A 72,089-nucleotide genomic window follows, 5' to 3' on the forward strand; every position below is an offset into this window, starting at 1 on the left:
AGTGAAATTGGACGAAAAATTGGAAGATCGGAAGGAGTTGTGCGTGCTTTCTTAAAGAAAGCAAACAATTATGGAATAAAGAAAGGAAAATGTAGCACTGTAGTTTCAGATGGAAAGTTGATTAAAACGTTTAAATAACTGAAGACTTCTACTTCTGTTTATGTCTTTTTCTTTTCTCATTCTTCTTATTTGGCACTACAACCGTTTGTCAATTGCGGCCGCGACCAACTAACTTGCCCAGTTGCCTCTCTTCTAAGTAAAGTTCCACCAGTTACTCGTACCAAATATAGACCAGTCCTCCTGCATCTGGTCCTTCCATACTGATCAACGGCGTCCTTGATTTCGCTGCACGTCCATGAGTGCCGAGCCAAAGAATCTTTTCACTGCTGACTGCTTTGTATGCCTAGTCGGCATTTGAAAAACATGTTCACCAAATGATTTACACAGTGTGGCGGACTTACAGAAAAAGTCTACATAGGCTAGAGCCCAAACTCTTTTCCTTCCTCCTCACCTGTAGGGATCGATGACAGTCCAACGAAAGTTCCGATTTGAAAGGGAAGGAGTCCAGAACTTTCATTGCAGTAATGACTCACAAGTCTCTATCTATAAACACTCGTAGGTAGACAGGGTTTGATTGAAAAGTAATGAGCTTTCCCGCGCGGAGCGTCTGCCAAGCGATCAACCGAATCGGCTGGTGTGGGAAAATGATCGTTGGACCTTCCCCTTCCACTAGAAACCGGTCCCAGTTGGCTGGCAACAGCGGTGCAATCAACATCGCTCTGCGCGTGAAAGCTGTTTTAAAAGTGTGTTACGATTTTGCAGTGGCGAAAATGCAGCGCTCGTTGGAGCACGCCGCCTTCCTCTGCACCTCTGCATTGTCCAATATGGGGGTTCCTGTGCTTCCCAACACTCCCTACAGCCCAGACCTGTCCCCTTCGGACTTCTTCTTGTTCCCGCGCCTGAAAAGAAAGCTGAAAGAGAGGCGTTTCGACTCCATCGAGGCGATCCAAAACACTGTGACAGCCGAATTGAACGCGATTCCAGCGGATGAGTTTAAAAAATGTTTCCTGCAGTGGAAGGGCCGCTACCAGCGGTGTATTGACGCTCAGGGGTCCTATTTTGAAGAATATTAGTTGTATAAGCCAAAAGGTTTAATAAAACTGCTTAAAAAAATAAGGCTCATTACTTTTCAATCAAATCCTGTAAGAACGCGTATTTTGCTAAAGGTTTGACTATGCGCTGCTCTGCAACTTGCATAATGACTGAATGAGCTTGAAAGATGCAGTAGCGATAGGAAAAGTGGATTGGGGTACTCGTATAAGCGCTACTTTGTTAGAAAGCTTAGAGTTTATGTCGTAAATAGAGCTACACAACCGTGTTGAATGATGCAGTTGTGAATGGGGTTAAAGTCATTTCCCGATTGATAGTTTTGTCTTTTCAAAAAGTCGGCGCAGTCGCGTATCGGCACTCACGTCACTGGTGGCAGTTATGATTTCGAGGTTGTAAAAGATTTCATTTCTCTAGGAACCAGCATTAACACCGTTTACAATGTCAGCCTTGAAATTCAAAGGCGAAACTCTCTTGCCTACAAGTGCCACTTCGGACTAAATAGGCAATTGAGTAGGAAAATTCTCTCTCGACGAGCAAAACTAACACTTTACGAGTATAAGGCTCTCATCATACTCGCCCTAACGTATGGCGCAGAAGCTTGGACGATGACAACACTCGATGAAGCGTACCTTGGAGTGTTTGAATGAGATTTTTGGACCTTTACATGTTGATGAAGGTGAATTTCGCAACCCATGGAACAATGAGTAGTATGACCTTTACGTTATTATAGACATATCGCAGCGAATAAAGATCCAGCGTCTCGTTGGTCAGAAAAAGAGGAAGGTATCTTCTGCGATGGCAAGATCAGATGGAGGACTTGGCTTTCCTTGGTGTGTCCACAAGAATAAAATGACTGGCGCGCTTTGTTCTAACCGGCCAAAATCGCGTAAGCGGTTATCGCGCCAATCAAGAAGAAAAAGTTTTGGCTTAAAATTAGTCGCAAAAGCCGAGATCAAAAGACTACTTCTACTTGCTTATATATTATGAAAAAGAGAATGACTGGTCATATTTATAAGTTACCCAAAAGCTAACCAGTGAGTTTTCCTGCTTGGTATGCACTGAAATACCTTTACATATACAAACTTATGTTTCATTGTCTATAAAATTTTCCGACGTTTCCCCAAGAGTCAACATCGAAGGGTGAAAATTACATAGTGTAAATATAGCTGTGGCATTTCGTCGTATTTGTATAAAAACCACATATGCATATGTATGTCTGTATGTATGCACATGTATATACTATATATTGAGGCATCAGTATTTTCACATATCGAGCAGAAATTTTGTAAAAAGGTAGGTAAGTAAGTATATCTATTTAAGCATGCACACATATCAACATATGAAGTCATTCGGCTTATGGCTGTTTACCCGGTTTATTTATATTTTATTAGGTCAAAATTTGTTGATGCACTTACATTTTTCATTTTTGGGTTTCGAGCACACACAATAAAGCTTCGTCTAACTAAGCAAATATTTCAATAAAAATTGCCTTTCTAAACAGATATGAGTGTCCAAAAGCAATATAATTCCGAAAGAAAATATTTACAATATTTAGTAAAATTAACGATAAAATCGAAACAAATTATGGCAAAGTCCAATGGTCACCTTATATTTACATAGCAATGCCACCCTTCGTTTGGTCAAGTGAGGTTCGCATTAAAATTTGTGTTATAATTTTTTACTGAACCTTTTTTTGGACGATGTTGACAGCTCGTGCTATTCAGAATGAAAAAATATGGCATTTTCACAGCACATTTCAGAGCTTCGGATTTAACTAACAGCTTTCGTACGTTACGACATTTTTAAATCTCCAACAAAGGGTAATCAATTTAGAACTATCGGATTTTAAAATCAATTAAAAGAACGAAAACTCAAATTGATTAGGCAGATTAGATTTAATTCATGACATTTATTTTTTAAAAATAATCCTTTTCAAATGTTTGCCGCAACTGCGCCGCAATTCGGTCCTCCGTAAACACAATTTTGAATGACTTGCAGCGGGACTTCGGCTAGTATCTGGTGAATAACTTTGGTAAGGTTTGCTTCCGATGTCTCAATCGAAGCTTATTTATCCACAAAGCATTTAGACTTTACATACGCCATCTTGTTGGAACAAAATGTTATGGAGATCAGGGACTTTAAAAACTCCGGAATCAAAAAGTCGTTTATCCTGGCCATTTAGCGTTCGCCATTCACTGCTACATTGGCGCCAGCCTCGTCTTTGAAGAAATGTAGGCCAATGATATCTCTAGCCCATAGACCGCAAAAGACGATTGTTTTTAACCCTTTGCACTCCGTTGTCGCCGTATTTGCGACATTAAGAAGCTAACAGTAAATCCGCTGTCACCGTAGCGGCGATATGGTTGTTTTGCTGCATCGGCGCCCTTAACAGTTAGGTAAGCAAAATAGTCTATGCTTATCTTATAGTGTTTATGATACGTTTATTATGCTTACGTTGTAATAAGAGTAAAAAGTGCTCTACTTAAGTGTCAGGACCTTGCTGAGAGCCAAGAAAAAAGGCACAAAGACGCGAAACTTTGGAATACTGTGATACTTGTTTCGGTAAACCGCGAATACATATGGGCAATGCTTTCGAGAGATATCACACTGTAAGAAATTTTAAGTCCTAAAATCTATGTCTTTTTTTTATAATATAAGTTAGAATATGTTTTGTCTGTAAAATAGCTAAGAAATAAAAATTTTGTATTATTGAATTGACTCTATTTTTCTTCTATCTCATAGATATGTACTTGAAACTAATATAGTGCTGGAGTTGCTAGTAGCCTCTATGCATTACTAGGCTGTAGTGCAAAGAGTTATTTGATGTAGTGGCTATTCTTGAGTGGCTTCGGGTTGCTCTTCCACCCAATTTCGCCAATTCCGCTTATAAACGTACCCGTTAAGCCGAAAATGGGCCTAATCGCAATGAACACGTTTCACAGAGTGTCGATTTTCGTAATACAGTTGTAAGATTTGTAAACGTTGTTGGCGCGTAAGCCTTTCCAGGATGAAATGGCAATGAAAAGAAAAACAAAAAAAAATTATATATTTACCAGGTGTGTACCTATGAAATAAGATTTTCTTTTTCAATTTCAAACGTTTACTAACAAAAAACGGTTGCAAATTTAATCTTCAAAATAAAAGCCATCGCTAGCGACACATTTTTCCCACCTCTCAGGCAATTTGTGGATGCCGCGCCAAAAAAATTGGTCGTCTTTGGCCTCAAACCAATCATCGAGTAATTTTTTGGCTTCTTCGTGAGAATTGAAGGTTTAAAAATACTACTAGTGACATCTATGGACTAATAGCTGAAAGTCTCACTTTCTCACTTCATAGGTATATATTGTACCTGGTATTATAGTTTCACAGTAGTAACGTGTGATCTGTCGAAAAAACCATATTGCAAAAAGTACCGCCAATCTGATGACTCTTTACTTAACATGTGCGGTTTTGCTGGGCTCTCCAAAGGTTTTCAATGCGGCTCAGATCGATTGACTGGCTTGACTAATCCAAAACTTCAATGTTAGATTATAAAAACTATTCACATACTAACATTGAAGAGTATTTTGGGTCGTTATGTTGCATCAAAGTGACATATTCACCTCAGCAAATAGCACCTGTTGAAGTATGTCGCTGTAAACAAGTTTTATTGAGATTATGAGGTGGCTAGACCTACTTCATATCAAGAGAAGCATACCCAAATCATTATGTTCACTGCGAGGAGAACTTTTGTCCTGTAGGGCATCTGACCTTTCGCCCAGTATCATTTCCAAATAAATTTATTTTTGTTTCATCCCTCCAAAGTATGTTACACCATTTTTCATACCCTCTGGTCCACACAAGATTTATGCTCTTGACCAAAACTTTTCTTCCTCTTCCTTAAATTTGCTTGTTACAACAGAGGAACTTTTTGTGCTATTCTGCCTGGCAGGTTCTTGTTGTACAATCGACGCCGTACAATTCTTGCTGACAGTGAACGATATGAAGTGTTACGTATTCAAAGCACCATAACTTTTTTGTGTGAAATTAGTTTTTATTGATTTCAAAGACAAAATTGTTCAAAAATGATTACAATTTTAACATATATTCACTTTAGCTCGATATGAGCAATGTGATCTTGAGGTATTTTGACCCATTCTCGTATAATCGCTTTTTTCAGCGCATCCATACTGGCATATATTTTAGTCCTTGCTCTCCAAAATAGACTAGTCCATTGGAATAGTCCATTATGAGACGGTGCCGAGTCCTGTTGGAACGTCCATGGTCTCTACCGAAATGTTTACGCGTCCACGGCTTAAAGCAGCTTCTAAAACATTTTTCCGATAATAACTCGCAATCACTTTGACACCAGGCTCGATAAAAACGATTGGAGAGCGTCCATCAGCGGTCACTGCGGCCCAAACCATTACTAACCAGATAAAAGTTGCATATTCTAATCTAGAGCGAACAAAGGAAGTAAAAAGTAATTTGTGAGTGTAAGGGTCCGAGAACATCGAGCTATTAAGCCGTATAAAACCTAAGACTTGTAAGAAGTGGGCACAATAAAGTTATCGTGACTGTTGAAAGAAAAATGTGAGTCAAAGATCACCCGTAGATCTTTGAATTCATGAACAGATTAAAGTAAAGTATTATCAGTGCTGTAAGATGACTGGAAAGCCTTTTGATACAACATTTCTTAATATTTAGAGAGATGCCAGAGTTCCTGCACCAGCGAACGAGCGCATTAATTTCCGTTTACAACATAGGAATATCCTCATTTTTTCTAATGGCCGAAAATATTTTCAAATCATCAGCATACAAAAGAAAGTTGGCAAATAAAAAACAGCTACAAATATCATTAATAAATAGAACGAAGAGAAGAGGCCCTAAAATGCTGCCTTGTGGCACCCCTGAAGATGCAATGAAAGGTTCCCTCAATCGTTACCACATCAAATGCTTTAGAAAAGTCTGTCTAAACACAATCGACTTGAAAACCTTCAGCAAAAGTTCCAAAGAAGTAATCACCAAAAGCAGCTGTAGTGGTTTACACTTTATGAAAATAACTGGATCTGTAGAACCAATAACGCAACGGGCCTTTTATATCCACCACGAAGCAGTGTTGCCATTTGTGAAAAAATCGAAATTTCAAAAATATGTTCGCTTTAAATTTTTCTTCGCGACACAAGGAAATCGATAGATAAGAGTTCTGTTTTCCCCTCGGTATTACCAGTTAAGATATTCCTTCGAGGGGGCAGGATGTGTTTATTCACTCATTTGTCTGCGTTCATTATCATCATGTCTCAGCCTTCGCGTAATTGTTGAGACTACGTTACAACCATAGTTCCACGTTTCTTCGGATTCTAGCATATAGGTATTGCATAGGGTCCGCCATATAACTTTACGGAATTAAAAATGCTATAAAAAGAAACTACTCAATATTTTTCCAATCTGTTTTTTTTATTTTGAAGTACAATCCATCCGGTTAATGATGGAACACAACTTCATTCAATGGCTGCCTCGGCTATCATACCAAGGTCTTTACGCAAAATTCGTCTCAATGATGTCTCCGAAATGTCCAATTGTTGAGAACGACGGTGAACTGATGTTCCAGGTGATTCACGAACACTATCGGCCACAGAAGCAATATTTTCGGGTGTACGCACGGTTTTTGGTCGGCCACGCGTTGGGTTGTCAATAAGCAACCCAGTTTCTCTTACTTTTTTCGCAAAGTGAAGCACATACGCTTCATTCGGTGCTTTTCTTCTTCCCATTGCCGTACGTAATTTTCGTCCACATTCTGCAACATTACCATGATTTTCAAAATAATGTTGCAATATTTCCCAGCGTTCTTTGAAGAATAAAACTAATTTTCTGTCAAATCAGATGACAGCTAAGTGTTACCATTCTTCAAATAATACCTAGTTCAAATCCGTAACGATAGATGGCGGGCCCTGTATTAGGCTAGCAGCTGTCATGCTCTCGCCGATATTTGAGCGCAACATGCTTCGTTCCCCATAAAATCTAGAGCACTCCAACAGGGCATGTTCAGGCGTTTCATGTTTTTCTTGGCAGTATAGGCAGAATGGGAAGTCTGTGTGATTGTATTTGTAAAAATACTTCCTGAAACAGCCATGCCCAGTTAAAAACTGTGGCAGCATGAAGGTAACGTTTCCATAAGTTCTCCGGATCCATTTCTGTATGTCTGTATAGATAAGGGTAGTATACCTATTTTAATGACCATGTGTGTACATACGCGTGTGATTTTTTATTGAAATGCTTAAATTCCACATAAAATTGTTCGCCGCACTTGCTTAGTAAATTTAAGCTATAACCTGCAGCAAACTATGTTGCCAACGCAAAGTTTCTCTGCTAATTTCGCAAATAAAAACTTCATTTCATTCATTGCGAACTTTTATTATTGTTCAAGTATATTAGCTGGATTTTGACTTCTCCACTCCAACTATTTGTAATGGAGTAATTTTTTGCTAACAAATTTTAAAAATTTTAATAATTTTATTAACAATGCCCATACACCATAAAAACTTACAGCAAATGGGGAAAACAAGCAAAAAAACACAAAAAAAAAAACAAAACACTTATAAACAGGAATGCTAAATAAAATAAATTTAGCAAAAATAAAAACAACTGCTTGAACATCACTGAAAAACTACTACACAATGCGACCAATTAAAATTGTTACGCTTAGATGCCACTACATAAACTTACACTTGCAACAAGCAGTAAGCACTAAGCAGTGAGCAGCAAGCAGCGAGGGAGCAAACGGCAACAAATACTCGCACGTACATCGTTTTGTGCAACTATGGCTGGAGTTAAGTATGAAAAAGTGCATTTGCGCATCATTCTTAAGCTACAGCAGTAGCGAAGTTCGTTTTTCCCCCTCCTGCGTAACCTGGAAATATGTAAATGTGTGCAGCAGCAACAATAACGATAAAGTTGTAGCAACAACAAGATTATAAATGCGCAAATTTCATAATTTATGTAATATACAACAAACTGCTCGGGCGCCACCGCTTACTTGCCTTTGCTCCATACTCGCCACACTTCTCCTCTTTGCCGCCACTTTTTTCTCTGGAGCTGCACTTCTTGTAAGTTGAATTTTCTACACGCCTTGAATACTAAGAATAATATTGATCGCTATGCATTTTCTTCATAGAGAAGCTAAGTTATGTTATTTTCGTACCGTCGTGCAACGCCGCATCTTCTTCACTCCGGCTTGGGTACTTCGGCTTAGTTGTTGTTGGCTGTAAAATATTTTGTTATTCCAGCTTCCGTTGCCGTTGCAAAGTGTTTGCGAAATATTTATGCAACCTAAAACAAAGGATATACATACAGATTTACGTAAGCGCACTCATAACTATGTATTCATTATTCCTGTCATCAAGGGTGTTTATTTATGAGTCTTAGATGTTTAAATTTAAACCATTAAAATCTATTAATTTTAATTAAATACTGAAATATGAATAATCGCTCTAATATAGTGTAAAATACCTGTTTGGAATTTTCGATTTAGTATAAAATGTTGATGGTTTTACGAGAATCGTTTGAAAAGTTTGTTAGAAGAAGTTAGAGAGATGGCACTACGGGCGCGTATCAAGGCTATGTTAAGTTAGTATCATCTCTTGGCAAAACATATACCAAGTTTCAGCCAGATGGGTGAACTTATTTGTGTTTGGCATTCGTTTGAATCAAGGAAGTCGAGTGATTTTCAAAAAATGGACGAAAAAGAATTTCGTGTGTGGAATATCACGCCTAAGCAGTTGTGGTTACAAAATTAATGTAAATAGGGTACCAACTCGTTTCACATCGCGCTATTATCCTGGCCCCCTTGGCTTAGCTCCCTATGATGGCTCGTACTACTATTTCTTCCCCAATTTGCACAAATGGCTGGCGCGCAAAATGTTGAGTATGGGAATAGGTTTCCGCCCTCGGAAAAAAGGTGTCACTGCTGGTACTATTCTTGTGTTCGCTGTAGCAATACATATACTGGCGATTTGTAAGTGTATATGGGAGGTCTCAACCCTAGTAGTTGACTTTCGTTTGAAGCGTAAAGATCCTTTCTTATCTGAAGTCAAAAATGTCTACGTTCGTCCCAAAAAAACAGCATTTGCGGGAAGTCAAGCTTCATTATTAACTTTTAAAGAAAAGCTCAAATATTTACGGTAATCACGCTCCATCAAATACTTATACAACTTGTAAAGGGAAACCACCATTCCAAAGTGGAAATTTCGAAAGCGAAGGAGCACCGAAAATATCAAATAGCCTAGATGCTCAACAATTATTGGATGAAGACACATGTGGAACCCTTGATGATATGTCTAAAAAGTTGGATGTTGACAGATCAATAGTCGGTAAACGTTTGCACGCGATGGGAATGGTCCAGAAAGTAGGTAACTGGGTGCCACATCAATTGAAGGGGAGGGATATCGAGAGACGAGATGCTTCTTGAACGGCAGAAAATAAAAAGTCTCTGCATCGCATCATCGCTGGCGATGAAAATTTGATCTATAGTATTATGATAACCCTAAGCGTCGAAAAAGTTGGAGTCTGCCAGATGAACCAGGTGAATTGTTAGCGAAAAAATATATTAATGCTTCAGCTACCTGCGTTTGAATCGAGCTCTCGAAGAGAGAAAGAAAAGCGGCCGGAATGGGACGGTAGACATGACAAACTGATTTTGCTGCATGACAACGCCAAGCTACACATTGCTAAATCGGTCCAGAAATATTTAAAGGGACTGAATTGGGAAATTTTGACACAGCCGCCGTATTCGCCAAACATTGCACCCTCGGATTATCAGACTTGGACAAACTGTATTATTCGGAAGGGATCAACAAACTAGATCAGTGTTAAACGAACTGTATGACTCTAAAAGACTATGTCGAAAAATAAAGAGGGTTTGCCCCAAACAAATAAGTAGTTTTTATTTTTGAATTGATTTTTCAAACGACCCTCGTTAATGGGTACAACCAGCGATTTCCACAAATTTTTCTGACAGTGTAAACGAACTCTAAAACTATGTTCACATATGCAGATTATCCCCATTTCTAAGCTTTATTCCTCAAATCGCAAAGAAAACTAGTCAAACAAAATTCCGTCTTCTTCTTCATCAGCTGTATTTTAGGATTTTATCCTAGTTAAAATGCATACAACATAGTATATAATTATATACATATATATATTAGGCCGGGTCGATTTGTGGGGAGACAAAAAAATAGCCCATTGCTCTGTGAAAATCATATTCTAGGGATCAAAATATGAAACTTTGCCGAAGGACCATACCTCTAAAACGAATTCTATGTCCCCCAATTTGGGTCGAACTTTTTAGTTTCTTTTCTCATGTAAAGGCCAAAGATGGTGATATTTTGAAATGATTGTATGGGGAACCCCCCAGGGGAGTTCAAGGGGGTGTGCCACTGGCATGAGTGGATCGGCCGTCCAAAGTTAGTGGGGGTCGGTCATACATTTGGACTCGATTGGAGCACTATAAATTGGTCAAAGTGGGATTTTTCGTTCCACCCAAATTGGGGGACATCAGAATCGTTTTAAATTTACTATATCAAAAGTCAGCCCTCGATTGAGCTTGAGATGCAACCTTCCCGCCATTTCTTAGAGGATCTACCGGGGAGTCTTCAATGTATTAGCTTTTCTATCATTGCTATTCTTACCAGCCCTTGATCGGCCAATATTTTTAAGTGCTTAAAATGCTGCTTTCCCTTCGCCTCATTCTGCTCGACCAGATAACATTTTGTGCGTTGCTTCATTACTCATCAAGTCCCGGCGAGTGAAGCCTGCTATAGGGCGCAGTGTGTGCATTTCGGTTCTTGATGCTGCCTTTTCGGATGTTTTCATACCCGCACTCGTCTCGATAGAAAAAATAAAAATATAAATAAATGCAAAGTGTAATGTGGCTCAGTTTTATCAGAAAATTAAAAATCAAACGACAATATTTGAGCCTAGAATAAATATCTGCTTACCTGAAGACGGTGATATATTACAAACAGACCAGGAAATCTTAGAAAGATGGCGGCAACGTTTTGACAATGTTTTAAATAATAAGCATCAAGAAGAGAATTCATCTTGAGGACCTATAACTACAGCTGAAAACATCATCCTTCCACCAGAATTTGACGAAACTATCGTGGCCATTAAAAATCGTCGAAATGGAAGGCAAGCGGCTGAGCTCCTGAAAGAAGGTGGTGAAGAGGTACATAAGTGCCTCCACCATTTAATAATGGACGTATGGGAAAAATAATCCATACCATCTGATTGGCTAGGCTGCATAATCTTCCCAGTACACAAAAAAGGTGATAAGAGAGCATGCGATAACTATCGCGGTATCTCACTACCTAACATAACCTACAAAACTCTTCACAAATGTTCTCTATGAACGAATCAACGAATATACCAAAAGAATAATTGAAGACTATCAATGCGGATTTCGTAAAGGCAAGTCTACAATCGAACAATGTTTTGTTCTTAGTCAAAGGATTGAAAAACACTATGAATACGGGATAGATGTTCACTGCCTGTTCGTTGATTTCAAACAAGCCTTCGACAGTGTTAAAAGAGATAGGATCCTGCTAATCTCTTGGAATACCTGCCAAACTAATAAGGCTCGTTAGCGCAACGCCCACAAATACACAAGTAAAAGTGATCAATCAAGCGAAGCTCACAGAGTCCTTCCTTATTGAATCAGGTGTAAAACAAGGTGATGCCTTATCAACAGTCATATTCACTTTCACACTTTGTCGTAAGGGAAGTCAACAAAGGTGGTACCTTAATAACTTAAACAACCCAAATATGTGCTTACACAGATGACAACGCAATTCTCTCAAGAAATAGGAATGACTTAAAAGAAATTTTCTTAAAAATTAACAAAATTGCGAACGATATTGGCCTTTTTGTAAACGAGGGCAAAACTAAATATCTGTTGAAATCGAGGCGGCCTGCACAGATGCAAAATTTCTATGTGGGAGCCTATACTTTTGAAACAGTGCAGCATTTTAAGTACCTAGGAGTTATGTTCGCATGTAGCGGTGATTCAACTTCCGCAGTCAGGGATCGCATAAACGCCGCCAACAAAGTGTATTACGTCCACCTTAACTTGTTAAAGTCCCGAGTTTTGTGTAGAGCTACAAAGTTAACTATGTACAAGACTCTTATTCGAACATTCCTAACATTGTGAGGTATGGACTTTTAAGGTTGATAATTGTGCTCAGATTGCTCGCATGGAAAGACAAATTTTAAGAAAGATCTTTGGCCCAATAAGAATGGATGATGGTACCTATAGATTCCGATTAAACTCTGAACTGAACGATCTAACTCAGAACGAGACAGCTGTGCGTTTTGTTAAAGCGCAGCTCATAAGATAGCTAGGTCATGTGATCCGTATGCTTGTTGACTGTACCGTGAAGAAAGCCTTGACAGGAAAGCTAATGGGCGTGAAGGCCAAAGGCAGACCGAGGAACCGTTGGATAGACGCAGTGGAACACAATTTAGAAGTTGGGAATACGTAACTATGAAGCAACAGCTCAAGATAAGCCGCTTTGGAGGAGCATTTTGAGGAAAGAAGAAGAAGTTTCTCGTAGACATACTGCTACGAGTGACGTTTCGAGATAAAAGAGTTTAAAGTTTGAGGTGCAGGAGTGCGCGGACCGCTCTCCACCTAGTGAACGGGCTGTAGAAGCTATAATGTTGGGGATTTCTGCATGAAAATTTCACAGTATATTCTTAAGTTACTATACTTTCGAAATATCGAAAAAACAAAAAATCAATTTTAGGAAATTTCTACACCACCGGCTCCCCTTAAGCGATTAATTACATATCGAGGACATACTGAACTGAAGTTAAACCAATTTGAGTAAATGAAAGCAATAGCAAATCATCGCGACAACACAATGTACAGAATGCATGGGTGAAAGTAACATCGGACCGTTAATCGGCTTTCAGAGATTTTGAATGGACCAGCTGATTTGCTATCCTACCAGCGTTTATGACAGTTGTTTGCTTACAAAAAACTGATAGTTCTGGTGATATACGAAAAAAATCAGCACAGCCTTTGCTAATATTACTATTTTTGTCCACTTTTTACATGGATCCGCTGCACTGTGCGTCGGCTCTTCGTGTATACGAGTGAAGGCATGGTTGCTCTTCTCTATAACTCGCCGCACTGATTTTATGATTTTTTCATACTTCTTACTTCACCAAAGTAAAACGCTAGTACTGGAACCAGCATTAACACCGATAACAATATCAGCCTTGAAATCTAACGCAGAATCTCTCTTGCCAACAAGTGCTACTTTGGACTAAGCAGGCATTTGTTCGAGAGTGTGACTCTACCGTATTACTTAATCAAGGACTTCACTTTTTTTAATAGTGTCGGGGGCACCCCTTAACTTACGATTAGACAAATAATAAATGGCATCCTTATTTCTAGGGTAGAAAGCCAACTTTCTGCAAGCCTGAAAAAGTGGCATAAATATAGATCATAACAGTCCACAAATCTGCCAAAATCTATAGCAGTCCATATATTCACTGTACGTATAAGCATATACGAAGTGTGTTCAAAAAATTTTGAAATTTTGCGGGTTGTGTGCATTCGACTCTCGGTTATTATTTTTTCGAAGATTAGAGAGGTTGCTGATGATGTTGTCATATCGGTTGCCTCATGCTATGCAATCTTTCCGGAAATTCTGGGCATGAAGCGTTTGGCTGTGAAGTTCGTTCCAAAATTGCTGAATTTTGGCCAAAAACAACGTCACATAAGCAACGCTCAGGAATTGCTGAACGACTTCAACGATGATCCAGATCTGCTTAAACTGGTCGCAACTGGTGACGAATCATGGGTATATGGTTATGACATCGATACCAAAGCCCAATCGTCCCAATTGAAGAGTTCAGGAGAGCCAAGACCAAAAAAGGCACGCCAAGTTCGATCAAATGTCAAAGGTTTGCCCACTATTTTCTTCGCTTACCATGGCGTAGTGCATCAGGAGTTCTTACCATAAGGTCGTACGGTAAATAAAGAGTATTACCTTGAAGCTATGCGCCGTTTGCATGAGGCAATACGAAAAACGCCAGGAATTGTGGAAAAAATTAATGGCTTTTGCAACATGTTAATACACCTGTTCAATCATCTTTTCCTGTGAGAGATTATTCGGCCCCTGCGACTTTTTCTGTTCCCAAGATTGAAAAAACTCATGAAAGGACGGCGTTTCGCGACGATTGAGGAGATAAAAACCGAATCGCTGAGAGAGCTTAAGGACATACCAAGAAATGCATATCAGATTTGCTTCGAGGATTGGAAAAAGCACTGGCAAAAGGGTATTATATCTGAGCGGGACTACTTTGAAGGAGATGAAATAGAAATTGATGAACATATAAATATTTTTTGAGAAAAAATAAAATTCACCTTACTTTTTGAACACACCTCGTATGTACAATACACGCCAATGCACACTTCTACTCGGCACCCTTTTTGTTTGTTTTGCTTGAATATGGAGATATTTTTGGAACATTGTTATTTTGCAGCTGGTATATAAAATAATATTGTTGTCAGAAGGCGGCATAATTTATATGGTGCCGAAGAAATTATTCAATATTCGCTTGTTGTTGTTGTGGCAGGTAAACAACGTTGCACATCTCAATTGATGCTAAAACAAAACGGCAAACTGTCTTTCTAAGAAAATATTTACTTAAAATTTTTTGTAATCGATTTTTAGAAAGTGTTTAAAGGAAAAGGAGAAAACTACAACTACAAAACAGTTTACTCCAGAAAGTGCTTAAAGGGATAAATATATTTAATGCAGGGGTTACACACAATATTTAGCTCACATTTAATTACGTATGGCATCACGTCAGAGAGTGTCAAAATAGTTAGCTTTTGCAATCAAAATATCAGGTTAGGTTGATGTGAAAAAGAACATTGATAGGAAGGAGAAAAAAGGTTTTGTAAACCACATAAGTAAGGAAGATTAAATTCGGTCCGGGCAGCACTTAAATACTCGCGCAAATTGTAGTAAAATGTAATTAGGGATCGCTTTTACCTTTTGGAATAAAACAAGGTTATAAAAAGGCTTGTGACATCAGACAGTTGGACGCAAATTTATATATATACAAGCCGAAAAATAAAAAGGACTGAGGTTAAATAGAAACGAAGCAGCTTTGTTCTGATAACTTCGCGTTTATTTATTCAAGACCTCTGCCCTCAAAACACTGTTTTGCGCGATCTAAAAGCTTTTCAAAAGAGTGTTGAGAGAGGAATGTCCTTCAGAAGGTCGGTACAAGCCTTGTGGAAGGCCTCTACGGTCGCAAAACATTTTCCTTCCATTTCCAAATGCTATTTTCCGAATAGGTAGAAGTCACGCTGAGTGATTGATGATTAAACTGCGATTTCTAGTCAAAAATTCAGTCACAAGAGTGGATCGATGAGATGGTGCATTAAACGACTGAAGAAGCACAAGGCATTGCCCGTGAAGAGCGCCGCGTTCATATGGCTCGACTTCGTGCTTCTCAATCACAAAAGTAAAGCGAGGCAGCCCGTGAAACGGCTCGGTTGGCAATGCGAAATCGTCGAGTGAATATCAGAGATCAGCAAGTAGATCATTTTCGACGCACAAGAAGAGAATTATCAAGTGCTGATTTGAATCGAGCAGCGTTTCGATATGATTGCAACTCTGATTACTACTTGCATCCTAGCGTTTGCATTGGGCCAATGAACGTTGTTTGCGAGTATTGTGGCCCATTGAAGTTTTCCGGAGAAACGCCTGGATTGTTCTGCCTTAGTGGAAGAGTCAAATTGCCATTATTGACTTTTTTGGAGGCACAATGATTTTACTTACAACTTTCGCCAAACACTGCAAGTAATTCCAAGATTAACGGCTCCTGACGAAATAAACGCTTGCCTCAAATCATCGAATCTATGGCGCTATGTGAAGAAGCTTCAGCTGACAACAAACATGAGAGTTGCATTACTTAAGGATACATCTACTGAAGATTTCTCTGAGCACTTACTGACTAGCGGTATTGGTCGAGTACCTACCATCGAAAGACGAACTTATCAATAAAAAATTCCCAAACATCATTAATAACTACAAAAATAATGAATGGTTGAGTGTGCGAGCAATTTTAGCGGCTAAGAATAAAGATGTAGATGACCTAAACTACATAATTCGAAATGATATTATTGGAACAATGCATTCATTCAAATCCTTTGCTGGCTTACCACCGCACAATTTACCCCTAAAAGTTGGCTCCGTAGGAATCAAGCTTCGAAACATAAGCCCAGCAAAACTTTGCAACGGTACGCGTTTGGTGGTAAATAAATTGATGAACAATGTGATTTACGCGACGATACTCAAAGGAAAATTCGAAGGTGAAGAAGTTCTCATTCCGTCTTGCATTCGCCATGACCATAAACAAATCACAAGGCCAATTCTTGAAAATTTGTGGTCTGAATCTAGAAAATCAATGTTTCTCAATGGCCAATTATATGTGGCATGTTTACGGGTCGGAAAGCTATCTGCGTTGTTTGTTCTTGCACCTGATAATAAAACAAAATATGTCGTGTATCACAAGGTGCTTAACTGAAGAGTGCAATCTATTAAAGCTACATTGAAATACTTGATTAATAAAAAAATTAACTTAATAAAACCAAAAATCTGCTTTTCAATTGCCTCTAGGGCGGAACAAAGTTCGCCGGGTCAGCTAGTTTATAAATAAATAAAAATAAATAACGTCTTCTTCTTCTTCTAGACGAAAGTTCGACTTGCTATCCCTATACTCAATGATTGAACGAATTTCAATTCAATAAAAATTTAATAGATAAAATATAAAAATAAACCAAAAATCTATAAATTTTTGGCAAAATCCCTATTTCTTGCAGATGGAATGTCTAGCTTTGCAAGTTACCCAGAAAATACTCTGGTGAAATCGAAAGTTTGTTAGTCGTTTGCGTCAAATAAAAATGAATAGTTTCCCACCGCTCCTAAGTGAGTGCCAATTAAAAACTTATCTCAGTCGCACTAACTTCTGTGCAAGGAGCCGTATTCGTTTTAATAGACACGGCACATGTAAGCTCTCACTTAGCTGCTTTAGAAATTCACAAGTTAGTTTTTGCAATCGCCAGTTTATATTCGCATAACTATCTATGTATGTGTATATTTGACGCGTAGGAATATTTATTACAACACATGGAACATTTCAATTACACTGTGGAACAAATTCAGGTTAGCAAAAATTAGGTCCATTCTGAGAGTGGCGAGTGAAAATAGAGGCCAAATTAGAAGACCCGTATCGCGCCGTTTTTTTATGTTAGTTCGAATTTTTTTTTAATCGGCCTTCGGCCTTTGTTGCACAGTGTTATTGAATAGCCCAGTAACCTTGCCGCAAAATGCATAAATACCTAAATGTATGCTAATGTGTGTGCGGAAGCATACGTACGTGGGTTTTTCTCCCTCTGGATACGTAGTAACACACTTACATGCCTACGTATGCCTATTTACTTTACATATACGTATATTAGCACTCATATGAGCCTCCACGGAGAGGTGAGCGCAGATATTTGCGAAATCACTATAAAATGTTATCACAGTTGTTCACATTCTATTTCATTTTCCGTTTTTCTCAGCCATTACATTATCCTTGCAACAATCCGTGCACCCGTTGGTGCGAAAGTTTGTGAGGGTTAACGTGTCGCGCTAATCTGATGCATTTGTGCTACATTTTTGCAATGAAAATGTGGAAAAATCAATGTTTTATAACATTCAATATGGTAATGTACGCCCTTCGGAATTGCTAGTGGCAGGATATGTATGTGCATAGAAATGTACATATAAACTTATATGCGCTAGCAAAAGCCCTCATACGAGGGCTACCTGCAATTTTATTGCAACACGTTAAGCTAAAGGCTACGACAACTGAAATGACGCCTCGACTAATTTATTATTATTTGTAGGTCATAGCGGCTGCCACCGTTAAATGGATGATACGTGACTACTACTCCGCAGTACGCAGGTTCGAAACCTTGGGTGTGAAACACCAATTAATAGAAACGGTTTTTTCTCGGCAGACAATGGCAAATCTTCAATTGTATTTCTGCCATAAAAATTCCCTCATTAAAACCCATCTGGCATTCGGAGTCGGCTTGAAACAGTAGATCCCTTTATTTGTGGAAAAACATCGAGACGCACACCACATATAGGAGGAGAAGCTCGGCCAAAAACCGACTGCAGGTCGTTCATAAATATATGTGAATTTTGAGCCTTTCTGTAACTCACTCTGCAGAATTGTATTGATAGAATCCAAGATACCTTTTATCATCTGCAATTAGCTATCGAAGAGGAAGAGTGGTCCAATGCCTTTGCATAACATTATTCTAATTGTGTTTCTGTGAGCTACTTATAGTGGTCCACTTAGAGTTTGGAATTTATTTCAATTCGGCTCTTTCAGTGAGTTTTTTATTAGAAAAAGTGGTACTTGAAGAGTTTGAAAAAATTAACTCAAATGGGATCAACAGACAACTCAGCGAGCGCTAGGCTAGTGCGCAAACGTGCAAGGTCGCGAGATCCTTCTGGCCACGCATAGATCGGGAACGCTCGAGGTATCTCTTAAGGTTAACAAAGCCCCAGCTCTCGAATTTGGTGGGTATCCTTACCGGACAGTGTCCGTTAGGTGTCCATGCCGTGAGACTTGGGATTGCCTTAAGTCCGTTCTGCAGAAGCTGTCTTGAGGACAAGGTGGAATCATCTCAACACCTTCTTTTCAGCTGCCCTGCTCTCGTCTGGCAAAGATTTAGACATCTAAGCTCTCATTTTTTCGCTACGCCTGCGGATAGAGCGGGTCTAAATACCATACATTTGGTGAAGCTCATCAGTAGCTTGTTGCGGCTAATTACGAACGAAAATCAGCCACCGTCGGCGTCGTCGTAAAATGCATGGTCATCATCGTCTCTAATCCCAAGGCTCCTTTTTCCTTCCCTTCTCCGTTCTCCGCTCCCATGTATGGCATCACAACGGACGAATTTTCAATATTTGTCCAAGTTTGTCGTAAGCTAGGGCAGCCGTTTAACCTAACCTAACCTAACCTAACTTAACCAAGAAAAGGATTACACGTTTAATTAACGAGAACCCGAAAATTTCTGATGTTGGTATTGCCCAATCACTTAAAAATTCGTCAATTGTAGACGTATGCTACACCCACAAACTATCAGACATTTTCTGCACAGTAACGAGTACCTCGTGTACACTCCTCGAAAAGTCCTCTTCTTTCAAGGATTAATGAGAGTAAAAGTTGAACTATGCTAAAAAATCTTTGACAATCCAAATGCATTTCAGCGACTAGTCGAAAACTTATAAAAAAACTAACTTTAGAGAACATTTTTTTTAATTTTTCTTTACCAAACTTAGTACATAAAAAATCACGTTGCCCAAAGTACAATGAAAAAAAAGTTGCCCACGGTCTGCATCATTTCTCCTTGAAATGTTGATGGGTCTGTAAAAAGTAAAAAAAAATTCTTGTAAAATAAAGTTGTAGTTATAGTTGTCAAGCCGTATTTTTGAAAAAAAAATTATCCGTTTTACGTCATAAATTTCACACTTTAATTATGTTTACACAATTTTTTTTTTATTAAAAATATCAAAATTCCGGCTCGACTGACCTTTGCAGAAACACTTTCGGATATTAAAAAAAAAACGCATCAAAAAATATTGAAAACTGTTTGAGTTATCATGCAGACCGTGTCGGAAAAAGCAGTTTCGAGAAAAACGAGTAGTAACAGCCAGCTGCCTCAAACGAAGGACAGCTACCTGTGCGCATCAAACTCTCGTCGGGCAGATACTTTTTCTACCATAACTTTTTATCTATGGGGAATTATTACAATCGCCATTCACAGAAATACGCCTTAAACTATATAGAATAATAATCTGTCAAAAAAAAAAATCGATTTTTGGAAATTTCCGAACGTATGTAACTCCTTAAACTCCTTACGCGACTTGCTTTGCCAGAACCTATTTCTTCAATCTAACTCTTCAGCACATTTCCACGAGTCTCAGCATTTATCTCATCATTGGCAACTTTGATTTCATATTTCAGCTCCTTAAACATCTATGGATGACCCTTAAAGGCGTCTCATACAAAAAAGTCTTAGGGAGTCAAATCGCAGCTTCTTAACGACCGATTGATGTCAATCGCTTGATTATAAGATTTTGAAGTGGATTTCGCATGGCTTTAACTACTTCCAAACTTTTTTCAAGCAAAATATAACCTGTTTTGTCAATGTTCAACTATAACTTGGATATCTGGCATATCACGAATATGTGTTTCAGCTGTCAAATTAAAACAAGGTCGTTAGTTCAAATACCAATGATTAGATGGAACACTTTGCATAACTTCGGAAACAGTGCTAGAATCGACAAATTTGGCTTGTTTTTAACTTAAATTAAATTTAAGGTGGCAACATATTCAGTACACCTAATTCGCTCCTTACACGATAGATTTGTTCCCATAAAATTCGTTAAAAAAAAGTTCGTGTAAAAAATATTAAGAGAATTTATTTCGTGCTTGTACATTTTATTTCTTTAAATGTATTATAAAAAAAAATTACTACACCGCGAGAGCAAAATCTACCAAGTCTGAGAGACTTTTTCTGCGACTAATTTAAACGTTTCGTACGTCGAAAACAAAACAATTCGTGTAAAAAAGATGTTTTTCTTTTTAACTGGTGTTAAATCAAATTCGTGTAAACAGAGAATTATGTGTACTTTGAACCCTCTAGAGTCACATTGGCATAGGAATATTGAATAGAGAATACGATGACTCGAATATATCCGCTATTTCACACATAGCTTTTCTGGTGGAAAGACTAAAACTTTTGATGATAATTTTTAATATTTTCCAATTATTCTTAATACTTTCATTTGTTTGTGAGCTGTGAGTCTGAGCAATAGATGCATTGAACTCAAAATTAATTTAGAATGTCTTGAGCTAAAAAGGGTAAGAGCTGCGTAAAGTTCTCGCCGAAGTATAAAAAGTAATGCATTACAAAATAAACGCACAATCAATGTTACTTTAAATTAAATTAAGCACAAAAGAAAGCGATAGGTTCGATCTTCTGCAAACAAGAAAATGGGACAGAAAAATGTACAAGATATTGAGACAAATTTAAGAAACTTCTGTTGTACCCGCTCTATTCTTGTGATAGAGAGAGAGGAGATAAAAAAATAACTAAAAAAAAAAATAATAATTGGCGCGTACACTTCTGTTAGGTGTTTAACCAAGATCCTCATTCTATCTGTGGCCTGCGTCTTGATGTTGCTCCACAAATGGTGGGACCTACAGATTTAAGCAGGCTCAGTACGACAGATAACTTTTTAATGAGGAGCTTTTTCATAGCAGAAATATCGTACTTCAGAGACTTCCCATTGCCTGCCGAGGGGCGACCGCTATTAGAAAAAATTAAAAAAAAAATGGTGATAAGGTCCCCAAATTAGTGAAATCAGTGAATATTCCAACCAGGATCGAGCAAATGCAAGAGTAATTTCATTATTACGTCTAACAAAGCCAAATACTAAGACTTGAGAATGAAAAATTGGTGTCAAAATTTACTCCAAAGTCTTTGAGGGCATTATTATAGAATACCAGGATATTTTTAAAAAGTAGCAGAATATCACGAGATTTAATGACTAGAACATATTTTCTTTTTTATTTAATTCATATTCATATATACAACGTGTCATTTCATCAGAGTTAGCTTGGAGCAGGGTTTCTTATTGCGGCAAACAATTCAAATTTAAATTTAACGAATTATATAGCTTTCACCTAAAAGAATGGATTCCAATGGATCTCTACCCAAAAATCTGCCAGGCAGAAATACATCCAACTGAGATATATGTGACGGAATGTCTCCGTAGAAAAATGAGACAGATTCATATTTACATACTTTCAGATAGTCAGGCGGCTTTGAAAGCCCTTCTATCAACAACAATCACTTCATAATTTGTACATAACTGCCTGAATGCTCTCAACATGTTCGGGAACTTCAAGACAGTTTTATTAGGTTCCTGGACATGAGGGAAATGAAATAGCAGACCATCTTGCTAAAACGGGACAAACATTTCTCTAATATGTCCTGGGTCTTACTGTGGTTTTACAACGGGCTACATTAACGAACTTCTCAGCAGGTGCAAGGAGAAGAATTTCGTTGAGTACTGACGAAATGCTATCGGTGAGCGACAAGCGAAACAATTCCTAACGCCGGACAGACGAGTTTCTGATAAGCTAGTTTCACTTAGTAGAATAGACATAAACTTTGAACTGTCTACTTTACAGGCCACTGTAGCCTGAGATATCACAAGTGGCTAGGGGTAGTCAGAGGCCTAAAAAATTATGATTTTAAATAATTTTTTTTTGCTAGTCAATTGCTTTATTTTACAAAAATAAAAACAAACCATTATAACATCATATTTCGACTTAAAAAAAAATTATAATTGTAAAAGTTATCGCTGTTTGTGTGGATCCCGTTTCTCCAGAAGTCCCTTGCGGTGATTATCACAAGCCGTTGGAGATTCTTTTTTTCAAAATTAAGAATATGGCGGCCTCAGGAAATATTTTTCAGATTTTCGAGAAAAAAACCGCCAATTAATTGTTAAAAAAAATCGAAATTTTTGAAAAAAAAGTTTAAGTTTTGAAGTTACAGTGATCACCAGTTCAAAAAACATAGTTTTTTGAAAAAAGCATGCAAAGTTTTGCTATCGTTGGTTGCTTGCAGCTCCGGATCGCCCGAGTACCTTGGTGGTACTGCCGTGCATCCATATAAATTATGGAATAATAAGCCCCAGAATGTACTCAAATTTAAAAAAAGCCTTAAAATATAGGGTACCTCTGAAGATTTTGCACAATAGAACTATTTTGGTCGCAGTGCGCAGAAGCCTAGTAATAAAGGATTTTCCAATAAGAGGTGTTATTTTGTTATTCAAAGAAAAATGCTCGTTTTTAATATAAATGATTGGATGTCTATTTCATTATAAAGAGGAAGGTATGCCGTTAATAGTGGAAAATAACATATGGCAAATGACCATCATTAAATTTTCCATAACCGAATTGCAAAGGGCAGCCACTTTCTCTTATTGTTATGTACTCGATAGCCTTGCGAATTCCATCTTTGAGGTCTTGAATCGACCCAGGACTATTGGCGTAGACCTTCTCTTTCACGTGGCCCCAAAGAAAAAAGTCACAAGGTGTTAAATCACAAGATCTCGGTGTGAAATTGTGATCACCTCTTCAACAGATAACAGGGTCCGGAAACTTTTCCCGTAAAAGATCAATGGTTTCGTTGTTTGTGTGGCACGTAGCGCCGTCTTGTTGAAAATAAACGTTGTCGAGATCAATACCATCCCATTCTGGCCATAAAAAATCGTTAATCATCTCTCGATAGCGCAATCTATTCATTCATAACACCTGTTATTGGAAAACCCTTTAATAATAATAGGTTTCGCCTAGTTTATCCTCCAATCTGTAGTACACGATTTGATACTCAAATGTCGCATAGTTTTCATGATAAGCGTTTTAATTCATGTTTCATGCGCACAGTAAGATTCGAAGCAGGATCCACATTATAAATTTTATCGAATTTAGCAATGGCTTGATGAAATATATTTCCAAGTTTAAGCTAAACTAATCCTAAATTTTCTTTAGAAAAATCCTGATTAGAGTGAAGGAAAGCTACTTAGGAGACATCGCATGGCATTGTAGGAACGCCAGATTGATTCGACATTGGCTACAAAATCATTGCCGTCTTACATACACTTTGTATTACACTAGTAAGTCATAAACTAGTAATTGCTTCCCATCGGTAAAAAGAAGAAGTTTGCAATTTGTTTTTGAAGAGTCTGTAAACATTTCCTATGTATTTAGGGCACAAGGCATCTGCACTAGACCGTCTAAGCTGACACATTTACTAATGTAGTTATGTGGTATTTGTGTGCTTTTACAATGGAAAAAATAGTGCAGGACTACCTATAGGATGACAACTCTCTCGCTAGAAAGAACTTCCCATTCAGCAGCTGCTTAAATATATTCCATGAAGTTGTAAAACAGTCAAAGTAGTTTTCATTAACACGCCGTAAGATTGTAAGGACTTGGTCTTGGTCTTCTTGACCCAATTTGCAATTTTTTGCCACTTTTTTAACTGTGGAAGTATTTACAGATAGTTTTTCAGAACTAAATCCATTTCCTTTTACTTTGAGGAAACTTTCGGAGCTCCCTCGTACAGGATGTGCAAATGTAAGCTCACATGGGTTGAATAACTAAGCGGTGTACAGATGTATGTGTTCGTGTTGATTTTTTTTTTTTTTGTGGTTTAATAATGCCATTATTATGCGAAATCAACAGCCATCGCTGGGCAAACAAAGCGAAAGCCACACTACACACCACAAGGCATCAACACCAACACAACACCACCTGCACTTACATACCGACGTACAAACCTTCGATATGAGTGCATACTTATTGCTATAATAGAAATTAATGCTCGCCGCCGTTTACCATTCAATTAAGCGCACTGTATAGATTTTTATCCGCATTAGCACCTGGGCGTAAGCAAAATGAAATGGAACCAAAATGTATGCAAGCAAACGCGAGCGATTGAATTAGATAAAAACCTATACAAAGGCTTGGTAACTTCGAATCGTAAAAATGTATAAAAATGCATAACAAAATTCAAGTCATAAAAACACAAAGTACGAAGTTGTGGGTAGTTAGTTAATTGAAGGAATGAACGAGTGCATAATAATAATATAGGGGCATACATATAAATATTTAATATTGTAAGAGGTATATTTGTCACTTTGAAGACGGTGAGGTCTCTGAAAGGTTTTGGTATCCAAATTTCTATATTTCAGCATTACAAAGGACACTATCAGTGACTTCAACTTACAAGCACTTGTATGTACATTCATAATATTGGTTGCTCACTTACTTATTTTGGAAACTCATTGTTAGGTAGTGGCCTTATTCAGATTGCAACTGGGTTTTATGTTAAGGCTGGGTCGAAATGGAGTAAGTATACGAGTAATGTGTGAAGTACAGGGTGGCTGATGAAAGCCGCTACCAAAAAAAAATTGAATAACTTTTTTTCTTTTTAAGTTATCTGTTCCGTTTTTGTTTTAATTTGCAGATTGATCTTTAAAATTTATTAAAATGGATAACTGGGACACGCAAACAAGAATTTGGATAGTCCGCCGCTATCACGCACTGGAGTCCGTAGTTTTGGTACAGAGAGAATACAGGCGGATGTTTGGCGGCGATCCCCCGAGCAGATGGACCATAATGAGACTGGTGAATAATTTTGCTGAGCAAGGAACAGTCGCAAGAAGGCCTTATCATCGAAACCCACCAGTTCGGACGGAGGAAACGATCGTTGCTGTAGCTGCAGCTATACAAAGCAATCCAAGGGTTTCAACAAGAAGCTTATCTGCTCAACATGGTGTCAGCCGACAGTCTTTGCAAACAATAATGCACAAAGATTTAGACTTATTTCCCTACAAAATTCAAATGGTTAACAAACTGAATGCAGCAGACTTGCCGATTCGCTTGGAACTTTGCCAGAAGATCCTGCAAATAGTGGAAGAAGACCAAAACATGTTAAACTGCCTTTTCATGTCTGATGAGGCCCATTTCGATTTAAACGGCAATGTGAACAAACAAAATTGTCGAATATGGACTACTTCTAACCCACAGATACTCCACGAGACGGAATTGCATCCTCTTCGCGTGACAGTGTGGTGTGCGGTTTCTTCACGCTGTATTGTCGGGCCTTATTTTTTTGAAGAAAATGGTCACACCGTTACGGTTACTGGAGACCGTTATTTGAAAATGCTGAAAGAATTTTTCTATCCAGAACTACGCCGAAAGAGAATTCCTTTCAACTCTGTGTGGTTTCAACAAGATGGGGCAACGTCTCACATAGCCCAGACTGTTATGACAGAGTTGCGACGAAAATTTCCCAATAAACTGATTTCAAGAAACTCCGAATTTCGTTGGCCCCCCAGGTCACCTGACCTTACTGCACTGACTTTTTCTTGTGGGGTTTATGTAAACAAGAAGTTTATAAAACAAAGCCAACAAATTTGGATGAACTAAAACAATCCATTCGGGCAAGAATTGTGGCTATTCCTGTCGCAACTCTCAAAGCAGCAATGAACAACTTTTTACTAAGATGCCGCACTTGTGTCAACGAGCATGGGGGGCATTTAAATTCAATTATTTTTAAAACTACTTAAGCTACATTTAATAAAATTCAATGACCTTCAACTCGAAAAAAAAATAAATGAATTTCATACACTAAAAAAAAAGTTATTTGAGTTTCTTAATGTAGCAAAATTCATCAGCCACCCTGTATTAAAAAAAATATTTATTTATTTTTCTGTTTTTCCCATCCCTGGAAATTGCCCGAGGTAACGGATGCCAGTCGTGAGAGGCGACTAAAAACCACACCTCAACCTGTTATCTATGAGTTAACTCAACGATGAGAAGCTGAGCGAAACAAAAACGGCTTGGTAACGATGCACAATGCGGCCGATTCCCAAAAAGCTGGCCAAAAGTCGAAAAAAAAAGTTTCTAGATAGAGTTTTTTTGTCTTTGGGTTGGCTACAGTAATGCCTTGAGTAGTGAAAACCGTTCATAGCAACGTCCTGTACCCTAAGTATCCTCTGTATTTTCAGTCGCAACGTGGCCTTCGTTTGAGCATCGTATTACTGTCGATGAATAGTGAAAGTTGTACACGTTTGAAAGATTTTGTAATGGAGTAAATTGAACAAAACCAAATGGAATCATCTTCGGAAGGTTAGTAAAACACGAGAAATCTTTAGTACATATCAATACCTCGACACAAAATTTTTAGCTGCAGCAATACGTAGATACATTTTTTGCAATTTTTTTTATAAAATTTGAGTTTTCAAACTGTATAGTAATACAACGCCGTCATATGCTGATTTGAAACCTTTAAAGGTTACTCAAAAAAGTAATGGTTACTGAATAAAACAAGATTCAGCTGCTACCACTTGCTACCTTGCGACCCCGAAAACATTTGATTGATTATGTTCTTGAATATACGCTATTTGACGTGAGGGGGTGGCCAATAGGGGTGGAAGGGGGTGGATTTTCAAAATTTTAAGATCAAATTCGTAATCAGCGACCCCGACAACCCCCGAGTAAGAAATTTTGAATCCATTACTTAATTTTTTGAGTTTTGGCCAGCTTTTCGGGAATCGGCCGCACTGTGCGATGGGAACCCTGTCGTCATTAGAGCGTTCAACCACCTAACAGTACATAATCTTACATTTGCTTGTCATGCTTGTGTGTCATTCCGCATTTGGGGTTTGGTCCCACGTGAAAAGGTGTTGAGGTACCCATGCCGAGAGCTGCATGACTGGTAGTGCCTAAGTAGCCCGTCGTTAACGGTCCCCTCCGATGCCCAGGCAAGGTCGGTTGTAGCAAGTGCTTTACCGCGGTACGCCGGTTCTGCCGCGGCGAACCATTTCATCTAGCTACCTACCTGTTTTTATTTGAAAGGCCAAGACATTGTGTGCGAAGTATGACATCGAGAGGTCTATTTATCTATTTAAATATTATTTTAAGAAAAATTGTCAAACTTAAACCAATAGTGAATAAGGTGCCAGCTATGACGTCTTAGGCCTTAAGCTACACTGTTATTTCACTGTTTTTACTTCCTTACTTCACTGGCCGTAACAACCCGTTACCGAGTTTCAACCGACCGAATCATGTCTCGCCAGGTGTCATTGTTTTCCGCACACCTTTTCCAGTTTCTTAAGCCAAGAGCAGCCAGGTCAATGTGGTCCTTCCACCGGTCATGAGGATGTCTTCTTCGCCGTCGATCGCCAAATACCGTCCCAAACATTTGAGCTGGAGCAGTTCCTTCCATACAAGCCACATGACCCATCCTCCTTAATAGCTGCAGGGTGACCCGTTTGACTATGTCGATATCTCCGTAAAGCTCCTACAGCTTGTGATTCATTCGAATGCGGTAACTGTCATTTGCGGGAGCAGGGCCAAAAATCTTGCGAAGCTTTTTTCTCTCGAAAACTCCGAGAGCGGCTGTATCTGATTGTTTGACTGCCCAGGCCTCAGCGCTATAGAGAAGCCCCGGGATGATGTGCGCCTTGTAGATTGTTGTTTTCGTTAGTCGAGGGAGGGCTTTACTATTCAATTGCGTCCTTTAGTAGCACCTATTGATAAGAGCTATGCTTCGCTTGATTTCAAGGCTGGCATCGTTGTTGCTGGTAATAGCGGAACCAAGATATATGAAGTCCTTAACCACATCGACCGTGTTAACTTCGATCAGTGGTTCAACACGCCGTGACTCCCCCAGCATATACTTGGTTTTGACCTCGTTTACCGCCTCGACCCAATCGTATGAACTCCTTCTCAATAGCCGTAAAAGCGGCGGCTACATCCCACTTACTATGAGCGATGATGTCGATGCCATCAACATACGTAAGGAGCTGGACACTTTAATAGAAAAAAATTTCGTTTCATTCTACCCCCGCTCTGGGAACCACACTTTCCATAATAAAGTTGAAGAGATCGCAGGACAATAGGTCTCTTTGTCGGAAACCGTTTGATATTAAAAGATTCGGAGAGCTTCTTTCCTATTTTCCCTGGAACTTTGTGTGCTGCTCAACGTCATTCTGCATGGCCATATCAGCTTAGCAGGGATACCGAACTCAGGCATTATGTGATGTATGTAGTTGAACCATATTCGGGCTATCAAAGGCTGCTTTGTAGTTGACGAATAGGTGGTGCGTGTTAATTTGGTCCTCACGGATCTTCTCCAGGGTTTTCGCTACATGAATATTTAGTCGGAGGTGGAGCAACCAGGTCTGAAACCGCACTGATACCGCCCAATTAGGGACTGCGCGTGATGATTCAGTTTATAACAAAGCAGGCAGGATATGAACAAGAATTTTATGTGCGATAGCGATCCCTTGATAGTTGACGCAGTTTGTGGGTTCACCTTTCTTTAGGATAAGACAAAGGATCCTGAGACTCTAATCATCGGGCATGCATTCTGCTTGCCATATCGAGCCGATAAGTCGGTGCATGCTCCTTCCAACTCATCTCCCTCTTATGTGGGAAAAGTTTTGACTCCATTAAGTTTTCACCAAACACTCTCCCGGAAAACGGACATGCCTCGCCGTTCTTCGAAGCACTGTAGGCAGTAGGGGTCGTTCTCTAGGTGGAACCTATGTAGGTATGCTTTGAAGCAATCGTATGCAATAAACAACTTTTTAATATACTCGTATAAATCGATTTATTCGTGTTTTCGTTCAAATCACCTCGCAATGTTCGGAATCAGTTCAATGGCCCACCGACCTTTTTCGGACTGCTCCCACCGCATCTGCCATTCTGTAATTGTTCGCAATCTTTCTTCTGCTTAGCTGCGCTCGACGTCCTCTAACCAATCCTGTTATATAAGTACATTTAACCGATTCATCTCAACTGACTCCGTGAAGACTCCAATACATCTTATCCTTGAATGAAGCGCTATAGCTCGGAGAAGGTTGAGACATCTCGGCCAATAGAGTCAGAAGAAAGGCACCCACGTTCAGTCCAACCCAGCTCTTAAATTTGGTAGTGGTTGTACGGGTTAGGCTAAGACCTTTATGCACTGCGACCAGATTGATCTATTATCTTAAGTTTAATAAGGGAACTAAGGTACTGTGATGAATAGGGTGCATACAAGTCCATGAGGTTGAAGTGCAAACCTCAAATCAAACCTAAACTATTCTGATCTAATACTGCAGCCCTCTAGTTCGCACGTGCCAAATGTGATTGGTGTACGACGCCATTTGCAAAAATTACAAATCTTCCGATAGAGTGACTAATTTGGCGCCACCTTGTATTAAATACTAATATAATATATTATATTAGTTAGGTACTATTTGAATTTTTGTTTAAATGGCATAACAAAAATCTGTTTGTTTATATTTTTATATTTGGTGGGAAACATTCGATAGTTTTAGTAAGGAGGAAATTTTATTAATATTTTTAAGGATGAATTGGGGTGATGGTGAGAAGGGGAGTTGTTATGTAAAACTTGCTCTTCTAGGTTAGAGAGCGAGATGCCTAACAGTAACCTTCAACTACTTGGATTTTCTTCTTTAGGATAAACCTGCTTTATTCGGCAGCATTAGGAAAAAGAGGAAGAGAAGAGAATTGTATAATAATGACAGATCGGTCAACCGCGGTGCTGCTAGATGCTTTAATCGATGGGCAGTTATAAATCTTGCAAAGTCTTCGGACGATGGTGCAACCATCTAGGTTTATGTATGTTTGTTTACTAAACCTTTAGTTGAGCTATGGAAGTATCAAGAATATGTTTTCTGGGTTGCGCAGCGTTGATTAGGTATAACTTTTTCTGACTCTGCTGCATAGATCCGAATAAACTTCAGCTATGGCCTAGGTTATGTTAGTTTTGAGGGTATGAGTCGATTGCGGCTTAATGACGTTCGAAGGCCACATAAGAAAATGTTTAGCGACATCTGGTAGCATGACCTTGAGGGCCAATTCAAGTGACCGCCGCGGGAGAGAAAAAAGTTTTGGTCGTAAATGGACGTAAAAAAGTTTTTTTTTCATTTGTGCGTGCTGCACAAACCTATTACTTCCCATGGTGATTTGGCATCAGTGACCGTTACAGCCTGTCAACATCAAACGCATAAGAAGCAGATATCAAAATATTTTTTAACAAGTTTATATGTTTTCTTTACGGCAAGTATGTATTTGAAGGAACATATATGTACATACCATAAACATATACATACACATAAACATATCCATATACATACCCATATACATATAAATAATATTTAGCGACTTGTTTATGAATGTCGTTCCCCATGCAAGCGGGGAAATAAAATTACAGATTTATCATTTTTATTCAAGTGCAAGCAAATTTATTGGCAATGAAAAGAAAAAGCAAAAGTTTGAGCCAATTTCACTCACAAATAAATGTAAATTTACGCGGCCGAGACTCGTAGACTTCAATGCTGCAGATGATAATGATTTTGTTAGATGAAAGACAGCAAAATGCACTGGATGATAAATCTTTTTTGAGGCGCTGAAATTTTCATTGCGGCCGGCCATAGCGATTGGCGAACTCCGCTAACATTTTATGCAGCCGGTTGATATGTTAAAGGTTAGGTTAGGTTAGCTTGGTTGGCATTAAGCCACGCATCGACCTTTGGTCCCCAGCGATACCAAATGGAGACCGAGCTCTATGATTACTGAAAGTAGGCATCATTTAGACCTGATGGGCACCCAGGAGCAGCTGTACCTTATATAGTATATTTATACAGTCATATTGAGGCATCTTAGTTCTTCCTTATTTTAATATAATATATCTGTTCAACAAAAATTGCTCGTTAGTATCTTTTTTTTGTTGTACTAAATGTAATTTCTAAACGTTACTCTGTTTATACTCTAAGATGCGAATTTGGTGAATCCAAGCAGAGCTGGGAGATCCGTTTTTGAGACGTCCTCCAGACCCTCAAACAGTGGGGCTCCCAGGCATTTTAAAAGCGTTTTTCATAATGCCGGACGAACGCACAGAAATTTTTCTTAAGTTTCCTTAATACCCTTGTCCGTGGTAGCAATTCCTATCTTGTACGCATGTGCAGCCAATAGATTATGACCTGTTAGCATACCTACGATAGCTCTGCTGTCCTTTCGTGGGAGCATAAGCACGAATTGAGTCAGTTTTTTGACGTTAGTTCTATACATAACTTTTGCTGTTTGGCATGTGGTCAAATTAGTCCACCCAGCTTTCACTAGTTTTTTCACATAGTCGTCCATTTCATTGTATATTGTGTTCAGCGGTTCTTGTATTTCGTTCTCTTTTTCAAACGGTAGTCTCACAGCACTTTTTGCTATCTCATCTACTGTTTCGTTCCCCATAATGCCTTTGTGACCAGCTACTGTTTGCGGCTAGCCTTTCTATGGCCTCCCTGCTCCGTTGAACATTTTTCGACTTAATACAATATGAGCTCATTGCTTTTATAGCTGCTTGACTCTCCACGTATATATTAATTGTTGAGTTCTCTCTTGTTCTTGTGTAGGCTAGCTCCGCGGCTTTTCCCATAGCAAAAACTTCCGCTTGGAAAATACTGCTCTCGTCTGGCAGCTTGATAGGTTGCCTTATCCCAAGTTTTGAGCAGTAAATGGCCGCTCCCACTCCGTCTAAAGCTTCAGAGCAATCTGTATAGATGTGAGAAGTCCTATGGCCAGGCTTCATGCCTTTGTGCCATCCCTCCTCTTCAATTGTAATACGAAACCTTCTCTCCCAATTAAAGTACGGAGTCATGTAGTCTGTGCAACCTGAGCTCCCCTTTCCTTTTGAGCTATGTCCGAAGATTCTGCAAGTGAATACTCCAGCAGCCACTAACCTCCCACATTTTCCGCCATTAGGTCAATAGGTGGCAAGCTGCGTATCATTTCCCGGGCCGCCGTTACAGTGGTTTTCATAACTCCTTTGTTCCTCAAGCATTGAGCAACGTCATTCTGCATAGTCGTATTAATTTCGCGGGGATACCAAACTCAGACATCGCGGCTCATAGACAACTTCTTTTCGTACTGTCGAATGAAGCTTTGGCGTGTACGAAAGAAAGGTGTGTGTCGATTCTTCTTTCATGGATCCTTCCCAAGACCTGACGTATTGTGAATATCTGGTCGATGGTAGACTTTCCAGGTCTAAAGCCACACTGATAAGGTCCAATCAGTTGGTTGATGGTGAGCTTCAGTCTTTCACGCAATACGCTCGCTAGGACCTTATAGGTGATATTTAGAAGACCAATCCCGCGGTAATTGGCACATATTGCAGTCTCACCCTGGGTGATCTTGTGCATTGGACAGAGCATACTTAAATTCCAAGCGGTAGGCATGCTTTTATCCGGCCATATTCTGCACAGAAGCTAAAGCTGCTCGACGACATGCTTGCTTAATTGAGCTGGCAGTCCGTCGGCTCCTGCAGCTTTGTGTTCTTTAGCCGCGCTAATGCTACTACATGCATTACAACAAGAAAACCATGGCCGTCGTACAACATCCGGAGGACGAATTACCTGTGTGGATGCTCTCGCCCAAACATTTCATGTATCACTGCAACCTTTACAGGTCATTGGAAGTGAGGAGACTTAACCTTGTTTTCAATCCCATCTGCAGAAGCTGTCAAGCGGAGATCTTTGCCACTATATATGCGAATTCCCAGGTCTAGCTAGAGCAAGACTTCGCTCTTTCGGCAAGCCTTTCCTGTAGCAAATTAATGAAATCTCAGACAAAGAGATAAAAAGTTGGCTGTTAAACTTGGATTAGCAACTTATGCAAATTGCAATTAAGAGCTATTTAGCCTACGAGGGTACTTTTTATTTCTTTATTATTTGATTGTAAATTTATTAAGCGTTTAGAGTACTAACATACCAACTATAGCGTAATTCATGCAGGGCATGGCTGGGTTAGTCGTCGTCAGCTTATGATGAAATATGATTGCAAAAGCGACAAAAACTGATGACAAATATGGCAGTTGTAGTGGCTGCATAAATTCCCTATAATCATAATTTTCCACTGTGCTGCTATATTTCATGGGTGCTTCCCGCTTTGCAAGGAGTTTTTACATTGATTTTTGATTTTGTTTTTATACGTTTATACGTCTTTGTTGGAGTTCACTTTGTTTTACATATCACATCATAAAATAATATGTACTAGGATATGTTAATATTTTTTAATATAATGATAGCAATGCAATACTCTCAGAAGTTAGTATAAGAAGAATCGTCTAGTCAATGAAATATGGTATGTATGTACACTGCTGGTCTTAGGTTAGACGCACGTTTAGTTGCATACAACTTTGCTTCATATTTATTTATTAAAGGACGATAGAAAAGAAGTTGATATGCAAAAACATTTCTTATTTAATGATACTTTAAATATAGTATTCAAATGATTATACATATTTAACAAAATTGTATTTTTCAAACATTTTCTTAAAGCTACTCAAAATAAAGCGAATTTTTCTTGGTCATTAGAATAGACGCACTTTGGCTTTTTAATTTTTATAACAAAAGTATTTGGATTTTAACTTGAATTACTATTTGATTTATTTGAAATAAAAAAAATAATAATTTCAGTAATGAGTACTGCCCCCTTTGTTAGTAATAACTTCATAAATCCGGTCCTTCATAGAATGATACAAGGAATCGATGTAGTTCAAGGAAATCTCGCTCCAAGCACGTTTAATATCTGCAGATAATGGTTCCTTTTCTTCGTATTGCTTTCCTCCTTCGTATACCTTCCGTGTTAGCCAACCTCAAACATGTTCAATTACGATAAGAACTGGAGAATATGGTGGCCAGGTCATGATATTAACGTTTTGACTAGAAATAAAAGATTTTACTACTCGAAAGTTATGAATAGGAGCATTGTCTTGTTGAAAAATCCAAGGAATTGGTCCAAAGAGATCTTTTAATTTTGGATATACGGACTCTAACAATGTTTTGAAGCGACCGCCGTTCATCTTTTGATAGCACCCCACAACATTATTCCCCCTTCTTGGCTATGGTGGCGATATAAATATAGCTTATCTTTCCGCAAATCGTGATAATAATATTGAAATCCATCAGGGCCATCTAAATTAAAACGTTTTTCATCAGTAAATACAACTGAACGCCAATCATTTAGTCGAGTGTCAGATTGGACAGTCCACGTCATGTATTCTTTCGCGAATTGAAGCCGGTTTTCTTTGCGTATTGCATTCAAAGGGGTTTTTTCTTGATTTTTAGACGTTTCAGGTGTTCTGCATTTCTGATCGTACGCTGAACAGTTGATAGGCTTGCTTTTACTCCGGCCAATTCCTTGATCTTAGCAGCAGATTTAGTCGAATTCGAAGCAATTCTAACAATTTGGCGTACTGCTTGTTTTGATAGTGCCTTTTTCCCCTTTGAAGTTATTTCCATATGCCTCTGGATCCTTCAAATATCTGTCAACAGTTCTGGAGCTGCGATTTATTTGTTTGGCAATGTTCCGATTGGACAGTCCTTGCGAGTGAAGAAAGTCTACTTTTTGACGTTCCAATAAGCTCATAACAGCAGCTTTTCCCATTTTTTTCTTCAAATGTAGCTCGAAAACCCTTTATTTGATTATTTTTGATATTTTTTCAATACGAAAGTTTACACTTGTCCATGCAATACGAAAAAATTTAAGCTGCGTCGAATTCAATGACCAACCGAAAACACGTGTGATTGCCATAGGAATTTCTATAATCTCCCAATGTACAGTTATTCTTTCGCAAATCAACCAGCTGTCTGCAATATTTTTTTTGAACAAGATTTACACTTTGATAAGAAAAGCATTTTGGACAATTAGAACAAGCATGATAATAAATAATTGATTTTGTTTAAAAAAAACGATGTTGCGTCTAACCTAAGACCAGCAGTGTATATGTATGTATATAGGAAAAATATCTATGTAGCAGTAAATAATACCGAACGAAAGTTGTGAGGACAGAACTGCTGAAACGAAATACTTGATTAAAAAAATCAAGGATAATTAATATGAAATAGTGAAATATCGTGTGGCAATAATCGAGGCAAGAAAAATATGTGAATAAGCAAAAATTCGCGCTTATAAAATGAGTTAAATACTGTGAGAAATTTTGACCACAATTTCTTATTTTCCCGCTTCCTGTCTTTGTCCTTATCTCATGTCTTATCTTGACTTGAGCAGCATTCTCTCGAAGCAACAACACCTAACTGAATACCTGTCCGCCATAAAGAGCGCTTTAAACAAATAAAATGTTAATCAAACGGCAAGGCACTCCAAAGGGAACTGTTTGCAATTCGCATGCACCTATGTACAAATGCATATGAATTCATTCACAATATACATACAGATATGTTAATATATATGTATTACAAACTATATTATTTGGAGGGAGCAACAAAAATTCCAGTACTCAACTCGAACCTGCAGAAGGTTTCTGTACTCTTAGTGGCGAAGCTAATGGCAGTGCTTCCTTTATCCTTTATATTTTCCAATTTTTTGATGCATAATTTTTGTAAGCGCCGAATTGGTAGGGCAAGTTGAAGTTCTGTAAGAATTCAATTTCTTGCTTGATTTCATACGAAAATTGCACAAAACTCACAACCGGATTCCACTTTGCATACAAAAATGCCATATCTGTGTATTGAAATCAAGCGCGTTGCCCTGCAGGAAAACCCTTTGGTTCTAAATTGATGACTTTCCAATGCTAACATAGGATACCAGCCTAGTTCATATGGCTTTTTTCAAACGGGTAAATATTGCACCTGACGAGGACACTTGAAGAAAATTTCAGTGTGAAAATTTGTAAAAGATTTGCTAAGAGCGATTTGTAAAAAAATGTAGGAAATAAATTTAAAAAGCAATGATTAAGTGGCTGTCGAGATCAATGACAAATCTAATTTTAACCTAATGAGAAAGCTAGATTTGCTATATTTTATTTCAGCAAATACAAATTTTCGTTACGCTTCAGTGAAATCGGAATATTTATTCTTTCGAGTAAACCAATAATAATAATATATATTTTATTTTTATTTATTTTTACGAATTTTTAAAAAGCGGCACCCTTTGTGGGTCTAATGGCACAAGTCAATTTTTTTAAATGCATGTAATTATTGTGGAGCAAGTTCAAGAGTGCAGACAACCCTCCAACTAACCTTTGTAGATTACAGAACAGATTTTGATTACGCTTCCTGGAATAGCATATGGGACACATTACAAGCTCGAAGGATCCCGGTGAAACTAATATCTACGGCACGCGCGTCTTTTTTTCCTTGTTCACTTTTCTCGGGAGCATAGGGCCTCGACAAGACTCTTCTATCGTACATGGTTCTGGTTATTTTTGCACCTTCCCATGAGATGTCGGCATCTGCTAGTTCGCGCAGCATCGACCTTCTCCAAGTGTTTTTTTGGTCCACTGCGATCGCTGCTCCCTTGCGGGTTCCAGTCAAGTGCCATCCTCGTAATGCTATCTGGTGGTTTTATCAATCTATCGCCACTTTCTGCGTTTGATTTGCCTTAGGATGGGTTCTTCGTTCGCTAATCTCCACAGTGTGGTGTTTGGCCAGAATATTCGGCAAATGATGCGGAGGCATTTGTTGATTAAGGATTGTAGCCTCTGTGCGATGGTGTTAGAGACCAGCCATGTTACACTTCCGTACAACAATACGGACTTCTCGCATGAGCCGAATAACCCTGGTTTACACCAAAAAGGGACCCCGACCAAAAAGCGTTTTGTAAACTAATTTGAAGTCGCTGAAACCAAAAATGAATTTTATTTTTTTAATTTCAAAGAACGGTTTCTGAGATATTCCCAAGAATAGTGCAGTTATTACCTGCAATCTCGAAAACAGTGCGCGCCATTTCTTTGAAGTGCATAAATTTTGGAAAGGCACACATATAACCTACGTGGCAATATATAATTCGTGTCAATGGAAGTCGTAGTTTTAGCAAAACAGCTGTTGAAAGTAAAAAAAGGCATTTTTGACGTTTTTTACTAAATTATCACAGTTTATTAACTTTTTTCAGGAACAAAATTTTTTTTTATATCGGTTTCCTGAAAGACAATTTTATCACCTACATTTTAAGCCTAAGTTTGTCTGAATCGACGAAAAATTGTAGAAGTTATGACCCATAAAGTCAACACGTGTGATTTTGCAGCTTTTGACTTCGCTATGTTTGAGGTCGATAATACGCCTTTACTCTCAAACTTCTTCTTTTATGTTGTACGGAATCTTCACGAAGTTGCATCCAGCAGTAGTCGCTCATCATTCCTTGATCCCAAAAGCCCTCATAACGCTTTTCAATCGTAGTAATATCTTGATGAAATCGCTCGCCTTGTTCATCACTTTCAGTCCCCAAATTCGGAGGAAAAAAATCCGAATGACTGTACCGCCGTAGCATATTGAAAAATTGTCTCAAAGTCAAGCCTTACAAGATCCAGCCTGCATGATCTCACAACAAAGCAGCAACAAGTCAGACTTGAGAGAGCGAAGAAGTTGCTTCGCTTGGCCGAAAGCGGTCAATCTTCGAACATTATGCTTTCTGCCGAGAAAATATTTCAAAAGAGCGACACCTGAACTCCCAAAACGATAGGGTTTAATTGGCCGACCGTTTATACGAGAATTTGAGTCATCGATGGGCCACCATGGGGCAGCACCCGCCACAGGTAATTTTTTTTTTTGTTTTTTTTTGTAGCAGCTTTCTAAACCCTGTCAGTGCGATGTAGTACCAGTCGTCTTCGTTTAACTCATTTAACGGTGGACCCAGGAAACGTGCTGTTGCGACAATTTGGGAGGGGGGTTTTAGGTTTGATGGGGCCTGTGAAAAGGTGGTTGATGATAAGTGGTTCACTAGGCAGGGCTAGTTTACTGGGGCGGCAGCCCTTGGTCGGGAAAAACCCGAGTCATTCCGGTAACGTAGAACCGGCTGCCATGGGAATGGCACAGGTAAAGGTTTGGGCTGCTGTAACCGCAGATGGGCGCCCTCCAATCGTTTTCATCGAGTCTGGCGTCAAGGTAATAGCGAAATATTATCAGGAAAGTATTCTGTAGGTTGCTTTGAAGTCGTGGGCAGACGAACATTTCAGTGGCAGTCACATTCGGGCAGCTTGCGATTCGTTTCTGAACCGTCTCAAGGCTATAATCAAGGTTTTGCCTTGGTCTAATCGAGCAAAAGCAAATTGATTCAGCGGCCGGGTTTTTCCTTCAACTGCTTGCACAAATTGGAGACGGATGGGCTATATTTTCATGCCATTTTGTAACGACGCTCTTGCTGCCATTGTATGACAGATTTTTGTTTTTAATTGACGCTGCACCCTTTTTGCGTGCTTGGCCAGAATAACTTATCTGGTTTCTTAGGTTAAAGCATGTCCTCTCTAGCAAAATACGCAGTTCCAATTTCTTAAAACAATAATCATTTTAGTTAAATTAAAAAATTTTACAAAGGAGGAATCCAAACAAGTTCGATTACATTTCACGAACAGTAGTTGAAGTCAAGTGGCATTTCCCGCAGTGCATGCATAAATGCACGTGCATATGTGTGTTGCTGTGATTGTATGCATTGGCTTATTGGTATTTTAAGAATTCCTTTTATTTCCTATGCAGTTATTTGCTTCTGTTTTCTCGCTCTTCTTCGGCTTTGCCTTCCTCCATTGATATGCATATGCCATAATATTTTATTGACATTTGACTAGAAATTGCAGGAGTAAAGAAGCAACAATGAAATTTATAGAAGAATAGCGGAAATATATTACTATCAGCAAATAAAATTGAAAACGCATTAGAACATGCAAACTCATACTCCTAAATGCATAAATTTATGCTCACATACATACATACAAGACTACATACGCCCGGAGGCATTGTTGTTTTTTATTTGCTGCGTGTTTCGTTTAAAAATTTTCAACTCATTTTTATGGCTGAGCGAACACTAAGTGCGTTATTTGCCTTGAAAGTAGCGTAGAAATTTATTGAAATATCTCAGTTAAGTGAGTGATTTTATTATAAAACGGCACTTAATGGCTGAAAATATAAATAAAGTCATAAAAATGCGATCCAAATTGCGATGCGATAAAAGGGCAAAAGTGATGTGAGTTATTGTGTACTAGCATAAAACTGCACATATACACACATACATAAATATATGTGTGCATTCTGCAACAACGGGATTTGGTGATTAACAAGGGTGGAATTTAATATATTACTATAAACTGCTTGGTAATTCACTGAAATTCAAATTTTTTACTGATCAAATTAAGTTACATAATAATATGGAGCTCAGCACTCCTCACACTTAAGTCAATTACCAAACATAGATTTTTAACTTTCTCTACAAATTTAATAAATGGTTTTGAAATAGAACTTGCACTTAAACTTTGAGAGTGCATGGTGGCCATCTGGGTAAAGGCTACGGCTCTCAAATTTGATGTTAGTCTGGTCCCCGGGCATTAGTGATTCGTAGTGGGCACAACTTCAGGCCTTTCAGAATACGGTCATCAGTATAGCCACGGGATGTCTCCTGATGACTCCACAGCAAAATCTTCACAACGAGGCATCCATGCATCTAGTTAAAGAGTAAGATGCTCAGCAAGCAATTCGTGATGGGGTGATACATGCAGTAGCACTTGCTAGAGGCTGAGCCAACTTCAAGGCGAGTCAGGAGATATTTCTGACGAGAACCAAATACGACTGCAACTACTGGATCAGGCAGCGTACAGACGGACATTATATATATATATATATATATAGATATATATATACACATATAATTGGCGCGTTCACCCTTTTTGGGTGTTTGGCCGAGCTCCTCCTCCTATTTGTGGCGTGCGTCTTGATGTTGTTCCACAAACTGGAGGGACCTACAGTTTTAAGCCGAATTCGAACGGCAGATATTTGTATGAGGAGCTTTTTCATGGCAGAAATACCGGTGTATACCTATAAAATGAGACTTTTTTTTCAATTTCAAACGTACATTAACAAAAAATGGTTACAAATTTAATCTTCAAAATAATAGCCATCGCTAGAGACACATTTTTCCCATCTCTCAGGCAATTTGTGTATGCCGCGCCAAAAAAATTGGTCGTCATTGGCCGCAAACCAATCATCAAGCCATTTTTTGGTTTCATCGTGAGAATTGAAGCGCTGCTCGGAAAGTGCGTGGTCCATCGATGCAAACAAATGATAATCGGAAGGCGTCAAGTCTGGTGAGTAAGCCGCATGCCCCAGCGGTTCCCAATCGTACGTCTCCACCAATTCCCGGGTCGCTCTTGTTCGATGTGGCGGTGCATTGTCGTCAATAAAAATTACTTTGTGACGCCGATCGGCAATTGTTTCACCTGGTTTTAATAGCTCGTACCAAATCATACCACGCTGATCCCAGAAAACACACAGCATTACCTTGCGGCCGAAGCGATTTGGTTTGGCCGTTGTTTTTGTCTTGTGGCCGGGCGGACCATACGATCGTTTACGCTTCCTTTTGAACCGGGAGAGCAGCATTTCAGAAGTGGTTTTCCGATGTCCGCAAATCCTAGTTTGAAGGCACGAAATTCGACATTTTTAAGAGCGACAAAAATGCATTGTTGTATGAAGCGTAACAAACAATGAACTGGATATTGTTGATAGATGACAGATGAAAAAAACAAGGCAGTTGGGAAGGTTTAAAAATACTCCTAGCGACATCTATGGACTAATAGCTGAAAGTCTCATTTCATAGGTATATATAAAGTACACTCGGAGGTTTGCCATTGCCTACCGCTATTAGAAAAATGTGTCTGGTGTTCCACCGAGATTCGACCCTACGTTCTCTCTGTGAATTCCGAATGGTAGTCACACACCAACCCATTCGGCTACGGCGGACATTAAACGAGATTAATTTAGATGAGCTATACGAGCACTGGCAGGGATTGATTATCTGCTAAAACAACAAAAATACGATTCAAGAATACCCTGAAATTATTAAAACTTATCACCAAAATCTATGTGCTTTGCTCTCCAAAAATTGTAATATAGAAGAAAATCGTATTAAAGGATGGCCGCGGCTAAGCAGCTTCGTAAATAAGCAAATTTCTAGATTTCGAGGAACGAAACGGCACGTGACACTCGTAGGCACCCTCAGAGTCTGAAAGAGACACTGTTTTGCAAGGACTTTGGGAGGATCCTGATAAGATATCCAAAGGGCTGGACACGGGAATAAGTGTCCACCCTCGTAAAAGAGGTGTCGCTGCTGATACTATTTTTGTGTTAGCTCTAGTAATACACAGGTGATCTGAAGCTGTATATGTGAGGTGTCGATCGCAGTAGTTGAGATTTGTTTAAAGCGTAAGGACCCTTTCCTGTCTGACGTCAAAAATGTCTATGTTCGTCCCGAGAAAACAGCATTTGCGGGAAGTCAAGCTTCGTTATTACCTTTTAAAGAACAGTGCAGCTGAAACGTGTCACATATTGTTCAAAATTTACGGTAGTCGCGCTCCATCAAATACGAGGTGCATTCAAAAAGTATCGCGAATTTTGCGTTTTTTCAAAAATTATTTATTTATTCATTAATATCTATTTTGTCCCCTTCAAAGTAGTCCCCATGAGATATTATGTACTTGTGCCAACGTTTTTTCCAATCTTCGAAGCACTTCAAAAAATCATTTTTTTTTATCTTGCTCTACTTCTCCTTCGATGCCGTCTTTATCTCGTCAATCGTAGCGTAGCGTCGTCCTTTCATGGGCCTCTTCATTATCATCAATCGAAGAAAGCGGTAAGCAAAACTTTTACATTCGACCGAACTTGGCGCCCTTTTCGATCTTGGTTCGTGCGGCAGCTTCCATTGAGATGATTGAGTTTTGGTTTCCACGTCATAACCATAAACCCACGATTCGTCACCAGTTATGACCCCCTGGAGCAAATTTGGGTCGTCGCGGACAGAGTCCAACATCTCATTAGCAATGTTCATGCGATGCTCCTTTTGGTCGAAATTGAGCAGTTTTGGTACGAATTTTGCGGCGACCTGACTCATGCCCAAATCATTGAAAAACATCGAATGGCACGGGCCAATCGATATGTTTAGGTCCTCAGCCTCTTCTCTAACGGTGATTCGACGCTTGGCAAATACCATTTTCTTCACTTCATCATTTTTTTCGTCTGTTGTTGAAGTGCTCGGGCGTACGGCACGCTTTTCGTCGTTCACATCTTCTCGGCCTTCTGAGAACATTTTGTACCACCGATAAACGTTGCTTTGGTCCAAAGTAGCTTCTGCGTATGACACAGTCAACATTCGGAATTCATCTTCGCACTTAATTTCGTCTTGGACACAAAATTTGATACAGGTTCTTTGATTCATCTTTTTGAATAGGTAAAAATCGAAGACGAGCCGAAACACGTCCAAGCAAAGCAGCTGTCAACAATTAATTGAACATTCAAAATGGCCGTCGGCATGAGTGAGAAACATGAGTACCAACATATCGCCACAAAAAAATTGAAATTCGAATATACATACGTAACCTGCGAAAATTTAAAATTCGTGAGACTTTTTGAACACACCTCGTACAACTCGTAAAGAGTGGTTTCGACGCTTCCTAAGTGGCTATTTCTAGGTGAGTGATAAAGATTGCGAAGTCGCACCGAAAAATGTGAAATTCGAAGATACTCAACTAGAACAATTATTGGATAAAGGCGCATGTCGAAACCTTGTTGATATGTCTAAGGAGTTGGATGTTGACAGATCAACCGTCGGTAAACGTTTGCAAGCGAAGGGAATGGTCCAGAAAGCAAGTGCCAGGTAATTGGGTGCCACATCAATTGAAGGCGAGGGATAGCGAGAGACGTTTGGTGACGTGTGAGGTGCTCCTTGAACGATCGCATCATCACTGGCGATGAAAAATTGATCTATTGTGATAACCCTTAGAGTCGGGGGCTGCCAGGAGAACCAGGTCCATCGACAGTGAAAAAATAATATTCCTGCTTCAAAGGTTATACTGTGCACCTGGTGGGATCAGAAGGGTGTCATCTATTATGAACTCCTTAAACCATCTAAAACCATCACTGACGATAGTTACCGAATGCAGCTTATACGTTTGAATCCAGCTCTCAAAGAAAGAAAGAAAAGCGGCCGGAATGAACGGTAAACATTACAAACTGATTTTACTGCATGACAACGTCAGGCCGCATGTTGCTAAATCGGTCCAAAAATATTAAGAGGGACTCAATTGGGAAATTTTGCCCCGCCCGCATTGACATTGCACCTTCGGATTACCATCTGTTCCTATTACGGATCAATGCAGTCAGCCCATATTGAAGAGCGGTTCACTTATTACGAGAGCATCGCAAACTGGCTCAATGAGTGGATCAAGTCAAAAGAACTCAAATTTTTCGTCAGAAGAATCCGTATGCTGCCTCAAAGATGGAGTAAAGTTGTAGCTTCCGATGGCGCTTACTTCCCATAAAATCTTGCATTATTTAATTGTTTAAATAATTCGTAATTTTGGTTAAGAAAGGGCGAAAACTTTTTCCCAAGGCCCAATATTCTTCACAAGCTCCCACGAAACTGCACGGTGGCGCAAAATTAATCATCGAATTTGATTTTTGAGTCATGTTTTTACTAAATAATTTACTATTTTTATTATTAATTTACTAAATAAAATAATAATTTGAGTGATGGAAACATTTGGTTCGACCTTAATGTGCTCCATTGCTTGTTTGTTCGTATGCTATAGCTGCCTGGGCCCCAAGTGTCAAATGTGATAGCCGTATGAAGCCATTTGCAAAAATTATAAATCTTCCGATATGGCGATTAATGTTGCGCCACCTTGTATAAGCTTTGCGATATTCTTCACTTTTGATTTCATCATGTTTGCATTATTAAATCGAGTTCATTTCTTCAATTACTTGCCCTGTCCCACACTGGTCTCTTGAATTAACCGCCCACCTCTGAAATAATTCTTGGGAACTATACGGATTGCTTTTCTTTTCCTTATAATAACGCATAGAATAGTTGTTTTATAAATTACGTTTTACTTTACATTTCCATGTACATTCGAAAAATTGTTACTCTACAATTAAACTCAGCAAGACAATGCATTTGCGTTATTACTCGTACGAGTATTGTTACTGCAGCCATTGTTTTGCATTGTACTTTGTTGCCGTTGTTGTTGGCGCTGCAGTAGTTGCTAAACACAATAGCTGCCATAAGCCGATGGTATAAGCGCAAATACAATAACATAACACATGTGCCTCTGGTGCTTATTATCCACCACAAAGTACATCCGCAGTGTGCTTGATCTAGCCAAGAAAAGGAGATGTAAACAGTGCGCGTACGCACACACATTCACAAATGGCAATAGAGCGGCAGCAGTGTACTTATACCACACATACAAGTATGTACGTGGGTACCAAGCAAGCAATAAAGAGTGCTCTAAGTGACGAAGATGCGTGCTGGCGAGAGCATTTAATGTCGGCCACTTACGCCAATACGACACTCGCATGCAACTACTTTAGGCACTTAAGCCACGAAAAAAAAAGAAAGGGAATGGAATTACATGCATAGGTGCCCAGTTGGCACTCACTAAAAAGCTGGCGTGCCAAAAATACCCAAATTCAAAAATTTCTTGTAAGAGTAAAAAAAAAAACTAGCTTCTTTCAGGAGTCACTATTTTTGAGCTCAAAATACGGCTTTTAACAGTTATAGGTATATGAAAAATGGCATCATTTAAATATTCACCATGACAGGTGGACATCTACAGGTAAAATCCGTCAAACAGTCAATTCATGAATGCCTAATTGTTGAGAACGTCGAGATATCGAAGCTGTTGAATTTAGCACTTTGCGCTACAGCAACAAAATTCCCAACAGAACGTCCATATTTCGGGCTGCCAGTCGTTTTTCTATTCTCGATAGACCCATATTCCTAATATTTTTAAATAAGGTCCCCCGCTTTTTGTGTCTTATTCGCTGTTTCTTCCTGTTATGGTGTTATTGATGGTTTCGAATTTAATATTAACACTAGGTTTACGAAATCCGTCAAATTGACGGGCTACCCAATTTCATATATTTTTGTTCCGTGTTCACTCCACTCGGGACCATAGGGACTCGACAATACTCAATCTAGCGTTGGTTTCGTTAATCTTACTTGCTTTCTGACAGGCTAGGTGATTAGCCTGCCATTACCAGTCCTAAGTAGTGGGAATGCCCACCTGTCGTAGCTTAGGAACAACGCCTTCTTACTGCTTGAAGCGCCATCTGTGTGTAACATTTTTCTGGCAGAAGAATCGCACAGATGGTTGAGGACTTCGCTAAATTTGGTATGCCTGCGCTATTACCTCGATTGCCCGCTTCCTCTTGCTGGCGCCACTGATGCAATGCGTAACTGTGACTTTTTCTTTACTTTTTTGCTTGTTTTAGCAACCACAACGTAAGTAATGCGCAAGGATAAGGTTGTTGGGGTTGGGGAATTCATTTTTTTTTCTTTGTGCATAGAAACTAGGAAAGTAGGTAAGTTTGGAAAAGTGCGAGGACCGTGCTTTACGGGGGATTTGAACCCACAACCTCATCCGATGGTCCAAATTTTCGATGACGCTGAGGCATAATTTAGGTTCTATGCCGTTAATGTGCCGAATTATCTCATCCTTTAGCTCTTAAATTATTGCTGGCTTATCGACGTACACCTTTTCTTTCAAATAACCCCAAAGACAGAAGTCCAACGGTGTCAAATCGCATGACCTTGGCGGCCAATTGACATCACCGCGACGTGAGATTATAATCCTTATATATTTGTTTTTTTCGTAAAATCATTACTCCAGTAATAAATATTAGAATAAAAGAAATATCTCCACTAAGATTATTCCGTTATCTCAATCGCGCCCCGTTAACGGAAGCTGCAGCCGATTATGTGGCCTGAGTGTTTATTTTTGCAATCTACGAAACTGCTTATGTGTATCGCCGAAACCTTTAGAACAAGAAACGATCTCCAGGGATAATCGGTGTAGTGACAATGTAAGGACGTTTTTCAAAGTAGTGAGCAAAAGATTCAGTTATTATATTTACAATAGGGTAATTGAAGTTGGGCATAGTATTTTTTACTTTCACCGATCACCCTTTTCTAGCAATGAGGTGTCCTCCGAAGAAGATGAATATGAATTAGGTGAAAGTGGTGATTACAGTGAAGATTCTGAATCCACTGAAACTGCAGAAATGAAAGGATCTTCGGATAGTGAAGAGGAAAACTTCTTCAATATACGTCGTAACAAGAAAAGGGCGCGGATTATTTCTAGTTCCAGTTTCTAGAAATTTTGTATTTACGACTTTTACATACTGTTCACCCTCTAAGCTAATAATATAATTCGATGTAGCCGGCTACACGCACCAAAAAATGCGGCGTTACCTTGCTTGAACTGCCAGCCAGAGCGCGGAACGAACGACAAAGAGCACAATCGGCCCCCGCGTTCGGCAACGTTCGACATCTGGCTCTGTCCTACTTGAGTGAGCATATATATGTATGTATATGCGCATTTGTATATAAATTCACATACTTGTATTTGCATATGCCTTCTTCCTGTGTGCATGTAATGAACCATTTCTCTGTTGAGAATAGGACGATGATAGAAAAAGTAGGAAATGAAAGGGAGTGTTTCGAGTGTAAAGTGTCTTGAAAAAGGCAAATCGATGATGGTGCCTCTTAGTGTTGTTGACTTATTAACGTCTGATGCACAATCGAAATTGAAGATATCTTTCATGAATTTGATAAATGTTTCGTAATTTTTCACGTTTGTGTAAATGTAACTTGACCTATTCCATTGCAATTCCATTTACCTCCTCCTCTATATCCATACAAAATATCTATCAAACAAATAAAATTAAAGTTTTGTTTTGAAAATTGCAACCATTCCATCAATATGTGATATGACGTTGTCACGTTAAACTATCGTCAGTAAACCGACTTTACAGACAACCTCATTGCTTCTATCAAATGTGCCCATGACTTTATTTCAACTACCTCCGCAGAGCCAAAACACTGCGCCCACTTGGCTTTTTAGTTGAAGTGCTTTTGTAGTCCACGTAAAAGTTTATTTTCAAAAAATTGTCAACCAATATTTCCGTATCTTCTAAACTGCCGAGAACGAGTAGTATTCTTCAAGCAGCAGCCCTTGCTGTTCTGCAGGCATGCCAAATGCCTTGGAATCGCTGTTGGGAGGAATAAATAAATATCTTTTCCGATAAACGAGTTGCGATCAAGGCCCTGTCGTTGACGTGTTGCAGCCTCTTTTCTCGTCAACTCCTGTAAGGAGAAGATCAAACGTTTTGGCCGTGCAGGAATCATTTCTCTTATCAGAGTTTCAGGGTATAGAAATGTAGAGGGAAATGAAATTGCCGATGAGCATGCCAGGAAGAGGTCGACAGAAACGGTTTCAGTTGTTCCCATCTAAGACATCGGGGTCCCCTTGACCGTTGCTAAAGGGAAACTGCACGTTTTCTTCCTCAAAAAAGCGCAAGACAAATGGAGTTCCATTTTATCGTTTGGTGTCTAAAAAACACTTACACCTCAGTGCGACAGAAGCAGGACGCTTAAAGTGCTGGGGATCCCCCGCCATTCAATTCCAAACTAAAGGTGATGTTCCCCGGTCACTGGATGATCGGAACTCTTGTGGCGATGCTTGAACTCCCCCGCAACCCCCATTGCAGAAGCTGTAAGGTTTTGCAGAAAAAAATACTGTTGAGCATTTTCTTTGCAGATCGTCTGGTCTGGCGGCTAGGTGCTTGAGACTAAGCATGCCTTTTGGAGATAACCTGAGACAGTTCTTTAAGGATGATCCATTTTCTCTCCTTTACTACATTTACAGCACTGGAGGACTGTAGATAGTTTTTCTTCCTTTAATGTTTCTTTTTTAAGTATCAAAATGATACTCTAGTGCTACTTGTACTGGTACTCTTGCCATCTAACCTGCCTAGAACCTAAGAACAATTAGTAAAAAACAGCACATATCGCCATTATTTATAGCTTGGCTGATAAACTGGCTAATAAAGGCGAATCTTGAGAACCTAATTTTCAAAGATCTCTTTGCCAGTTTCTCACGACTGACGTTATTCACCTTAAGGCTTTGAGACTTTCAGGAATCTTGTATTTATTTTCCACGCTTTTCTGGAATTTGATTCTTGCGAGATCTGGTCTGAGGTGGTAGTTCTAATTTGTAAAATTTATTATTGTTGCCATAATAAATAAACCTGATTGTGTGGACTATTTCCAGTCTGATGGATGGTGACAATTATTACATTATTCGACAAAATCAACTCTCTTTTCGAGTATTGATTGAATCAATTTTTTATAATGAGTATTACTAATTAGTAGCTTCTTTTTTGTATATAATTGACCATCAAAGGAAAGCCTTTAACCACCTTTACAAAAATATCATTTTTTTAAAATCGGCCCAACATTTTTTTTTTTTGTAAATAAGGTTCTTAATTTTTCGAGCATCTGATTTTTGACAAGTGAATCAATCACAGTATTGTCCATCTTTCTGGTAGATATCCCATACCATAGCGGGAAAATGTTCATCTTTTGAGACTATCCACGGATCAATCCGCTTTTTGATGTCTTCATATGAATGGAACTGCTGGTCAGCTAGACCACGTGCCATCGATCGGAACAGATGATAATCGGACGGCGCAATAGAATATGGCGGGTGGGGTAGGATTTCCCATTTCAGTATTTCCAGGTAGGTTTTAACGGGTTTGGGAACGTGAGGCATAGCGTTGTCATGCTGTGGAATCACGTTTTCTTACCTCTACACGTATTGCAGCCGCTTTTCGCGCAGTGCTCGGCCCAATCGTATCAATTGAAACCCATACCGATCCCCAGTGATGGTTTCGCTTGGTTTTAACAGTTCATAATAAATAACACAAACTTCGCCCCACCAAATACATAGCATAACCTTCGCAGCGTGAGTAGTCGGCCGAGGCGACGACGTAGAAGCATGACCGGGCAGTCTCCATGACTTTATTTTCTTTGGATTCCTGTAATGAATCCATTTTTCATCACCCGTCACGTTGCGACGAAGAAACCCCTTCCTTTTTTGCCGCTGGGTCAGTTGTTCACAGGCGAAAAAACGACGTTCAACAGCCCTTGATTTTACTCATAAGGAACCCAATACCCCTGTCTCTGAATCATTCCCAAAGCATGCAATCGCTTGGAAATGGATTGGCTGGTAACTGCTAATACTGAAGCAAGTTCTTCTTGCCTTTGACACGGATCCTCATTGAGCAATGCCTCCAATTCAGCGTCTTCAAAGGTTTTTGGCCTTTCTTCACGCGGACGGTCGTCAACATTAAAATCACCGTCTTTGAAACGACGGAACCAATCTCAGCACATTGTTTCACTTAAAGCGGCATCTCCATAAACTTTTTGTAGCTCTCGAAGAGCTTCAGCCGCTTTTTTCGAATGAAAGAGGAGTAGGTTAGATTAGATTAGATTTGTGAGGGGTTGGACAAGTCCAAGCACTCAGTCAGTAGACCATTGTACTACACCCGGATAGATATCAGTAGAAAGAATAGAGATAGCAAAGATAAAATGTGGATGGTAAAAACGGATAAATTAGTTTGAGGTCACTCTTACACAAATCTCTTGGATTCATTGATGAATTTTAAGAGATCCGGATGAGGAAGAGTATGCACTTTTGTCCATACTCGGTGCATCGCAACCCAATATCCTAAGTCTGATTCTGGAAAATGCAGGACAGCTACAGCGAAAATGCTATGCAGTATTGGCATTCTTAAGACAGGATAGGCATAGCGGGCTGTCTATGACCCCCACAGACGTTGTGCCCTGTGATTACACCCACCAGTACTCTCAGGTCCTTCCTGCTGAGTTTTAGGAGAAATGTAGCTATTTTCCTGTTTGGTTCTTTCACAAAGCACTTGGCAACTCTGCACGAGTTCAACTCAGACCAACGACCTCTGTGAGTAGACCTCATGAAGTCGTCAATCCATAGTTGAATCGATGCTGAATTGACACCTTGAAAGGATTCAGGGCCTAGTGGCGTACTTGCAAACCCATCATTTGCCAATTTATCAGCTAACTCGTTCCCTGCAGTACCACAATGTCCAGGCACCCAAATAAGACTAACTTTGTTGTGTTTTGCTGTTCAGTTTTGCTGTGTGCACTGTTCAGTTTTGTCTTACATTCACCGACTAACTTCGAAGCGCAACGTGGGTTAGCAAGGGCTTTCAGTGCAGCTTGACTGTCACTACAAATTCCAATACTGTTGCCCCGCCACTTTTTCTCAATTAGTCAGTATGCCACGTTCAAGATGGCAGAGACCTGCGTAATGAATACCGTGGGCATCTGTCCAGTGGCATAGGATTACTGAAAGACGAAAATCAACACTTCACGCAAATGGCGATTATTCGGCACAAAATCAGACATTTTCACACAACCAAAAGTATATGATACCAAAACAAAATCACTAATGTGTCAGAGCAGATTATTTACCATATGTCTAAGCTTGGTTTATGACGTTTCGGTTATGTTAGAATCGACTAGGATACACTGCTGGCGGCATCTATTGACAAAGAGCGGGAACTTATATTAGTTTATTTAAAATAAATAAATAATTGGCGCGTACACTTCTGTTAGGTGTTTGGCCGAGCTCCTCCTCCTATTTGTGGTGTGCGTCTTGATGTGTTTCCACAAATGTTCCACTTAGTTTATTTATACACATTAATTTACTAATTTATTTATACACATTAATTTTTTACTTAAACCCGTATTTCGTAGGCTCTTCGAAAATCGAAGAAATAACTTTTTTATGTATTTATTTTCCTTGAAAAAAAAAAATTGGTTGTGCCCAATACCCATCCGAATACTTTACAGTGTTATTAGTGATTTTCTTTACAGTTTTTTTTTTTACTTTTTGTTGCTGACTTAATAACTATAATACATACATATATGCGTTGCTACTTTATTTACCTATATATCCTAAATGCACATATTTGCTTTGATCGTCATATTAAATACCGTCAACATAATTTGGAAATTTCTGTTTATATTCAAGCATAAAATTTCTAGAATGTAACAAAGCATGAGTAAAAAAGGTTATGAAACGAGCATTAACCAGACGCTAGCAACAAATAAATAGCCTTTCAGGGAGCGACATTTCAACTTTTATAAGTATATGTATGTGTGTGTGTGTGTTCTGCACACATACATACTTACAACATTGTACATTAACCTTATTTGCTGAAATGAGCGAATATGTTTGCTCGACTAGGCACTATTTAAATTTACAACAAGTAAAAGTATGATAGATAACTGGCAAGCAAAGGAGTCTGGAAAGCCATTCACTAGTTTAATCATTTCAGCAAATTGGGCGACTTCACAAGCATTTATGCTGAAATTCTGTGATTTAATGTAGTGGAAAAATAAAATAAATGCAAATTAACTTACAACGAAGAATTTAGTTACTGCTTGGCTCGGCAAATTGGGGGCGAAAATTATGACCCAACGACTAGGTAGATATGTAAAAAAATGGTAATAGTTAGCTAAGGAATAGAAGCATAATTCAGGAAAAATATGAGACCTAACAGTTCAAACGTAAGTACAGCATTTGTACAACGAATTATGAATGGCAGGAAAATATGTTTTTTTCCTTTTTGGCATTGAGGTTGGGTTAAATATGCACCATATAGTAACCGCCGACTGATTATAACTGATAACTGATAACTGATAACTGGCAACTGATAACTGATATTTCCCTCAACGCCAGCACAGCTTCTGCATTGCTTCCACGCAGAGGTCCAAGGCGGTGCCCTAAGAGGGACATATCCACTAACTCACCCTGCGTCCAAAGTCGTCTGTTTTGATAAAACATATGCTTAATGCTCTTCAGCACAAGTTTCCATTTCACGTCCCTTTTGCCAGATAATATCCTTAACGAAATTTGCGACAACATTCCATTTTTCTTCGCCCATCATCATTTCCTCGATTATTTCTTCAGATGTACCTCCACCATTAGCTCGTTGCAGAGCTGTTCTCTCTGTGTTCCACCTCTCACATTTGAAGAAGCTGTGCTCCGCATCACCGTATTCAGTATCTCTATAAGTGCAATTTGGTAGGTTCATTCACCGTCCCCATTCCCCAGAAGTACTTGCGAAAAGGACCCGTGCTCGGGCTAAATCCGCGTGAGATAATAGTTAACTTCACCGTGCCTTCCTTCTACCCACTTTTTTGAATCGGGTATTAGTCTCATTGTCCATCTATCGTACACTTCAGAGTTCCATCTTGTTTACCAAATTGAGAGCGTTTGAATTCTAATGTCGGAGAAGCCTGGTCCTGGAATTCCCGAGATTTTTGCACCCATCTCCGTTCGCGTTTTTGTCCTAGATGACCTATAGAAATGGTTCTGCTGATAACTAAAACCACTCTGTTACTCCAAAGTCACTATGGGAGCGCAGATGCACAGATTCCAAAGATTTTCACCGGCATTTTACCCTTAGCGAGTCTGCACATATTTCGCATCCCTATAGAATAATCGACATTTTGTGCAACAACATCTGGACGCACGCCAAATAGGAGGACGAGCTCAGGCAAACACCCAAAAAAAAATCGAGTTCGTCATGTTCATTTCCCTTGCTCTGAGTTGGACTTCCAAAATTTGACATGAGCATACCTAACATGCCGTTTACCTTGGCAACTATTGTGCCAGCATTATGGGCGCCCCGTAAGGTACTCTTGAGTCTAGTTGCACTCTTAGATATTTGACCCCTTTTTTGTCGCTGACACACGTCTGTTAGTTACTTAGAAGGGTTAGCTCTGTTCACTAGGTAACCAGTTGTAATCCGTCATTCTCTAGCCATATCTGTACTCGGATCATCAACTCATTTGACGTCCTTTTGGCTTCGACAGTGTTTTGAGCGATTTTTACAGCTGAAATATCGTGAACGTAACCAACTATTGGGTTGGGGAATAAGTTTGATTTCTTTGCAGTTTGGCAAAGGGTAAGTATTCATTCGATAAAACTCTTTCTGTTCTACAAAACTATGTTAATTGTCTTTTTTTTTTGAGTTATTTAATTTTTTATTGAGAATGAAAGAATCAATTAGGTTTGAAGTTTCAGTTTGATCTGTCGGCCAATAAGTTGGTTTGCCTGTTGAGATTAATTCACTTCCGCTTATCTTGCAACCTTGAAAAGTTCGCGACCTTTCGTTGTGGAAAACCTTGATCCCCAATGAACCAGGTTTGCATTGAATTCGCCTCTCATTATAAGTCTCCTCATATTCTTCTGCAGTAATTCTTTTTATTCTGGTCTGATTTAATACTATGTCCTGTGTGACTGTATACAGCACTTAAGATTTAGTCATTTGGTCTATTGTTGATAGATATCGACTGGTCGGCAAAAATTTGCAAGGCAGTTTTTTTTCTTTTTTTATATGTTCGATATGACTTTTAACCAGAATTGCGCTTCCTCCTCTGGCGTTGTTCCAAGGATGATTCGAAAAGTAATCAAGTTTATTTTTAAAATATTTATCAGCAATAGAAAGGTAGGTGGGTTGTAAGGCAAGAGTATCACTGGTACACTACATTAACACTAGAGTGCCGTTTTGATACCATATTGTAGAACGCTACCTGCTCAAAATTCCAAAGCTTACTGGAAGAAAAACCATCCAGCCATCCAGCGCTGGATCTAGGCTAGAAAACTGTCTCAGGCTATACCCAAAAGACACCCTAAGGAACCTCTAACGCCTAGCTGCATGAGTTCTGTTCACCCAATGACCGGTAAACACCGCTATGAGTTTGGAAACTGAATGGCGGGGAATCCACAGCAATTTAAGCGTTCTGATTTTGTCGTACTGAGGTGCCACACGATAAAATGGTACTCCATCTGCCTTGTACCCCATTGGGGACAACTGAAACCGGTTCTGTTGACCCCTTCCTGGCAAGCTCATCGGCAATTTCATTTCCTTCTATATTTCTATGTCCTGGAATCTTGATAAGAGAAAGTTTTCCTGCATGTTCGAGACGTTTGATCTCCTTCTTACCGAAGCTGAGCAGAAAAGAGCTGGAACATGGCGACGGCAGTGCCTTACCGCAGTTTGACTATTGCAAAAGGTACTTTTGCACAGGGATCCCGAAACATTTTGCATGCGAAGACTTCAGCTTGAGAAACATTACTAGTTTCCGGAAATTTAAAGCAGATTGAAATATTGGCTGATTTAGAGAAAACTACCGTTCCAGCTGCAGATTCCATCTTGGATCCGTCAGTGATCCCTTCCCCTCCCCTTCCAAATCCACCTGCTTGGAAAAATAGCCTTAACACAACCGCCAAAACCCAGTTTGCGGATGGAGAAATCTATACGAAGTACATGATAAACATGAAACGGCGAGACGCCTGTGGACTAATGGCAGTCATAACGGGGTTTTGGTCTCTCGGTGAACAAGCAACCAAAATGCGCACTCCTCACAACAGATACTGTCAAAGTTGTAAACAACCGGAGAAAAAGGAAGCAATCTTCCACTTTCTCTGTGAATGCCCTGCCCTATGGAAGGACAGATTATTAACCCTGGGCAAACCGCTGTTCGAGAGTCTGGAATAGCTGTCTGGCTTAGATGTCAACAACCTTATAAGGTTCCTGAACCAGGTTGGATATAGTCAACCGTTAAACAAGTTGGTAATGAGGATGTGGCAACGAAAGCGCTCTGAGCTGCAATGAATTGAAATTAAACATCAACGTGAAGTAAGTGCAGATTGACATTTGTGTTTGTTTTTGGTGGGTGAGGGAAGGTTAGGTAGCCTTCGCACTTACAGCGACCGTCGTCTACTGCGTCGTGCGGTGTGGCCACTAAAACGATTCCTCCTCTCCTTCTGGGGAGACACCCTTCCCGGAACTGCTTTCTATATTACTTCGGGAGGGCCCAGAACGGCATCCATAAAGGACCAATTCTATTCACCCTCGTCTGGGTCCACCATATCTTTAGCCAGTTTTCATGCTATAGGCTCGTTTTCTTGTGTCTCTATCTGTGCGGCTTCACTTTGTTGCACTGTGTCGAGACCGATCATGTTTTTCCGTAGTACGTTCCCGATGTATTTCTTTACCGCATTTCAGCTGCCTTCGTGTTCGAGCATTTTGCTGATTATGTTGCTCGGTGTGATGTCGCCTATCTGCTCCCTCAGAGCAGTTCTTTCCGCGAGCCACCTATCACAACTAAAAAACGTGTGTTCAGCGTCATTGCTAGGTGCTTCGCAGTATATGTACTTGGAATCGGTTACCTTGCCCATACGGTATAGGTAACTCCGGAAGTATCCGTGGCCCGAGAGGAACTAAGTTAAGAAGTAGTTCACTTCTCCGAAGTTCCTTTGGACCCATTTGGCAATTGATGGAATAAGTTTCGCCGTCCATCTGCCACTCAGTGTTCAGTGTCCCATCGGCTTTTCAGCGTCCCATCGGCTTTGCCACCGCAGCATGGTTTGGCGTCTCCGCTCTGGGAAGCTAGTGATGACGTGTTTCTTCTTGGAGTCCCACGCATCCATTCGTTCCCGGACCATGAGGTCGATGGGTATCTGACCGCTGATCACGAAAATTGCAGCGCCTGAGACAGTGCGGTAGGCTGAGGAAACTCTTAGTGCCGCTGCTCGTTGCACAGCTTCAGTGCTTTGCGCTTGGCTTTGCAGTTTAGCACACTTGGCCATACTTCGGTGCCGTACAGGAGAATTGAGCTTGTGACCGCCATAATTAGCTTTCTTTAGCTCTGCGTTGGCCAACCGATGTTTGCCATTGATCTACTTAGCATACTCGTGACCTTTGCTGCTTTGGTAGCCGTATGCCGTATCTGGGTCCAGAAAGAAAGCCTGCAGTCAAGTTGAATACTTAAGTATTTTACTACTTTTTGGGTCACTAAGGACGTGTCGCCTATTTGCATGCTGACCTCGAGTGGCGTGTGACCTCGTGTCATAAGGATGAATTCGGTTTTACGTTTGGCGAGTTCCAGGCCGTGATCCTCAAGCCATATTTGCGTCCTTATCATGACTTGGTTCAGCTTCGTTCTAGCGTCCTCAGTGTTCCGAGCTGGAAGGATCGCTGGCGCAGATTGACATTAAGGGCGGCAGTGGGGCATATTCTACATGCGTCAGTGATGCCAATACACCAAAATAGCAATCACATGTCAAAAAGTGAGACTTTATTATATAAACAAAAAAATAGATCACAAAATTTAAAAAACTCGCATTTCTTTATTTTCACTTTTCTACTTCTCAACCAACCTATAATCGACCAAATTAAAGTGTGGAATTGAAAAAGGACAATGTGTCACACACACGCACGAAAGTGTTTTCGCTATTTAATGTAACAGTATAGCACTTGAGAACTTTTAGACTAAGCCCCACATGTCCACAATATTAATGGCATATTAAATGAGGCTAAACTGTATTTTGTCAAAATAGCACCTGCACACAAATACTTCAATACTTATCGGTTTGCATGTATTTGCGTGAAATTTGTGCAATGGCAGCAAACTTTATCCATGCGACCATTCAACTATTAACTAGTTGTCCGCACAACTTACAGAATCGCCACATTCGTACAAACATCCATGAAGTACTTTCGAATACGTTTTCAATAAAATTGTCAAACGACAGCCAACTGTTGTAATGTGCCAAACTTTCGCCGGAAATTCGTACATGCAAACCCAAACATATATGTGCATATGTACGCATACTAACACACACACACAGACACATGCATAGATAAGTGCATATGGACTACTCGCCAATGTCCATTCGCTTGAAAGATATGCAATTTCGTTGTAGTGAAAGTTTGCCTGGAGCATACAAATACCTACTTACATGCGCACATGCGAACATCCACACATACATAAGTGTTAGAAATAGAAAACAATTAAATAGTGAAAAAATCACTAAAAGTTTTCCTTCCATCCTCACTCTCCAGAGCACTGCAAGTTCATGCATTTATATGTACGCTTACAGGGTGGCTACATGCCCACCGTTCAATCAGGCAATCAATTTGCGTTTACTAAGCAACACGGTGTGGCAGTCGGTTGGTAAACTATCCTCGTGTCACTTTTTCAATCACAAGCCAACTTTAGTCTTCATGTGTACGTGTCCGTGTGTGTGTATGTGTAATACTTCCTTTTTTAACTTTTCTCTGAAGTTTCAGTTTTATCTTTCTCCTTTTTCTAAGCTGTGTTTCAATTTTTTTATTCAACTTCAAAATAAATACTTCGTTGCAGGTAACAAATTTACAATCGAAATAAATTCTGAGAGACAATGGCATTTCAGTTCACTGACACAGTCGACGTATGTGTGTGTGTGGTGCAATCGCTTTTGCCGATTGCATTTACGTAAAAGTTAGCTTAACTTTTTGTGGGAAAAGCGTAAGTGCGTTGGTGACTAGCAGTGCTGTAAATGCAATTGTTTGTGCACGGTATTTAAATAACAAATGTCCGCCCACCATGGCGTATGAGTGATGGAAGACGATCGAGTAAATTTACGAAGTCAAGGAAAGTTAAGATAGAAAGTGTTTTTTCGAAAGTGTTGGTGAGTTGTAATAAAAAAGTTTTAAATTTTTTTTTTTTATGTCAATCCAATCAATCTAAAAGGCGCATGAGCGATATACATACATACACATATCTTAAGGTCTGGTAACTTATTTTGAAAATTTCGAATTTCGGTTTTTTACATATTTTGAAAGTGCGATATATTGGTAATATACTGTACAAATTTTAGACCGAAATTCGAAAAAATCGCGAAATTATATGAGAGCGGCTCGTACTTGCTTGCGCTAAGCCGCTAAAACTTTAAACGCGTTTTTCTCAAAACAACGTTTTTTCGGATGGCCGTCGTGAAAACAAATTTTCTATCTAACGGATTGAGCTGAAATTTAGATATGTTTTTCTACACATCAAAAGTTCTGGCGGGTAGTAGATTTAATTTATTTCGTCCCTAACTTTCCATTTTTTAGTCCGATTTCCACTTTAAAAAAAGGCAATTTTCTTATGAAGTCCGCCATTTTGTTACTTTTTGTCAAAATCATTTGATCTTACTACCCGCCAGAACGACAAACACACTGAGTAATAAGCAATTTGTTTTTTCTCTTGCAGATGACCACAAGTGACGAAATCACTCCGGCCAGCCACTGTACCTCTTTTTTTTGCCGCTTGCTGCAGTGTACAAAAATAGTATCAAAACATTAAAAAAAAAAATTTTTTTTGTACACCTTCTGATACCTTTAATAACATATCAGAAAATCAAACCGATTGAATTTTATTTTCCCTTCCAAAAAATGTCCCAAACATGGGCTCAAAAAACGTGTAAGTTTCCAGACTACTACCTTAATATACAAGAATCTGGTGTGACTTTGTTCGTTTACGCTAATATCCGAAAACCCCCACATCTTTCAACGGAGTTTTTTGAGTTTAAGTTCTTGGTTCTCACTTAAAAAACAAGATAACTTGAACTCGACAGGTATAGCTGTTGTCCTTATCTCCCTTGTTTTTCTTATGCATTAGGCATTAGCAAAAAAGCAGGCGAACCTTCATTCTGAAACTTTTTTTTTCGCTGGCAGCGTTTGAGAACGCGGTTTGCGCTTCCACCTCATGGTTTTTTGTGACCTCCACTCATCACAGTACCTAATCCCAACCCAGTTCCCTTAGTAAATCTAAGCTAGAACTGCGTTGAGCTGAGCGTATGTGCCTTACTTTCGGCCGCATCCGGCTGTGATATCTCATCCTTTTTCACGTTATAGCATTACATTCGAAAAGAAGGTGCTCTGAACTCTCCAGGGACTAGTGGCAGAAACGAGAGGAGTCAGTGTACTACATCCCACTCTTGTACAAATGGCTAAGTGGCATTATCAGTTTGTCTTTAGAGAGGGTTATAAGTTGCCTGAACCATCTTTGATTCTGGGGGATATAAGAACTTCGCCTGGTGTAGCCCCATAATTTGACTTCTCTCAGCTTTATCTCTAGCTCTTTACTTCTAACCTTCTCCTTGGCCGATAGCAAGGAAGAGCTCGGATCCTATTGTACTAATAACGCTGAAGAAACTTCTCTATCCAATGCATCTCCTACTTCATTCTCGATAATACTCCTGTGTCCTGGGACTCACATGAGAAGGGAGCGATTGCGTATTCAATTTCTCAATACACCCACGAACTGCTAAGGACCTTACCACAAAGGTTGGCAATGCCTTTAGTACCGCCTCTAGCCCAGTCAGAATGGAAACTCACACACTCCGGAGGTTTCTGTGTAAGTTGATCTCCGCACATAGACAAATGGCATACATTTCCGCTTGGAAGATCTTATAGAATAATTATATAAAAATTCCGTGTCACTTCTCTCAAGGGAAGAGTGGGCGGTTTCAAAATTTGGAGACAGCATAGGAAATATGTTAATGGATGGCGCGAAGTTGGACGGAAGAGTTGGTGGGGGAGTATGCTGCGAGCAGTTTCCTATCAAGCTCAAATTTAGGCTTCTGGACAACTGTAGTGTTTTAGAAGCCACAAATAAGGAAGCAGTGGATTGGTTGCTTACTTCTGTAATTACTGCAAAGGACGTAAATATCTACTCCGACAGCCAAGCGGCAACTTGAAACTAGTCGCAGAATGCTTGACTTATCTCTCAGTTGCATCCGAATACTTCGATATTACACTCATCTGGGTTCCCGGTTACAGCGGAATAGAGAGAAGCTGGACTTATGAGTTGGCTAAACATGGGACTCTGGAGACCATTTCATCGAAAAACGAGCGGATTGAGGTTCTATTGAGAACCTGTGGTCTACTTCTTGAAATATAGACCTCGTGTCAATATAGCGTGCGCAAGCGTGCAAAGTCGCCAGATTCTTTTGGACACGGTTAGATAGCGGACACTCGAGGGAACTTCTAAGGCTAACATAGCCGCAGCTCTCGAATTTGGTAGGTATCTTTACCGGACATTGTCCGTTCGGTGTGCATAGGGTGAGACTTGGCATTGTTTAAAATCCTTTCTGCAGAAGCTGCTTGGAAAATGTGGTAGAATCATCTCATCACCTTCATCTCAGCTGCCCTGCTCCCATCGGGCAAAGGTTTAGAAATCTGGGATCTCACCTTTTCGCAACATCTGCGGATATAACAGGCCTAAACATTACGCACCTGGTGAAATTCATCAGTAGCTTGAATCGCTTAATACGAACGTAATTACAAACAAAATCGCATGTTTCGAACTAACATATGTACATATCTACCAATGCACTGGAAGAATTGTGAATGATTCCAAAGCCGGGAAAAACCCCAATGAGGACACATCCTACCGCCTAATTGTATTACTTCCAGTAATCGGAGTGCTATTTGAGGCTAAAATGGAAGAAGGATGTCAAAACAATTGTAATGAAAATGACGTAAAATCAAAATAGCTTAACTGGTTGATTGGCATAAACTCGAAACTGTCAATACAAAACAAATTATTTATTTGTGCCATCAACATAAGGTGCTCAGAGGCATGGCCAATGTTCCTTGGTATATAAGGAATATCGATCTCCGCAACGATCTCTCGGTGAGAAAGGTTGTCAAAATTAAACCTTCAGCACTTCTTCAGCCGCCGTAACCGAATAGGATGGTGCGTGATTACCATTTGGAATTCACAGCGAGAACGTTGCTTCGAATCTCGGTGGAAGCAAAATTAATAAAATCATTTTTCTAATAGCGGTCGCCCCTCGGCCGGCAATGGCAAACCTCCGAGTGTATTTCTGCCATGAAAAAGCTCCTCATAAAAATATCTGCCGTTCGGAGTCGGCTTGAAACTGTAGGTCCCTCCATTTGTGGAACAACATCAAGACGCACACCACAAATAGGAGGAGGAGCTCGGCCAAACACCCAAAAAGGGTATACGCGCCAATTATATATATATGGCTCAAAATCACCAAGGTTGCGAATTTCAAAATCGGTTTTATGACAAAAAAAATTGCAAGCTATAATGATGACTATTAGTTTATACTGTTGCTTAATTTGTATATTTTTAAACCTTTTCAGGGCAGCGCACAGAATTCTTTATTTTTTTAGTAATATTGCTTAGTAGTAAATATCTTGTAGAAAACCATCATTTCGGGAACGTTTTCTTAAGTTTCATAAAATCCGCAAAAACCAAACAAAGCGCAGAATTTGAGCTTTGTTTAAAAACATGGGTATATAATGTATCTATATTGAATAAGCAATAATGAAATCAATACATTCAAAATTTTCTACAAGCAAAATACGTCAAAAAATTAAAGAAATTGCTATTATTCCGCAAAAAATTTAAGAAATTTCAAAATATCTAAAACTCTTATAATCGAATTAACGTAATATGTACAGAACAAAAGTTCTCTAATTCAATAAATCTATATATAATATTCAATACCTCCATTTATGCGTATTTTATTGAAATATTGTAATGTTCCCGAAAATGATCAACCGTTCCCGGAATGACAAAAATGTTCTCGAAATGATGATATTGATATAATTAGGTAGAAATAAGGAAATATTTAAATTATAAACAACGATTAAAATAAATAAGTTACTTATTTATTTCTTTTTTTACAAAACTTACAATATTATTTTCCGAAAACATCAATATCATTATCAAAATAATAATATTCTTGACTTTTTTCTTTTTTTAGCGTTGGTGTTGGAATAATACTGATTACTTGCTCAAAATCAATACATAATATATCCTTAGATTCCAGCTTAAATTTTCTAATATTGTTACGCACAGATCTCAAAAAGGGTACATCGTCATCGACACATGTCTGGCAGGTAGCAACATATCTGAAGCAAATATTTGGCTTCTCAGTAAGAACTTTAACAAGCAAGAATTTCCCAGGGGATACGAGATTTGGATGTATATTTTCTTTGCAATAAGACGTATTTGCTTCAACATCAATCTGTTTAACTTTAATCTGCTGACGACGAGATATTGTCTCTAAATCTTCATTGTCCGAGGAAGATGACCAGTATTCAGATTTATAAATATTTACTCTATTTTTAAATCTCAAATCGTTATCTGTGATCATGGGCTCTTCGTCAACAGGAGATTCAATTGCAGGCATAAAAACTTTCTCAGGTTCAACTACACTCATATTACAAAGGCTAGAAACCCTCGATAGTTTTAGCTCCTTATGAAAATGTTCATTGATGTCCATTATACCTGGAATAGCATCCAGAGACTTTGGAACACGGTTATTCTCCTCAATCACGTTGTCTTCTGGGATTACTTTTACTTCGATAGCAGCATTTTTGAACAAATCGGCGAATTCTGAAGCTATTCTAGCATCATTACCCATCAAGACATGTCTGTTAGCTGTTCTTTTTAGGTATCCTCCTACACCATCCATTGGGCCTTTACCATGACCAGCCTCGCCTTTTTTTCTATAATATTCTCTCTCCTTAGCCCGTTTAATTTCTTTCTGCTCTTTAGTCATCTAATCAAAAAACTTTCTTCTTCTAGCATTAACTTTTTATCTTTGGTTATTTGCGCTGCACTATCCTTTTTAAGCCTTTTTTGAGATTTTTTTTATTTTTTTCTTTATCAGGAGTTTCCATTATGCTGTTATTATAAAGAAAAAAAATTTTAAAATAAATTTATTAAAAAATTGAAAATTATTCGCCCTTAGAAATAATAATCATCATTCCGAGAACGCAATAGTCATTTCGGGAACGTGTCATCATGTCCGGGAACGTTTCCGAAATGACCGTTCACGAAATGACGATTTCAAATAAGCGCGCGCTTTGATTAGACGGCGGACATCTTAAATGCGATCTGGGTTTGCCAATAGGAAAATATGTGAGTTTACTTTGTTATTTTGTGTCGTAAAAAAGAATTTCATCAATAATTAAATGTAATAATTGCGTTCACGAATTGACGGACTATTGATGTACGCTCTACGAATAATGAATTGAAAGGTACTTACCACTTAGATTTATTTTATTTGACGATAAATACTCTGACAGCCCGCTTTGTTATTGTTTTCTTCCTCGACTGACGTTAGACACCGAATGGCTGCATTCACTTAAAATTATTTTTGATCTATTATCGATACGTTCACTGAAATGACTTGTGCGGTATCGGACAAACTATATTGGATATTTTTATAGTTGAAAATAAATAATCTTTCAGTATCCTTTCTAAAACTAAATTTTGTATAAAAAATACGATGTATTAAGTAATGAAATGGGTAACTTACCTCAAATTTTTATATTAAATTTTGGACTTGTTGCTGAAAATTGTTCATTAGGACGCGTTCCCGAAATGATTATCCATGCATGTATATTGATTTTATTTAAAATTTGCTTTATTAATTAGTTATATTGTTTGATATACACACAAAACAGGTTAGTTGAAGTAATTTATTAATTTTTTTTTCTCAAATAAGTCAAGATTTAACACATTAAATTGCTAGCAAAGCCAATTCTGCACCTTGGTGATTTTGAGCCATATACTTCTTCTTGATTGGCACCGCTTAAGCGATTTTGGCCGAGTTTAACAAAATGCGCCAGTCGTTTATTTTTCGTGCTAACAGGCGCTAGTTGGAAATACCAAGTGAAGCCAAATCCTTGCAAAGTCCAACGTGCAAAGGACCAAAAATCTTCCGCAGAATCTTTCTCTCAAACACCGTAAGGGATATCTCATCGGACGTTGTCATCGTCTAAGATTTTTAGTTTTGTTCGTCGATAGCGGACTTTACCAATCACTAGCCTACTTAGTCCAAAGTAGCACCTGTTGCCATGCATAGTTGTCACTATTTATCAGGTATGAGAAATGTTTCCTTCATAATTGTTTCCTCGAATGACTGGAGGTCAGTCACCAGATTGCCGTGTTTGTATTTACAGGAAATCGCCAAAGTCTTAAAACCCTTTATAAGCAGCCGAACTTCCTGATAGAATTTTCGGGCGTTTATCCGATTGGCCAGCATCTGAAGCTCCTCGCACTCACGCATTCCTTTTACTTGTTTTGTTCTAGTAATAATACGTCTCTTTTCCTTTTTCAGCTCCTGGTAGTGGTCACACATAGCTCGCGTTGCGCCCGATCGTAACGCAGCCCTATAGGCATCATCCATTCTTTGTGCGGCAGCATGACATTCCTCGTCTTACGAGAACCAATTGTTTTTAGGCTCGCCGAAATCCAATTTCTTTTTCGGCGGGACGAAAAATGCTGCTCCATTGCTTGTGTATGCCGGATTGTTGGGCAGTACTCTCTGAGAATAAGAGTGAGAGTCGAGAGGCGAATTTTTTGGCTGTCTGTTGTGATTGCAGCATTTCGATGTCGAACATTCTTTGCGTAGGTAGATGTACGTTTTTTGCTGCACAGAGGCGTGTGCGGAGTTTGGCTGCAATGAGGTAATGATCCGAGTCGGTGTTGGGTTCTCGGATCGTACGCACATCTAAAACACTGCCATCTATTACAACATGATCGATCTGGTTTCGCTTTTTTCGATCAGGAGACAGCCACGTAGCTTGGTGTATCTTTTTATGCTGGAATCTGGTGCTGCAGACTACCATGTTCCGAGATTCGGTGAAGTCGATCAGCCTCTGTCCGTTACCGGATGTTTCGACATGCAAGATGAATTTTCCCACTGTCGGACCAAAACAATTCCTTCTTTAATCACCCTGGCATTGAAGTCGCCCAGTACGATTTTTAGGTTATAGGAACGTTCTAGGCGCTCGTATAAAAAATCTTAGGTCACATCGTTCTTCTCCTCCGTTAGGGCGTTGGGAGCGAGATGTTAAGAAATTTCGCTTTGGTGCGGTTTATTGCGAGACGCTCGTCCACCTGAGTGAACGATAGTACTTGGCAACGAAGTCTCTCTCTAACTATAAATCCAACACCGAGTTTGTGCATGACAGCTGTAGTAGACGTCGCTGGGTCCTAAGTTTTTTTGCCTAGTCCCATTTATTACATATCTTGATTGGCATATCTTGTCGGCCTTTGCTCTTATAGGGACATCAACCAGCTGGGCAGAGGCAGCTTTCCCATCAAGACCCGGGGCATTCCAGGTGCATGCTTTGAAATCGTAGTACTTAGTTCGTTTGCAGGGATCGTCAACAGTAGAGGAAATTCTCATCCGAGTCTTTGTTGGGTTTTTCATTGGGAAGGATTGTTAAGTAGTGGGTCCCACAACGTGAAAGCCTGGGTTCATTCACCTTTTCACATTAGCTCGCTCTCAAACGGATGTTCCGGGGCTATCCAGAGAATACTTGAGTAAAGCCCGGAAGTTGTGAGCAGTTTGGATCGTATGCAGAAGAATCGTCTTGGTCACTCTCAAATAAATGCAAATCAAGTACTTTGCCCAATTGCGTGGACTTCGACACACGGAACCATCCTCCAAACTTCAGCACTTAGAGAAGCCATATACACAAGAATACTGCGAAGAACCAAGCCTCGAGACTTAGTGGGCAACGCGTCATAGTTATGTTGTAAAATTTTAAGTGTTTTAATTACACCAAAAGGCTTAACTCGTTAGCTTTGCTAGATGTAATACTAGAAAATGTTACGCTATTGGTTTTGTTACGTTTCAATAAAAAATAATAATAATATATATTTGTATGTACGTTTGTTTTACTATTTTCATCACATTTTCTCTTCAGAATAAAGTTACTTTTGACACGCAAACTCCACCAACTTTCGTATAGATTTAGTTCTAAATATATCACAATCTCTGTGTGTGGATATGAAAATATAAATGTGTTTGATTTACCAGATGAAACCCAGCGAAGCAAACGAATAATAATAAAAAGTGTCTGCTACAGACAAAGCGTTAAGCGGCATTTCAAATAGTTGGCGCATATGATGAAATACTTTCTCTCTCAAATGGAAAATTGCAATACAAAAGGTAAAATTCATTTGCTAAATGGCAACAAAAATGCACTTTGCTAAACTCAATGCGCTGAGCAGTATTTAAGGAACATTTTACGTATCATTGCCCAAAAGTAATAAGACATGTCTGAGGCTAAAGATGTCAACCGAAAAACGTACCGAATAATTGTGTTGTGAAAGGCATTTCATTTGAGTAAACAGGAATTCATTTTGGCAAGTTAAGTGTTCGTACAAGCAAAGTTCAAACCATTGACACATTCGTAGTGTTGTGTGTGTATCCACATACAAACACATCAACTATATCTGTGTGTGTGACACGCTGACTTCATAGACAACGCAACTCAAAAGCAAAAATATTCAAATGAGTCAATGTAGGTTATTTGGTTAACGTGTGAAATGTTCCAACGAAAATACGTAAACAAGCCACGTGAAGGATACACCTCTGTGAAGGTTATTTGCTTTTGATGTGAAACGATACACATTTTTCTGCTAAGAACAATATTTAGAAGTAATTTTAAGTTAAGTCGTTTTATTGTGTATTTGAGAACGCTTGTGGCTGACATACATACAAATGTATGTGTATATATGCGTGTATATGTGTTTGTATATTACATGTATGCATATACTCGTATTTAAAAATATATACACAGTTTGTCAAGAAAATGTGTCGACATACTAAACTAGTCTAATCATTCGCAAATAAGTTAGTAATTTAATTAAAAAATAATTTGATTAACCAGGTACCAGTAGCGGGATTTTGCTACAACGCGGTTCTCAAAACGTGGAAAATATCCTTTAACGTGGTACTCCAACAACGAGATTTTCAAATTAACGGCAAAGTAGCAACGCCATTTTTTTTTTAACATTAACACACGCATTTTTATTTAAGGCCGGCGGGCCAATTAAAAGGTCAAAAAAATCGATTTTTTTCCTGAAATCAATAGCTTAGATATTCAAGAACTTGAGACACAAATTTTCAGAGTTAAATTCCAAGTATTTGCAGAGCTACAGAGCCGAGCGTACTGCGGCGTCGAGCAACCGTGCGCTTATTGTTGTAGTTTGAAGCGCGTTTTCTCGGCTTTTCATTTTCACGATTTTACCTCATTTATGTACACGATTGCAAAAAAACTAAACGAGCTATCCATTTCATTCAAAATGCGTTATCTTCAGTATTGTTTTCTCTTCTATGTGAACTAAAAAAAACATCCAACAACTTTTTTTAAGCGACTTTTTTACCCAGTTGAAGAGTTTTTTTTTCCTTGAAAACCCACTTTTTTTTCTACCTTCCCCAAAAATTCGAATTTTACGTGTTTCTTAGTTCACATCGAAGATAAGTACATCAAAATTAATAATCTTTTTTTTTTTGTTTTCAGATGAAAATTGCAAGTTGTACCTTGTACAGAAGTTGGATACTTCAGTGGCAAGGCGCTCTGGGAATCTATTGATAACTCGGCTTACAATATATTGTTGGAGATTGTACAAATTTTTTTTTTTTAGTTCAAATACATATTAAACTATCCCCAAAACTTCATTTGGCTAATTGTTTTTTTTCTCATCCTACAACGCTTCGCGAAAACTACTGAATTTAGGACATCTAATTGGCCCGCCGGCCTTAAAGGGAGGTGTTTTTCTGCATTTCATTAAAAATTTTTTAATTTCAGACTAATTAAATTCGAACCGTGGAAAGATACACAATCGAGCAACGCGTTAAAGTTATTCAGGCTTATTATGAAAACGGGCTTTCAAATCAAAATGCATATCACGCACTTCGTGTTTTTTTTCGGTCAATTTAATCGTCCAAATGTGCGTACAATCAGAAAAATTGTTCAAAAGTTTGAGCAAACCGGGTCTGTAGGAGATGTGAAAACACCAGTGCATGCTCGTACAGCTCGTACTGCAGAAAATATTGCTGCTGTTCGCGATAGTGTGGTAGAAGAGCCATCCACCTCAACTCGTCGTCGTGCCCAACAATTGCACCTCTCACGCTCGTCGTTGATGAACACTTTGCATAAAGACTTGCATTTACACGCTTACAAGATGCAATTGACTCAAGAACTGAAACCTCTTGACCATTTCAAGCGTCGTCTATGGTCAGAATAGTGGCAGGAAATGGCAACAGTGAATGACCAATTTTCGAAGAAAATCGACTTCAGTGATGAGGCACATTTTCACCTCAGTGGAATTGCCGCATTTGGGCGAATGCTAATCCAAGAGTGATTGCCGAAAAACCAATGCATCCACAAAGAGTGAGTGTTTGGGGCGCTTTATGGGCCGGCGGCATCATAGGGCCCTATTTATTCTAAAATGAGGCCGGTCAGGCAGTTACTGTGAATAGTGTTCGCTACCGTGAGATGATAACGAACTTTTTATGGCCAGAATTGGAAGATATGGATGTGGACGGTGTGTGGTTTCAACAGGACGGTGCCACTTGTCACACAGCTAACGAAACAATGGCTCTTTTGCGGGAAAAATTTGATGACCGAATAATCTCACGTCGCAGCGATGTCAATTGGCCGCCAAGATCATGTGATTTGACACCGTTGGACTTCTCTCTTTGAGGTTATTTGAAAGAAAAGGTGTTCATCGATAAGCCAGCAACAATTCAAGAGCTAAAGGATGAGATAATTTCGCACATTAACGGCATAGAACCTCAATTATGCCTCAGCGAGGCCGCGGTGACCATTTGGCCAATATTTTGTTTTATGCGTAATTGAGCCATACCAATATTATCATACTGAAGAAAAATGGCAATAATTTCCTAAAAAAAATTGTATTTTATTCAAAATCAATACCGGCCCTTAAAACTTAACCACCCTTCATATCGGATTAATGTAACCACCACCAGACAAAGCCTCGGATATACGATCTCACCTGGCACACGTATCAGGACACGAAAAGCAAAATGGGACGTTAGAAGTATGCTTTTTCTAGGACTCAACAAATGTGCCTAGGATCAACATATTTTTACTCCTCTAAGGATATTGCTGAGAAGAGGCTGAACGGCTTGTTAAAACTCGCAAAGACTTGCATCAAGAATTACATGAAGTAATAATTTGACTCCAATAAATAGCACGGGTAATGCAATGGACCTTAGAGGTGTAAGTGAGATCTTTTCACAGATCAGCCAGCTCTACCTAACTTAACCTAAAAAAAAAGTTGTCAAAAACGTTATTCTAGAGGGATGACACAAGGTACCCCAGCACCGAAATAGTTAATTCTGTGAGAAGCAGACTACAAATCTAAAAAGACGTTCTTGACAGCTGAGTTTGATGTGTACATTGTTTTTGCTTTTTATTTTCGTTTTACGTTTAACTATTGGGAGGTTGAATTAGTTTTAAAGGTGACACACAGATGGCGCTATTTATCACTTTATCGCGTTGGCAATACTGAATATATATTCATGACAAAGCCTCATCCCTAGGCTTTGTTTATCAGTATCTGTCATTATCAATAGAATAACTGTATTTTCTACTATTGGCTTAAGAATTATTCATGCTAGTCAATTAAAACCAAAGATTGAATGAAAATCATGAAAAAATGCATATTTTCATAGGCAAATATCAAAATTTCGCCAAATAAGTAGATGTCGAACCACTTTCTTGCCAAACTGTATATGTGTGCGTATACATGCACAAATATCCATCTTTATGCGTCTTTATGTTTGCAAACTACTTAAGTGCATGAAGAAATCATCGTAAAATCTGCTGCTTACTAACGCCATTGCAATTTACACTAAAAGCTTAAACACTAACAACATCACACAGCAATAACTTGAGACATTTAATAAGAAAACAATTTAAAATGCATAGCGCAACCAACCACCACTATAACATCTCATAAAATTCTTACATGCACGCACACACCACAAGTGAAAATAATAACAATGGCCAATGCCCAGCGTTTATTAAAACAGCACACATTTGTATGGATGTACGCACGGACACCTTCACTAGAATAGTAGCGCGACATATTGCAATGCTTTGACTATTTACTTATTTTTGTTTTATTTTCTTTTATAAAAATGTGGCTCGTACTCGCACAAAAATCATATAAGTAAAAGTTTCAAAAGTGTACAAAATTTAAGTAAATGGCACAAATTTTCATGGAAATTTCAAACTCTTAGACCGCATCTCTAGATATATTCTGGGTATGCAAGTGTAAAAAAAAAATTAACACGATTTTCGAGCCACTACGAGTTGTCCCTTTGGGTAACAAAATATAATGGGCAACACATAAAAAATATTCTAAAGATTCTGATAAGAAAGTTTGCAATTTTGATGAAAATTTGTGGCATTTCTTTAAATTTTGGACATTGATTTATCTGGTTTTTGTTGTAGTACGAGCTATATTTTTATAAAATTGTAAAAAAAGAGTTAATGAAGAGTCAAAACCTTGCGATATATCCCGCTGTTATTAACTTGAATATAGGTGTATTATATTTATACACGGAGGCGCAAAATTGATCATCTACCTTTGCATTTGAAAATCGTGTCTAATAAAATAAAATTATTTTGAGTGATGGAATTTTTTTTTGGATCTACACAGTTCCATTGCTGGTATCTGTGTCTAGCACAGCTCCATTGTCTACTTCACAAGTGGCATTCTCAATGTTTCTTATAGAAATCAGCGTTGAATTCCATATTTTAACAACACTGACAGAAAACAATCCGAAGGAAACAAAATAATTGTGGTTACAGGTTTTATTTATTTGACAGTCTCCGACTACCACTCGCAATATTCACAAGGTGGTTTTACTTTCTGCTCTAATATTTCGGCTAAACAGCGGATGTTCATTCCTAGTTTTAGTTTCTGTGTCTCGCATTTGTACTCGTATTCGATTTTTTCTACACAGGGTCCGGCACTCGAAGTGTAACCATAAATTTAGTTTGGAAAATTTCTTTTATTCAATTGAAAGTAAAAAATATGTGAAAATATTACAAAATTAAGAATCAATTTACTTTTGCTCGATATGACCACCTTTTGCCTTGATTATGGCCTTGAGATGGTCCAGAAATGAATCGAAAGCTGCCCGAATGTGACTTGCAGGTATTTTGGCCCACTGATAATGGCTTTTTTTGAGCAGCTCAAGACTGGTGAATCTATTAGTTCGAACTTTGCTCTCCCAAAATGGCCCAAAGAGAATAATCCATCAGATTCGCGTCTGTTGAATTTGAGAGCCATTGCGTAGACGTTATGAAGTTCGAAACGTCGGTTTTTACCCAGTTTTTTTGGTTAACTCGAGCTTTGTGAGACTGTGCCGAGCTCTGTTGAAACATCCATGGTCTGCTACCGAAATTTTTGTCTGCCCATGGTTTCAAAGCAACCTCCAGAATATTTTCCCGATAATATTTCGCATTTACCTTGACGCTAGGATCGATGAAAACGATAGGAGAGCGCCCATCTGCGGTTACAGCGGCCTGCTGCCGCGTACACCCTTTTTCGGTGTTTGGCCGAGCTCCTCCTCCTATTTGTGGTGTGCATCTTGATGTTGTTCCACAAATGGAGGACCTACAGTTTTAAGCCGATTCCGAACGGCAGATATTTTTTTAAGAAGAGCTTTTTCATGGCAGAAATACACT

This window comes from Anastrepha ludens, chromosome 5 (assembly GCF_028408465.1).
Source record: "Anastrepha ludens isolate Willacy chromosome 5, idAnaLude1.1, whole genome shotgun sequence".
Lineage (NCBI taxonomy): Eukaryota > Metazoa > Arthropoda > Insecta > Diptera > Tephritidae > Anastrepha > Anastrepha ludens.